Here is a 72089-nt window from a genome sequence, read left to right on the forward strand (position 1 = left end):
GGTAGATACTTTATTATTCTCAACATTTAACTTAAACATTCCATTACAAGCATAACCCTTGGCCACAATAATCCATTTTTAGTGATTACATAATTATTAGATTTCATAGTCTACTTGAAGCTAGCCTTGTTAAGCAAAAAACTTGACATCAAATTCTTCCTTATGGATGAAGTGTAAAGTACATTTTTCAATGTTAACACACGTCCATAACTGAATTTCAAATCAACCTTATGACTCCCAAAAACCTTGGTTTTGCTAGAGTCACCAAGCATAACAGTTTTTTTTTTCTTCAAAGGGAGTATACAACTTGAACCAATCTTTATCATAGCAGACGTGCCTATTAGCATCAGAATCTGTCTAACACCCTTCAACATATTACACCATATTGATGTTTGTAATCATAGCCATTAAAAGCTCTTTGGTTACATTAGCCTACAGAATAGATTCACGTTTCCGAAATTTGCAAAATCAAGCAATATGCCCACTCTTATCATAGACAAAACAAGATCTATTAAATTGATCTTGTAAAAGAGGTCTTTGGTTGTTATTGTTATTTTTATTCGGGTTTCTCCTTCCTTAAGGTCTATTATTATTTTTCAAAACTCTCTTTTTAAGCTTTAATTGACAATTTCTTGGAAAATGATTTTTGAGCATTATTATTATTAGCTGAAATAAGGTTTACCTTTGCGGTGGAATTACCATTGCTCTCTTGTAATGAGTGCATCTTGTCCTCTAGCCTCCTCCTCCACGTGAATGCGTGTGATCAAAGTCTCTAAGGATGTCTCATTTAATAATGGATACAACAACCCAACAAATGTCGTATGGCTAGAACAACCTCTGCACAAAGTGTTCAAGCCCAAACCCTTCTTTACCTCCTCCCTTCACCTCCCCCTTACGCTCGTATCTAGCCCAATATCTAAATTAATACATATTAGTCCATTAATCATCACAATTAAAAGGAATAAAATAATCTCTCTTTTTTTCAATGTGGGATTAAACATTTTCACTAACTACTCATCTTCTATATTAACTTCCACATCTTTATATTTACATTCTCATATAAATTCATTTAATTAATTAATATTAAAATGCTCCAACAATATAAAGAAAGGTTTGATTTGACTTTAACAAAAAAATAATTATATATATACATGTAGAAATAATATAAAAAAAAATAGAATTTATATATATGTTGGACTTAGGCTTCAACTTTGGTTTCATTCTCATCTAAAAAAAATATAATCAACATAAACTAAACTTTAGCAAAACAAAATTTAATAACATTTACTATCAATTTTTTTTCTTATAGATTTATTATTATACAAATAGTAGTTGGACAAACTAAAATTAATAATTTCATAGATAACTGTAGGGATGAAGGGCCCAGATAAACATATTGGGCTGTGGGTCGTGCTTGAGGATATCAGATAATCCGAGAACAGATAAGTACTAGCAAAGACAGATAGATTATTGAGCCAAAGAAGAGGTCGAGTCACAATGAGCAATCGATGTTGTTCGAGGAGTGACCCTTCCTTGGCTAGTAGAGTAGAGGCCTGAAGTCTGACCACCCATCACGCACTAGGCAGCAAGCAGCCATGCTTGGGAGGATAAGCATTAGAAAGAGATGAGTCAACGGGGAATTGAGAAATATTTGTGAAGAAAGCTGTCACCATCGCATTGAATACTTTGCATCTAACCTCCTGACCGTATTAACGTAGAAGTGATTCCTGAAAAGTAGTTTCTAGCCTTATAGCTGCCCACAGAGATTTCAGGAAGGTTCTGATGGGACAAGTATCAAGAAGATTATCAATCTGATCTACATGTGGAAGACTGAGATAAAAGAAGATGATGATATATAAAAGGGAAGAACTCCATGACAGAAAGGGGGGATCTAAGATTAAGAAATAAGAAAAACACTGTGTAACAAAGAACTTGAACATTTGTATGAGGCCCAGAGAAATATATAAGAATGTACCTTTCTCGGACCTAACTGAGGAACATTTTTCTTTGTTCAAACTATTTATCTTATTTATCCTTATACTAACTAGCTTACCACATAACTCATTGAACAATCAGTAACAAGCCCACTCTCTAATAAATTCATTGTTTTGAGCTTATTGGGCTATCACCTAAATCGCTTGGACTGTGGACTGAATTTAGTCCTTACAATAACAATTTAAATAAATTTTTTATATGTCTCAAATAAATTTATATTTATGTTATAAGTAGCTATTTTATATTTGCAAATATACAAACATATATATATATATATATATATATATATATATATATATATAAACTTGGTAAAATTTTAATAGGTATTTAGCTATGAAATTGGATTGCAATTATAATTAAAGACACTTAGCACAATATTATAATGTAATTAGAAACTAATTTAGGTTTTTAATTGAGCTTTAAGTTTAATATATTATACTATATGATTTTATGATTTTACAATACCCTTGCGTTGGTGATAAACTGATAAAAAGTGATAATACGTCAGCTGAAATGGTGTGCCTTACGAATTGTCATCAATCATGTTCCTCAGTCCTCGTGTTCAACGCAGACTTGAAAAGGACAAGGGAAAAAAAAATGGTCCAGAGGACAAAATTTATCTAGTAAACCCATTAACATCGGCATACACTGTGGGATGAGGCTTCGAAGAAAAAGGTTTAATCTGTTGGATTAGAAGAATTTTTTTTTTTTTTTGCTGAATGGATTAGAATAATATTGCACTACGACTTGGCACTTGGCAGATGCCAAATAAAGGCTATAATGCCAGGCAGTTTGGAATTAGACTTAATATAATAATTAACCATACCATTTTGATTTTAATCCTTTATATAGTAATATATATAATATACTACATACTATCTTTTAGTTATTGAACCTATATTTAAAAAGTAACGTCATTATTTAGAGTCATTAAACCAGCTTAACAATTTCAAAGTTTAATTGATTGTCAGCGGTCAGAGGACCATCCATTATGGAAAAGGCGAAAGCAATGGAAGAAGTTGCCTTAAAACTTCGGAGGTAAGAAATGGACTGTCCTTGTTTGCTGTTGACCTATAATGAGCTTAGATCAGTCTCAGTTCCATTGTATAGTAATATATAGAAATATATCCATAATGTGGGAAGAATATTAGTAAATGGAAAAAGTTTACTCCTAAATCAGTTTCGAGGAAACTTCCTTTAACTTAGTCTATAGTAATTTAAAAAGTTAATTTATTTTATTATTTAGTTTATTTTTACTATTATTTATGGGTCTTATTGCACTTTTTGATATTATTTATAGGTCTCATTATACTATTTCAAGTAACTTTTATCTTTATTTACAATATTTTTAGTAAAAAAGTTTTCAGTTTTAACTAAATAAACTGTTCTTAAATGACACTTAATAAACTATTTGTTTTGTTTAAATAATACAAGTGAATAGTCTTATAAATTGATTTGAGAAGATCAAAGTAAATACATCGTTTAAGAGGAAATGAGTAAGCCACATACCGCCTTAAAAGAAAAATTGTAGGGATGTAGGACAAAATCCTTAGGACCCTTTAGAGGATTTTTATTTTCTTTTGATCAATATAGAGGAGAGTAGTATAGTCAAAATTCGGCTTAGGAAGCTATATTTGCATGTTTGCATTTTAAGGCCAACAAACTATATGTTAAAAATAAAACAAAGAAATGATTTTATGTTCTCATTTTAAGGCCAACAAACTTTTTAGAAAAGAAAAAAAATTCTAATGGTAGTTCTACTCATTAAGGATCCAATTTGTCTAAAGTGAAATCTCTTTTTCACATTGACGATTGACTATATATTCTAGCTTTCACATATACTGTAGTAAATTAATTCTGTAACCGGAAGAGATCATATATATGTTATATCTTGTAAAATATATATGTAGAACGACATAAGAAATGAAGAAGATGAAAAAGAAATGTGTGCATGTAAATAAGTTAAGCCACACGCTCCCTGTTGAAGTCAAAATCGGGTGCATTTTGTGTCGTGTGTGTGTATGTATATGAATTCAAGTTTGTCACCTCACCTGACCCTCCTGCAGCGGCGCATGTAGGATAATGTGGGCAATGAAACAAGGTATCACAGCTTAATTAAATCAGTATCACTGTCACTATAACATTTGACTTGTACGTATTCGTCTCCGTTGTGAAGGGGTTGGTCCAAGCACGAGACCCTGCACCTAAATTCACACAATCACAGCTTTAAGTCTACAAAGTCTACCCCAAGTCATCCTCACCATGCCCCACTCTGGTCTTCACCAAAGGTTTCATTTTTTTTGGTTGTGTGGCACTTCTCTACTCTGCATTAGCTTTGAAGCTTCCTCCCCTCTCATAGGAAGCTGTCGATGAACCCACCTCCTGAAGCATTAACCATGGAGCTAGCCTAGCTAGCTAGGTGCTTATATATCCCAATTTCAGTTTTTATAACTACAATAAATCAAAAACAAATGCTTTCAAGCTTTCGAGTTTATTTTGACACATCAATATGTCTAATAACAATTTTAAACTACCTGCAGACTTGCCTGAGAGCAGAGAGTATGTCGATCAGTCCAATTTTGAGTTTTCCGAGTATTTAACATTCGATGATTGGCTTGATGAGGAGGATCCAACATCAAATGCTTCTGGGTTTACTCATCATCAAAATCCAGTTCATCATCAAGCTAATGAAGTGAGTGAGTTTGGTGGGAGTGAAAGCCACGTTGAAGGGTCTAGCAGCAGTAAGCAAATTTTTCTTTTTCTTTTTCTTTTTTAGTACAAATATGGCTCTACACACCACTGTCTTTGAATATAAACATCATTTTTCTTCATTCATTATTTCATTGAATATCATCTTGAGCTATATTTGTGGCATATATATCTCTCTCATGCTCAGAGTCTATGTATGGATGTATCTTACTATATATAGGAGAAGGTGGAAGTGGACGGGAGAGAAGGGAAGTCAAAGAAAGGTTCGCCTTTAAAACAATATCAGAGGTTGAAATACTGGATGATGGGTTCAAGTGGAGGAAGTATGGGAAGAAGATGGTGAAGAACAGCCCAAACCCGAGGTAATAACTACTACATATTGATAAAGTCAAGGGTTCTCTAACAACTATTCCAACATCCTAGTAATTACAACATTTTTTTTTTTTTTTTGTGGGGATAGAATCCTAGTTTGAACTTAATTTGAATAACAATTGCTAACTAGTATATATTACTTTATATAAATTTACATATATTAAAAAAACAAAAGTTCATCCATAAATTTTTATCAATAGAAACAAATTAAACTTATCATTTTATACTTTGTTCAAGTAAATTAAACTAACAAAAAGATTATACTTCTTTTCAAATATTTCCAAATCAATTAATAAACCCTGGTAATCTAGTTTAAGTTTTATCTATACTAGGCTCGAGTTTTCCAAGCTAGCTAGGTATGAATCAAATCAAATATGGTACGTTTTACATTATGTTAGACATACATAAACAAAGTTAGTGCATCAAAGGCCCTTAGATTGTAGACTCATATGTTTGATGATATCTCAATCATATTATTATTAATATTATTAATATTATTATATATAAGGCTATAACATTTATATTCTGTGATTATATATATATATAGGAATTACTATAGGTGTTCCATTGACGGATGCCCTGTGAAGAAGAGAGTTGAGAGAGACAGAGACGATCCAAGGTATGTAATAACAACATACGAAGGCGTCCATAACCACGAAAGCTCTTCTTAATTAGCTCTGTAAAAGAAGTGTAGAGTACTATTGCTGGAACTGGAAGAAGACTCACATTAATAACATATATTGGTACATCCAGTCAGTACTAAACATCTCTACAGTGGTTTCATTGCTAACTCTTTGTTATATTTATATTTTTGTAAGCTAAGGGTACCATATATGTCAGTGTCAGGCGAGTGATATGGGCCATACTTTGTACCATGATTTTCTGCTCATGTACAATCAAGTATTTAATAATAAATTATAATATGTTAATTAGAACCTTGACGTTGATATCTAAATTACCTTAACAACTTACGTAGAAAATGGGACTCCGTCACTCCAGCACTCCAGCTTTTTTCTACTCTTTCTACTAGTAGTTGTCGTTGTTGTTGTTGTTGTTGTTGTTGTTGTTTTTTTTTTTTTTTTTTTTTTTTTTTTTTTTTCAAAATTAAGCCAAATATAGAAAATAGTAGTTACTGTTTTTTTTTATTATCATTAATATTCCAATAGAAAGTTAATATTTAGAATTTTTTGTGTTAGTGTATTGATATTAACATGCTTGCTAGGGACTATTCAACTAAAAAGTTAAACTATTGATTATATATATAGAGGTAAAGTTGAAAGAAAATTTAATTAAATTTCAAATTGGGTTATAATTGTAGTTTAATTTTATATCACATGTCCTATATATATATATTTTTTTAAATTTCTAGGTGAGTTAATGTTATGCAAAAGATGAAGAGACTAATATAAATAAACAATAAAAAACCCAATCTATAAAATAAACTCAGGTGTATATCCAAAAAATAAAATAAAAAAAATAAAGAAGAAAGGAAGAGTAAAAAAAAAAAAGTATATATCTATGACTTAAATAATATATAATTTATATCCATATATATGTAATTGTGTTGTTTTTATATACACTAGTATATATTCATACCGTGCATATTGAGAATTTTAATTGAATTCTCAATTTTGCATCACATGTCCCATTTAATTTTGTACCAAGTGAATTATTGATTATAAACATTGAAGAGTTCAAATCTGAGTAGATTCTAATTGAAATTTAATTTTCTGCAACGTGTCCATCTAAGTTTTTAATTTTTGTGGTGAGTGAACTATTAGGTGCAAAAATCGAAAAAGTCTAAAATCAATTAAATTTTAAATCACACACACACACACACACACACACACACACACACATATATATATATATATATTAATAGGCAAAACTGAGTGAAAATCCAATTAGATTTTAAATTGAAATAACATTAGAGTCTAATTTTGCGTCATATGTCCTATCTAATTTTAAATTTTTGTGCCAAGTTAGTTAATTTAGTATAAAAATTTAGAGTTTAATTTTGTGCCACGTGTTTCATATATATATAGGGAAAACTATACTTTACCACCCTAAACTATACTTCATGTTACATTTTGCACCATAAACTTTTTAAATGTACTTTTTGCACTCCACACTATGACCATTGTTACACTTTGCACCTCGATGTTAAGTTTGTTATTAATTTTAATGAAAAAATATGACATCATGTGAAAAGAACTAATTACCCATTTTCTCAATGTGTTAAAAACAAAAGATAAATTATACTTTACCTCCCTATACTATACTCCTTATTACACTTTGCCCCCTAATTTAGGGTGCAAAACGTGCATTCGAAATGTTTAAAATGAAAAGAGTAACATGAGGTATAGTTTCGAGTAGTAAAGTGAATTTCCCGATATATATAACCAATGCTTAGAGAAAATTTAATTAGATTCAAAATTAAATTTTACTTTTGTTAACTTTCCATACAAATTAAATTGTTTAGTTTTTTGCTGTTATTTTTTCCCTGAACTAATGAGCATATTTTTTATACCGTTTCTATTTAAATATTTTGTATGCTAGGATCTTAAATATAAAAAATTGTAATTGAGCTGAACAACTTCATGCACCTATCCCTATTCAATTTAGGAGATACTATTAGACCAAGTCATTCTTTTATTTTATGTTGTATTTAGAAGAATTTTACGGACAGTGATTATGAATTGATATTGTATATGTAGTATCCAATAGTGATTTTCAAAATTATATACATAATAGCAGTGTAATGAGAAATTTGGTATAACCAATATTATAAAAATTGCAAGAAAGACCTATTTTAGTACCTCTAAATGTCCTAATCAAAATAATATTCTATATGTTTTATAACCCAAGGTCCCAAGCTAACATCAATAGAATCACTATAATTTATCATTTTTGTGCATAAGCATGCGTTATATACTAGTATATATAATGAGAAACCATTACATAATTTAGAAATGTATGATTTAAAAAAAGTATAAGCTAATATTATGTATAATTTGAACATCTTCTAAAAAAAATCAATTAGAGTCCAATTTTATGCCATATGCCTATCTAATTTTTTTTAATTATTGTGGCAAAAGAGTTATTGGGTGCCAAAACGAAGAGTCTAAGGGTCTGTTTGGGATTTTGTGTATTTTGCTAAAACTAAAAACTTTTACTGAAAATACTGTAGATAAATGTAAAAATTAGCTGAAATAGTACAATGAGATCCATGAATAATATCAAAAAGTGCAGTAGGGCCCATAAATAGTAGTGTAAAAAAGATAAATAGTAAAATAAGCTGGTTTTTTAATTTTTTCCAAATACACACTAAATCCAATAATATATATATATATATATATATATATATATATATATATATATATATATATATTGAGGAACCATTACATATTTAAGAGATATAACGTGTAAGTTAATACCATGTATAATTTGAATAGTGAAATTGTGATTATTTTTAATTGTACCTAGGCTACACATTAGTGTAATATTATGACTTAAACGTATGTTTCGTCCCACAATTTGAGCAAATTCCTATTTTAATTCATGAAAAAAGTTAAAACTACTAAGTTTAATTAGTACACTTTTTAATTTATGGTTTTTATATCCTCCATTGACCATTGGGATACCCAAACTCCAATATTTCATAATGTTTTTGTTAAAAAGTTTATCAAAATAACTTTTCAATCTCTTTTCAATTTGTTCTTCTTCTACTAGCACTCTTTGATCTTTATTTTTAATGCACCGGACATCATTCAGGTCTCATGTTTTCATTTCCATTGTCTTAGAAAGTTTATAAAGATGATTTTCTCCCTCCCCCTCCCGTCCTAGTGATCCATCATTTCACTTAATATTACGTGTGAAGTCTAATCTATAATGATTGTTTTTTACACTAAAACACAAATTAATAAATCAATAATTTTACAAATATAACTTTTTTTCCACAATAAATTTTATAATGTTATGGCCACAAGTGACACTCAAGGACCTACCACTTGTAATTATCCCTTAAAGTTGACTACTTAAGCAATTAATTATAAAATTTGTTGTGAAAAAAAAAGGTGTCCATAGCGTTATTGGTAATTGATTTCTTTTTTAACGTAAGAGAAACTCAGTTTCAAATCCTGATTTGAAGAACCAAAAAAGAAAAAGATAGGATAAGAAAGGAAAAGCTAATCGAGTTGCCCGGAAATCACAAATATCACACTGAAAATATTAGTTTATGGCAAATTGTGCCACTTTATTGACATAAGCTACTCGGTCAACTTAGAAAGATTGCCGAGAAAAGCTTTTTTTATCCCACCATGCCTGGCCTTTTTAAAGAAAAGGTCGGTGGATCCACCCATATTAACATTTTTATATATCGCACATTGTTAATGTAATGGTCACTTCACAATTATAAGTGTTTGTAAGGTGTAAGGGTAAAGATCGGGATTCAAATTTTCAAGAGGGAGCTTCACACACATTCCAATATAAGATTTAACTTAGAAAAACTCAATCAGAGAGATAGAATGGAAATCCACTGAATTTATAAAATTGCATCAAGTTTCAATTAATATCTTCTAAAAAAAGTTTCAATTGATATAAAAGAGTAAATCAAACTTACTTTCATTACGCTTTATAAAGTAAAGAAATCTTGTCATATTTTCTATAAATTACATTTCCTCTTCTAAGAGATTTTGATTTGTATAATTGATACTCTTTGCAACCATTTACATGATATTATAAGAATAATGCTAGATACAAAATATTTTACAAACTACTGATGTGACGAGTAATTATTGGTAAATGAAAAGTGATATTAATGATGAATTTTATTCAAACCATAAATATAATTTACCTTATATAAAAATGTAAGTTTTTATTCAAATCCATATATATATATATATATATATATATATATATATATATATATTATATGCCAATTTTTATTTAAAGATAGCGCTAACTATTCTTTTTTTGATGAACATAGCTAACTATTCATGTAATATGATCGATCACATGCTGTAAAATTGCACTCTCTCTCTCTAAAAAGAAACTGAGCTTTATTGATTATGAATGAATGAATACAATTGCTTCTAATTCCATCCTTATATACAAGTTGAACCTAAAACAGAGAGACTAACTGCTTCCACATTATTAGGGAAGGTGGTTACATTCAACTACCTACTTAAGCTTACACGTGTACAAAGATCAAACCATAGAACTAATTATCTGATCATAGTGTGGAATTGATTCTATCAAATCATTTATAATCTCATGATTCAATCTTGTTATAACTTCTCTCTGATGATGCATTGTAGGCTGCACTGTATTGGATTGCATCTATCCTTGATCCATGGATGCATTATCTGTTGTACCTAAGTACACCCTGCCTCGATGATGTGGTGCACTCTGTGCTGTATCTGATTGCAGCTTGTCCTGATGACTTGTGCAAGTCATACGTCTTGTACTCTGTTGCTGAGTTGCATTTACACTTGAATCTTTAACACATGCACGTTATATTCATGATGACCACAATAGATTTTTTATTCGTATACGTATATTAATCTTATCATTCTCAAAGCCCTAAAACCATTTTCAGTATATTTTTCAAAGGCTTGATATGTAGCTAGTTGTGTATTACACTTTGTAAAACACGCTTATTGTTGTATATGAATTGATTTATTTATAAAAAATTAAGGCTTAATTTGAAAAATAATTTGTTTATGTTTGTTTATTTAATAAACAAGTCAAGTTCAAGTTCACGTTTATAGTTAAAAAAATACACAAATTAAGCTCAAGTGTGATAATGTGTTTATGTATGAGATTCAATTTTAGCATATATAATGCTACATATTTATATGCATACATGTATAAAAATATATTTTAGATTTGATTGTATAAATTTGTAAATAAATTTATAATATATTAAATTTTTTATTTGTAATTTATTGATAATATAAAAATACATTGCATAGTAAAAATTATATATAATTTTTAGCAATATGAGGTTGGTGAATTTAATTTTTACAAGTTTATAAACAAAAATTATTCTATGTAATTGACTCAAAATAATATAATTTCATCTATAATATAGTTATTAATGGAGAAAAATAGGTTAGTCAAGTGAACCAAGTTGAATAAATTAACACTTCCCCATTTTATTTATATTAATAATGAAATATTCTAAAATTTTATAATAATTTCTATAAAAAATAATTAATCATGATTAGTAAAAATATAAAAGATAAATTTAAAATAAAATGCAAAATTTACCAAGCACCAAAAAACACTTGCAACAGAAAATCTCTTTATAAGCCGTTGAAAAAAGAAAAAATAAAGAAAGAAAGAAACTTAATATTTTAAAATATACTTTAATTACTAATTTAAAACTATGAATTTTAATTATGAAATAAGATAATTTTGAAAATGTGTCCTTAATTAAGAAAACGGCTGGTTAGTACAAAATGTTTTTAATATTTCTACAAAAAAAAAAAACATATTTAAATTTACCAAGCACCAAAAAAAAAAATTGCAAATAGAAAATCTCTTTATAACCCGTTGAAAAAAGAAAAAAAAACTTAATATTTTAAAATATACTTTAATTAAAAATTTAAAACTATAAATTTTAATTATGGAATAAGATAATTTTGAAAATGTGTCCTTAATTAAGCAAATGACCAGTTAGTACAAAACATTTTTAATATTAAAAGCAATTTTTTTTTAATATTAATTTAACAAAGTTAAAAAGACAATAACTAACTTTCTGAATTATTTTGTGATAAATGTTGATTATCTTTTTTTTTTTTGAGAAAGAAATGTTGATTATCTAGTGGGGAGTTGATAACTAGTAGGTTATTTTCTTTTAATTATTGTTTATCTACCATTTTAACCTTATTTATTATTTTTTATGAATAAGGATAAGTTATTTAAAATAGGGGTATTTTTGGGAGTGAAAAATATAATAACTAAGTTTTTGAATCCTCTTAATATATACAATTTTTTAGGAATAAGGATAAATTAATTAAATTATGATTTTTTTTTGAAGTGAAAAAGGCAATAATAAGCCTTTTGAATTATTTTGTGATAAATGTTTACTATCTAGCGGGCAGTTGATAATTGGTAGGTTTTTTCTTTTTAATTTTTTTTTCTATTTACGATTTAAACCTCGTTCCTTATTTTTTAGGAATAATGATAAATTAATTAAATTAAGAGTATTTTTGAAAGTGAAAAATATAATAGCTAATATTCTGAATCCTCTTAATATATATACTTTTTTTTAGGAATAAAGATAATTTAATTAAATTTAGGGTATTTTTAGAAGTGAAAAAAATAAATAATAACTAACATTTTGAATCATTTTGTGATAATAATTGACTATCTAGTGGAGAGCTGATAATTGGTAAGGTTTTTTTTCTTTTTAATTTTTGCTCATTTAATTTCTTAACATCATTTCTTATTTTTTAGGAACAAGGATAAGTTAATTAAATTAAATGTATTTTTAGAGGTAAAAAAAAATGCAATAACTAACATTCTGAATCTCTTTAGTCTTTATATATAAAGAAGATAAAAAAAACCCTCTTAATATACATAGAAGATAAAGAAAGGTTAATGAGACGTCCACAATATATCTATATTAAATCATAGGGATTAGTTTTTAATGGTTCAAATTTGAATTTATTACTAAAATTACTTTTTTGCCCCACAAATAACATCCAGTATCACTTAGAATTTGTTATGAAAATATTGTGAATATAATATTTTTAAAATTGTGATTGGTTGATCTACTGTAGATTTGGTAGAAGCTCTAACCACTATTGTGGGTTTGGGTCATTTGACGTGATTTTTGATTTGGTGATGCTGCTGTGAGGATGGAGATGAAGAGAGAAAAAAATAAATAAATAAATGAGTAGTATTTAACTTTAATGTGAAAATAAAACCATTAACGTGGAGTGGGTTGTGAAATGAAAAGTTAAAATAAATAAAGCAATTTTTTATAATATCAAATTGCTAAATTTTTGTAGCCACGAATACTCTTTTTTTTTGGTGTGGGTATTACCTAACGCTGATGCTCTTAATAGGCGCAGAAAAACCAAAGCATCATCAAGGAGAGAGAGAGAGAGAGAGAGAGAGAGAGAGAATGAATAAGATAATGCAGGTACCGTACGAAACGACAGTTCGGTTGATGTTGGGTTCACTGGAGCGGAATTTGCTACCGGACGCCGTGATTAGGAAGCTGACCCGTCTCCTCTTAGCCACTCGCCTTCGCTCCGGTTACAAGCCCTCTGCCCAACTCCAACTATCCCACCTCCTCCAATTCGTACTTTGTAACTACTACTCCTCTACTACTACCCATCTCTTCTATTCTAACTTTTAACTAACCATATAACCGCTCTCTAACTGTAACAAATTTAATTCTAATTTCCTTCCTAATTCCTTCTATTTTGCCTTCCTCATTATCATATAACCTTTTCCTTTCCATAAAATTTTAGTGGGTTTATCAAACTATTTTATTCAATTGAGTTATTTATTTATTTATTTATTATTATTTTATATTTAGCTTACCCGGTCATTTATGAATTTATGTTAAGGATTTGGATTTCAGATTCTAGGAATATTGGTGCCTTGATATGTCCCAATTTTTTTTATTTTTAATAATTTTTTTTTATATGTGCAAAGGTGAAACTTTTCGAATAAGCTTTTTGTTTTTTGTTTTTGGCTAATTAATTAATTGAAAGTAGGAGTGTATGAAAAAGGTTTTATATTGCAGCACTTAGAGAGATGCCCATAGCCATCAAGACTGATGATCCAAAGACTCAGCATTATGAACTCCCAACCTCTTTCTTCAAGCTCGTCCTTGGAAACAATCTTAAATATAGGTATTTTTTTTGTGCACTGTTTTTTGAAGCTTGATTCTTTTGCTTTTAAAAAAAAAAAAAATTTTCTATTCATTTTTCTGTTTAATTTGGATTGCTTGCTTCTGAAAGTAATTGATCATATGATGAACACCACCAATAAACTGAATTTTCTTTTGAGTTTACTGATTTGTTGAAATGAGTGTACAAAACTACACTTGTACCTAAAAAAAAAAATTAAAGACTTTAAGAAATTGTATTTAAGCAAATCAGCTTTAAAAATTGAACCTAAAAGCTAATCCAAACGGATATGCATGGATATCTGTGTTTTATATACTTTTACATTGTTAAAATCTTATGGAGATATAGCAAATTGTTGATATTTTCATATAATTCTAGAACGAGGCTGCCAACATATATAGCTTAAAAATATAAAAGAAAATTGTGTTAACCTGATATGTTTTGTATACATGACTAGTGCAGTTGTTGTTACTTCTCTGATAACTCAAAAACCCTAGAGAATGCTGAAGAAACAATGTTGGAGCTCTACTGTGAGAGATCACAGTTAAAAGATGGTCACACTGTTCTTGATGTTGGATGTGGCTGGGGGTCACTCTCTTTGTACATTGCGCGGAAGTATAGTAACTGTAGGGTTACAGGGATTTGCAATTCAACAACCCAGAAAGCATATATTGAAGAACAGTGTCGGTATGCTACTCTTATAACCATTACTAGGATACTCTAATTTCTTACATTTAAACCAGAATGGCTTACATGCTATAGCAATGGCCTAAAACACTCCTTTTTAACTGTTTTGTAGGGATCTTCGGCTGCAGAATGTGGAGATCATTGTTGCAGATATTAGCTTATTCGAAATGGAAGCATCCTATGACCGAATATTTTCCATCGAAATGTTTGAGGTCTTTTCCTTTTTTTAAACCTGTGCCATAGATTAGATTTGGCGTTTATTGTTGAAATGGTTCAAGAATTAGTTTTACCCTTTGACACAGCATATGAAGAACTATGAGGATCTTCTGAAGAAGATATCCAAGTGGTTGAAAGAGGACAGCCTTCTTTTTATTCATCATTTCTGCCATAAAGCATTTGCTTACCACTTTGAGGTATATTGACTTTATATATATATAAACCTTAGACAGTGAATAAGTGTACATTTCCACTTCTGGTTTTGGCATTATTCAAGATATAATTTCCAGTACCTGTAGATGTTCTTTTATAGAATTACTCTGGAAATTGAACCCTTACATGTAATAGTAATGACAGTCTCCTGCCAACTTTTTAAGTAGGACATAAATGAAGATGACTGGATTACTAGATACTTCTTTTCTGGAGGTACAATGCCTTCAGCAAATCTGCTTCTTTATTTTCAGGTGAGTTCCATAGACTTTGCCTTCTCAAACTTGTGACATCTATTCCCGTAATGTACTGAATTTTTTTTTATCATAGAATGCAGTCTACCATCATATGATCATTCATCATACTAAAACCATGAGGTATTATGGAGCTAGTTTCACTTGTCAATGACTTCTTGGCTATGGTTTTCATGCAGGATGATGTTTCTGTTGTTAATCATTGGCTTGTGAATGGGAAGCACTACGCACAGACAAGGTAAGGATGAACACTAGGTAATACTAAAGCTGATTTGATTTTTTAGGATATCAGGGTGGGCTTGGTTAGGAAGCTTAATTTTCTAAGCATAAGTTCTGAACTTTGATAGTGATTTTTTAGTTTATATTGCTGTCTATCTCAGGCCATGGGACACAAAAATAAAATGAAATACTGAGAACATTTTGTTTTGCAGTGAAGAGTGGTTGAAAAGAATGGACAAGAACTTGTCTTCCATAAAGCCAATTATGGAATCAACCTATGGCAAGGATTCTGCTGTGAAGTGGACTGTCTACTGGAGAACATTCTTCATCGCTGTTGCAGAGCTCTTTGGATACAATGATGGAGAAGAATGGATGGTTGTGCATTTCTTATTCAAAAAGAAATAAAAGCAGAAGCCAAAGCTTCTTCCTAATTGATTTTCAATTTTTTGTCAGACTTTCCATTTTAAGATGGTATCAAGGAATCAATCTACTATCATTTTGAATAAGTGTCACTTGTTTTGAGTGGAAATACTCATTAGTGAGTTTTGCATGCGGATTTTTATCAAGGATGTTCAAGTGACAATTATCACTGATATAAGCATAAATTGATGCTACGGTTCTTATTTTGTTCAGAACCATTGTGTGTTTTGTTCTACCTTATATTGTTATGTTACCAACTGTTTTTTGTGACATGCTAGTTTATGGAAGTCTAGGAAAGCCATGCTGATCATGGAAATTAGAGATGAGGTTGTACTGTCAAGTACCATGTATTTATATTTGTACTCTGCTTTTCTTTCGTTTTTCTTTTTTCCCTGGCCTTGAGATTCACCGCAATAGGCTGATTTTGGGCGAAGTTAGAAACCATATTCAAGCTATATGAAATAATATCTACCGCACTGACAGAATAAAAAACTTTCAAACGTGATATACCGCTGCCAATGGTATGCAGGCTGTTTAATGATGCCCCTACATTGATTTCCACTAAAACATGTGGAATCTTAACTTAACAGATCATACGGGGGCTTGAAATCATTATACCACCCATCAAAACACATTATCAAAGTGGTTTTGGTTTGGAACACACCATCACCAGACGGGAAGCCCCAGTAACTTGGTCAACTTGATCCATCTCTGAGTTACCAAGAGAATTGAACATATAAGCATAGAGAATTGAAAAATCAAAGAACAAAAGCAAGGAACGGAAAGAAGGGTAGCAAAAATTATAACTAGTTAGTTAACGATCAAAGAGTGCAAAAAAGAATTCCGCGTAACAAACTACAGACACTGAACAGCTTAGATTAGCAAATGAGTGTTCTTTTTTCTATAGCAGATTAGCAGGAACCAAAGGTCCTTACTTTGATTTGCTGTCAATCCACCCTTGTTACATCTCTTCTTTCATCTCCACAATAAGCACAAGCACTTTAATTCGCCTGGACAAAAAAAATCACTGTTTTTACCAGCCAATCAACCACTATAATTGCAGCATAAATTGTAATCTGAACCTATTGCTCTTGAGTTTGGTGATCTTGCGGTAATAAGCACACAAGAAGTTGTTCGTACAGTTTAAATGGGGTTATTTGTGATACTATCCTCTGCTAGGCAATATTAAATTCAACTACTTAAAAGATTTATTGGTATATACAATCATGATTAAATTTAATTAGAAAACTTAACATTCAACACTTAAATTACTTCTTCTCAAAAAAAAAAAAAAAACTTATATAGTTAAATTACTTTATCTAAATTTTATTGAACTATTATAAAGGTTGAGATGCTCTTGGTGGCGTCAGTTAGATGCAATTCATTATGACTTCATGACTATTTCACTATTAATTTGAGTGCACTATTTGTTCAATAAAACTTCAGGAACTGTCATAATGAAAGGCAGTTATGCAGACAAGAAGCTTGAATCAGATCATAGAATATGGAGATAATAAGACTTGACAGATAAAAGGCATGGGAAGAGTAGCAGAAATGAAGCTTCCACTACCACCTACAATACAAGTGGTCAGTCATGCACTCATGCAGGTGGAAGGTATCAGACATGGACTTCAAGTTTATAAAGACACTCATGGTGGGAAAGACACCCATTGACCTGCAACTAGAAGTTCAAATCCAATAGCAGCAATACTAGCAACCTAAGGGTGCTTTTGACCTGAAAAGTGCCTATCTCCTAGCCATAGAGCCGCTGCCTGATTCTCCTTTCAGGCAAATGGATTTGGAAGCTAGACACCTTACTTAGGATCTAAACTTTTATCTGGACATGTATGCAACGGAGTATAGGAGTTAAAGATTGCTTAGCAGCTAGGGGAATGCTGATTGATACCTCCTGCCCCCTATGCCATGCAGGTCTAAATTCATTATGCATGCCCTTCGAAATTGCCATATTATTAGAACAACCTGGCACCAACTGGGAATATATCATATAAATACCTCCTTCTTCTCTGCCAACCTTCAAGACTGGCTCACTTCTAACTGCAAAGCTGCTGGTCACCATGCTCCAGGACAACCTCCTTGGAATCAAATTTTCCTGTTCGCTATCTGGCTGATATGGTAAAACAGAAATCAGCTGGTGTTCATAAGCAAGAGCTTCAATCCAAGCATTGCAGTGGACATTATTAACCGAGACTTGAGAACACCCACTGTGCTTGCAAGCCGCTGGTGGCTAAACGCATGGTTATGAAGAGAATTCAATGGGATAAGCCTAGTAATGGTTGGATGAAGCTCAACACAGATGGATCATCCCTTGGGAACCCAGATGTTGCTGGAGGAGGAGGAGGCCTCATAAGAGATGAGAATGGAAACTGGGTTGTGGGGTTTGCTAGGAGAATTGGGATAGCAAATAGCTTTGTGGCAGAGCTCTGGGCTCTCTGATATGGCCTTCTATTATGTCTGCAGTTTAATATTCAGCTATTATAATTGAGTTAGATGCTAGAGCTATAGTTGATGCATTCAATCATCAATCAAACTCTAACACTATTATTTCCTCTATTATGGATGATTGCAAGCAATTGGTTACCCAGATTCCCCAATTGAGTTTTAGACATGTCTTTAGAGAAGCTAACAGAAGTGCAGACTGTCTAGCTGGTTTAGGACCTAACTTAGAGTCTGATTTTTTGTTGTTTTCTAGTCCTCCTGTGGACTTAATTTCTATTTTGGAGGCAGACTGCCGTGGGATGTACTTCAACAGGCCATGTCCTGAACCTGTGTTTGCTCTTTAGTTTTAATGAATTTTCCATTTCTACCAAAAAAATATATACTAGCAACTACTAATACAAGTATACAACTAACAGCTGCAATTTTCTGGACTAGCCAAGCATGGAAACTCTTCTGCTATATTTGTATTTGACTCAATCCTATATGTTGATTTGAAGGTCTCAAACTACACCAATCAAATGGTTAACTTAAAGTTATAAAATTTTTCCTGTATAGTGTTTAACTTCTATAATGTGAAGGGATCCTCTACCACATAACACCATGCACGAGCCAAATTCATTGAAAGACATTTATTAGAATTGTTGAAGGGAAGTGCATGACAGGATTAGGGCTCAGAATATGGTTCGACTAAACATTTATCCTATGAAGTACAATTAGCAGGCACCTTTCTAGCAAACAATGTTGCTGCCCAGTTCTTGATAATTAAAGACCATGGGGTCTCTCATTGTTCATGAAGTCCCTCATATTGGACCGAATTTAGAACCAAGTTCTAGCTATTAATCATAAGGCAAAAGTTAGGTACCGTCTTAGCTATTGGCCAATGAATCATATGGTTGAAGTAAACTATTCTTGGGAAAATATAAATTTCACTTCATTGGTCCATTAATAGTAATACACCCATTTAGTTAAAAGAATTCCATTAATAGTAATATACCCGTTGCATTGTAAGCCAGAAGCATGAAAGGATAGGCCTAGAATAGAATAGAATGGTATAATGCAGCAGTAGACATGGTTATGAAAGATAAGGTACTTTCAATAAATAACAAAGAAAAGCTGGTGATAGGGGGCACCTTTAGCTTACAATCTAAAAAAAGTGAACAATTACAGAGTATTGAAGCATCAATTAATCTCTTTTGTTGTTGTTGTTGGATGAAATGAATGGGTAAAAATGTAAATCCAGATGTGAAGAAAATTAATTACCTCTATGAGTGAGGTGGTCCGTTTGAGGATTGGTTGTTGGGGTCGACATTGACAAGGGTATCAGCTTCCAAGAATCGACTCAGATGCTTATCATCCAAATGTTCCTGAGGAGAACAATAATAACAATCGTGTTTTAAGAAAAGAGAAAGGATGGAATAATTAACAGAAAGAAAAGGGAGCTGCAAGCAAAATGAAGGAAGGTACAGCAAGGCAAGCTCTGTATTTTTGCCACTCAGAAACGCATTCCTCTTTCTTCCATTCACCCTTCACGAACTTCTCTGAATACCATCTGTACATTCAAAATTTAATTTTTGTTCAAGAATAAAATAAAATAAAAGAGCCCCTTTTTCCCTAATAAATAAATTTATTTTAAAAAAAAAGAAAAAAAGAATGGATTTTGGAAATTGGAACCTGTTGAAGCAATTGTGGTAGGCAGATCTGAGATGGGCACAAGGGGATGTTGATGAACGAGTATGAGAGCGAGAGGTCTTATTATCTCCCATTGGATTGGAATCTTCTTAATTAATTCAGACTCACACCCACAAATTCTTCTACTGCTTTCTATTCTTTCTTAATTCTTTGTGATTGTTGACTCACCACTCTGAGATTAATTCGCTTTTTTTATTTATTTTCGATTTCGACTTTCAACTATTTTCTGTTATTCCTATGTTTTCCGTTCTAGTTGTTACGAGTTACGCCAGGAGTCAGGACCAGAAGGACGGCGGCGAAGCTTAGCTGGGGAAGTGGACTTGGACTTGGACTTGGACTGCCAAAAACACAGGGGAAGGGAATGGGATCGATCCATTTCGGTTCGAATTTATCCGATTCATGTCAAAACGGGTCATTCTAACCTCATTCTAACCCATGTTACTATAAACTACGTTTTTTTTTCACAAATAATCTTCTCAAACAAAACAAAATCTTCTAAAAACAAAAATAAAAATTAATAATAACAAAACAAACTCAAAAAAGAAAAATAACAATAAACAACAATTCGGGAAAACAAAAACAAAAACAAAAACACTTTAGTGTGCGTTTGGAAGTAGATGAAAAGTGAAAATTATTTCACTATTTAGTTTATTTTTCTATTATTCATGAACTCGTTGTACTATTTCAACTAATTTTTATTTTTATCTATATTACTTTTAGCAATAATTTTTTAGTTTTAACAAAATACGCGATATCTAAACACACCTTAATTAAATATAAAACTTAAATAATATATAAATTATTAAATTTACCACTTTTGAAATTGAAATCCTCAAGCCTTGGCTTTGTGAAGATAGAACATGTGACTATGTTATAAGATAAAAATGACTTGAAAAACAGATGAAATAAAGTAACAAGTGAAAGTGTAAAACATGTTTAGACAAATAAAAAGAGGAATAAACAAATCAAATCAACAACAAAAAGAAAAATGCACACGATAAACCCTTTTGAAAAACAAGTTATCTGTGTAACCCACGAGTCAACTCAACTCAACCAATAATTTCAGTGGATCAAGTATGGATTGACCCATTTTTCATGGGTCCAAAATCTATACCCAAATTTATAATTTTCCTTCAAGATCAGCTAATTATCAAGTTTGTGTTTATTTTGACAGGTCTACTCCATCAACATGGTAACTAATTCTATAATTTTTATGGAACTAACTCTAGGTATTGCTTAGACCCAGTTAGAGAAAGGCTTTAATTTTTTTGGAAAAATTACATTTTAATAGGGGTGTAGCAAATTAAATGTTTTAATTTCATAAGTAATAAATTGAACTCTAAAGTCTTCTTTCTCAAAAAAAAAAAAAAAAAAACTCTAAAGTCTTAAAAAGTAACAAATCAAACTTCATAATTCTAAAAGTAACAAATTAAACATTGAGGTTTCATAATAAAATAACAAATAAAGCACTATTTTTTGCGCTTAAATGGTACCACGTTTAATTTATTACATTTAAATCTCAAGTTTAAATCAGTTACTTTTGAAATTACAAGGCTTAATTTGTTAATTTTTGAAAATTTGGAGTTTAATTAGTTACTTTAGAAATTATAAAGTTTAATTTATTATACCCCTATATTATTGGGCTTAATTAAATGTAGACTTTTTTTTATATAAAAAAAAGTTAATAGTTGGCTTTTTTTAATAAAAAAATACTCTCACATGCCCCATCTATTATAATTAGATATACAACATGACATGAAACATTAATAATTTTTTAAAGAGTAATGGTTTACACAGTGTGTACGTACACACACACTCTAAAATTATGTTTTCAAAACACAATTTTTAGTAATTCTATTAAGACGTGTGTAACAAAAATTGGCATTCATGAGAATTTAAGACACAAAATAGTAGGAGGAAACATCCAAATGACAATTCTCCCTGCTATTCATTTTTATATTCTCAATTTCCTTAGTCCTTGGTCTCCTTTTCCAGGTGCATCAAAAAATTGTACGATTGAGGAGCACCTCAGCTGGGTCACAATCAAAGATTTGAAGTAAACAATCGCACAAGCAACGGTTTTGCTTTAGCTACGAAGAATCAATTCATTTGAAATAATAGAATTGATGCTTTCTTATTAATGAAGTTCACATTAATGATTTCTTATTCATTTGCTTGCTTATTAGCTTACTAAAGCATCTAGCATACTATGCACTCAGTAAAACGCAGAGCAGCCGATTCTACAAAAACTTTATTATTCCTTCCAAATTTTCCATTATTCCCCTTCCCTCACTTTCACACCAACAGTAATAGTAATACCTTTAAATTTTTTTTTTCGAGAGAGTTTTGACCTATGACGTCCGCTCTTGATAATCGCTCTTTATCATTAGACCAAGACACTAATCAGTTTTTAGTATAGGCGAGGATTGAACCTCAGATCTCTTATACAACCATCAGAAATTTTACAAAAATATATTATATTTTATATATTGATCGAAGCTTTGCATCTTCCAATTTTATTGCTTGTCATTGTTCTTGATGAGTGAGAATCAGAATTAATGTTTTCTTTGTCTTTGCTCAAGGTAAGCTGATTCCTTAATAATTTAGATATTGTTATTACTTTATGATCCGTTTGGATTGAGGGAGAAAGAAGGGAGTAGAATAAAGTAGATTTGACTCAAAATTTGCCTATTTTTAATCAACTTCCTACTTTATTCCCTTCCACTCTCCCTTTTTCCTCCCTCCATCCAAATGGGCCCTTAGATTAGGACGGTACTACAACTTTAGTCCCAAAACCAAAAGCCAAAACTGAGCACGAGCAAAAATAAAATACAAAAAAGAAGAAGCTATTTAATTATATAGTAATTAATGTTAAACATTAATATAAGAAATATTATATAGGTATTTGATCTTACACAATCTTCTTTTTCAAGAAGAAATTGCGTAAGAATAAATTAAGGAGGAGAAGAAAATTGATACCGATCAAGACCAGTATATCAAATAAATAAAAATATCATAAGAAAAGGGAGAGAGAGAGAGAGATAGAAAGCAAAGGAAGCAAATTAAAATAATCAAGATGAAAAAAATAATTGGATAAAAATAAGAAGAAAGGAAGAGAAAAGAATAGATTGCTTACTTCATTCCATATCAAGCTTAAGCTTCAATCTCATCTTCATTAACTCAACTGCATGCGCACTACTATATATATTTGATAATTGTCTGTTCTCTGACTCAGAAATTGATACATATATAACATCTGATCTGAGTTTATAGTTTTCTCCAATTGGGTATCTCTAAAATTTGCCAAATATGTGGTATTGTGTCGAATTCGTTACGGTCATCACCGGATTGGTCATCGCTCTGGCGAGTTATTTTTACATGCAATCTAGGCGTCGTCCCAATTTGGTATGAAATTAATTCGTATTTCTTTTCTTGTTATCAATTCAGCTCAGCAGTGTGAACTGTCAAACATACTACTATTACGTTCCACATTATAACTTTCTTAGAATTCAGTTGCTAACGTTAATTTTCCCATATCCAAACTCTATAAGCTAACACACACACACACACACACACACACACACATATATATATATATATATATATATATATGAGTTATACATTTTCACCTTACCAATCCAGGAAAACCGTATTATTGAAACAATTTACATTTTTTTGATAATATATTGAAACATTTTACACACACACGCATATATATATATATATATATATATATATATATATATATATATATATATATATATATAGACTAATGAGCTAAGATTGGCCGTCTGTATTTATTATTATTATTATTTATTTATTTTCTAATCTTTATTCTAATTTATATTGGTAGTGGTGTTCACTAGTACCTTTTTTTTTTCATCCAATATAATGCGTCACTAAAAGGGACTTCTCACATGCAGTTACCATGAATCTATTCATAATAAAGTGATTAAATATGAAAATAAATTTTGCTTTTGTCGCCTACCACAACTCTCATTTTTTGCAGTTGAAATTGACAGTAAAAAATATTAACTAGTTGCAAATCCATGCAATTATTTATGGAAAAATGTAATATAATTATTTTATAAGTATATATATGAAAAAAATTAATTTAATAAAAATATTTAAATAACATAATTATAATATTATTTTATATAAATTGAGAAGATGTTATTAAAAATACTATAATTGGTTGACTAATTCAAACATATTCAAGAACATTTAAAAAAAAATGTACCCTCTTATTCCATGGAATATATGTAACATGTTACATTAAATTTAAATTTATAATATAATTTAAGAATTGTCAAGTTGTTTTTTTTTCTTTTCAAATATAAGTATCATACCTATATTATTGAAATTTGAATTTTAAGATGACTCTGTGAGTATTTATCATTTTATTGTTTTTTAGGACCCAATATCGATAATTTCTAAAGAGTTTGGTTTAAAAAGAATAAAATTTCATATTTTTTCAGCCCAAAAAAAGAAAATTTGAACAAAGAACTGAAAAGAAATTTGATAAAAAGAATCAATTTAAGGCTCAAATAGTTCGAAATGCACCAAATGGACTAAAGTAGACTCAATTGGACCAAAGTGAACTGAATGGACCAAATTGAGTGGAATTGACCGAAATGTTAGAAAAGTAACAATAGTAGATGTTAAACTTATGGTTTTAAATATTATATTAGGATTTGACTAAGTTTTACAAATTAATTAAAAGTTTGAAATGGTCTATCATTTGCAAATCTGTATAAATTCCTACACAGAACTCTATAATCTATATATGGTCCACTGTCTACTCTTTCACTCATCACTCAGACTTTGATCACTGTCTCGATCGTTTCAACTTTCAACCTCACTCCTTACTCTGCTTTGCTAAAAATTAAACAGCAGCAAAGCATGGAACAATTCAAAGGGCAACCTCGGCTCCCGAAATTCGCTGTTCCAAAACGCTACGACATACGGCTGAAACCGGACCTGAGCGCATGCAAGTTTAGTGGCTCCGTGGCTATCGAGCTCAACATCGTGGCAGATACGAGGTTCATAGTCCTCAACGCCGCCGAACTCTCCGTTGATACCACCTCCGTATCTTTCACTCACTCTTCTAATTCTAAGGTATCACCCTAACTTTACTTTTAAACTAATGGTAATGGTAATGGATTTTGTGGTAGTAACAGTAACTGCTTTAACTTAACATTATTCCAAGTTATTCTTGCTTACTTGATATAGTTTCGTTGAGCTCTAGCTTATATGTGAATGAACAATGAATGAAGTTTTGAATTTGGGCAGGTGTTAAGGCCTTCAAAAGTTGATGTGGTTGAAGAAGATGAGATTTTGGTTTTAGAGTTTGCTGACACGCTTCCCATTGGGATGGGACTTCTCACAATCCGCTTTCAAGGAAATTTGAACGACAAAATGAAGGGCTTCTATGCAAGGTACTACAATGAGTGATGCTTGTTTTCATAATATTTTGCAAATTTTACTACATAACTCTTATAAACTAGTGCTAGGCTCTCTCAGTCAACATAAAATGAATAAAAATAGAAGAGAAAACACTTTCTCACACACACACACACACAAAGACAAGAGAAAACGTGACTTGAAGTTGCAATTTATACTAAAGCTACTGTCACGTTTATTATAAATACTTTACAAATTAATGTAGCATTGAATGTCATAAGTGCACTCTAACAACATAATAAACAAAATTGCCTAAATTATTGTTTTTTTGTAACTAATGATACATCTAGTTTTGTAAAATTTATATAGTTAAAAGATGGGGTCAAGATGTGGAAGGCAACTGTCAACGCACCAAAACTTTGCCTCTATATATTAAAAACAGTAAAAAAAAAAAAAAAACTGTGCTTTCTAATATACTTAATATGATCTTGTTTCTCAAAAAAAAAAAAAAAAATCTTTAATGGGATTGAAACCTATGATTGCACGCTTCGCCATTTTACTTATAAATGAAGCTAAATGTCTTCCATTTTCGACTAAATGATAATTTTACTTGTAAGTAGTAATGTGTATATATTTATGTTATTATTTTTCCAGTACATATAATCACAATGGTGAGAAGAAGAATATGGCAGTTACACAGTTTGAACCAGCTGATGCTAGGCGATGCTTTCCGTGTTGGGATGAACCTGCTTGCAAGGTGTCACAATCGCTCTCTCTCAATTAATTTAATTTCATGTACTTCTTTGCTTCTTTTGTTTAAATGAAATTTTATATCCGACCACACTTCATGCTGCATTTTAGAAGCTTGTGTACCTCTCATGAAGCTAGTGTTTTGATTATTGTGACCAAATTATTTTTGGTTTGGAAGTAGATTTTCTTGATTCTGTTTTGAATGAATGCAAACAAAAGCTTATTGGATCCTTCTTTTGGGCATTTGAGTGTTGCAGGCTATGTTCAAAATCACATTGGATGTGCCATCCAAACTGGTAGCTCTTTCCAACATGCCAATTATTGAAGAAAAAGTGGATGGGGATCTGAAGACAGTTTCATACCAAGAATCACCATTAATGTCTACATATTTGGTGGCAATTGTTGTTGGTTTGTTTGATTATGTGGAACATCTTACATCTTATGGTAAAACAATACACTATGTTCACTGTTTCCTGCGGTATTATGATCCTTGTTCTTGATAGTGTAATCTTATATCACTTTACAGGGGTTAAAGTTAGAGTATACTGTCAAGTTGGTAAAGTAAATCAAGCAAAATTTGCATTGGGTGTTGCTGTTAGGACACTTGAATTATACAAAGAGTAAGTTTTACCGTGAATCACTACCAAACCATCGATTATGAGACAAAGTATACAAGCTTAAGCTAAATAATGCATTTAAGTCGACATTAGATCATGGTTATTGGCGATCCCTCAAATTGTTACATGTTGGTGCTTATGTTGTATTATTTAAAATTCCACAGCTACTTTGAGGTACCTTACTCTCTGCCCAAATTGGATATGGTTGCAATTCCTGATTTTGCTTTTGGGGCCATGGAGAATTATGGTTTGGTTACATTCCGTGAAACGGCTTTGCTCTATGACGATCAGCATTCTGCAGCTACTAATAAGCAGAGGGTAATGTGCATATTGTGAACGCTGCTCTTTTTGTCACAATTTACTTTGGTTAATGCAGTATGGAGCTATTGTTTTAATATGTGTACACAAAATGTTTATTTATTATTTTTTTGCTACTGTAAAGGTTGTGATTGTCGTAGCACATGAACTGGCACATCAGTGGTTTGGAAATCTTGTAACGATGGAATGGTGGACTCATTTGTGGCTGAATGAGGGGTTTGCAACATGGGTATTTATTACATCGGATTTTAATTGATCTGAACTGAGCTGTCTGTTAAAATTTAAAGATCGGTTTATTTAGTTGTGTTTTGAACATGAAAGCTCAAGCTTGTCACCAAGCTACATAACATGTTTACACTTACATCATTTATTTTGTCAAACAAGCTGAAGCTTGTTCATGCGTTTTTTTATTAAATTATTTCCTTCTTGTATAAAGTCATACTTAACTGTTCATAACTTGCTCATATATATATATATATATATATATATATATATATAATTCTTATCATTATTTAAGGTGATCTGATCAAGTTACTTGATAGATAACTTCTTTTTATTCATGGACCTATAAAAATTAACTTCATCTACCTTGTATTCACACATAACTTTTAACCATGAATTAAACTATTTATAAGACCAAGTGAATAAGTTAAAATTGGTAATATATATTGTATGATCTTATAATATATACAAGTCAAGCCTCAGGTTCATGAGCTTGTCCACTAACTTGTTACAATGCTTCAACTTGGCTTGTTTATCAATCAATCTTGGCTTGAGCTTGGAATCATTGTTAAATGAACTAACATAAACCTTTCTTTCCCCGGAATGTAGCCTGAGTTATTTGTAAGGGTCCTATGTCTATAAATTATTGCTTATTTCATTGCATTCTTGTAAATTATATATCGGTTATTTGAATGTGTTCAGGTTAGTTATTTAGCAGCTGATAACTTGTTCCCAGAATGGAAAGTGTGGACTCAGTTTCTTGATGACTATACAGAGGGTCTTCGGCTGGATGGGCTGGCAGAGTCCCATCCCATTGAGGTAATTCTGTATGTGCTATTTTTTTTCTTGGTATAATTGCTTTAAGAAATTATATTATTACTTTTTTTTTAGTATATCTCAATATAAGCATACGTTTTTAGGTGGAGATAAATCATACTAGGGAGATTGATGAAATTTTTGATGCAATAAGTTACAAAAAAGGTGCATCTGTTATCCGGATGCTGCAGAGCTATCTTGGAGCTGAATGCTTTCAGGTTTGTTGTTAGAGTTGCTGCTGGTATATGTTTCTTGTCCAAATAAAAAGATTTCTTATGATTGAAGAAACTCCTTTCTCTCCACCCCAAATTGACACGAAATTTATGTCTTGGAAACCCTTCATAAATTAATTCTTTGAGAAAGATAGAACAATAGGATTTTTTTTTTGGTGAGTTCCTAAGAGGTTAGAGCGGTTTTGTTCTGAAATATTTGGATATAATGAAAGATGTTTAGGAAGTAACCATTAACATTATGAATACTGTATAATTCATATTTTGAAAAGTGCTCATTTCTATTTATATATAGAAACAATGGTAATGCTCATTTAGATAAGAAATAGTAGAAAGTATATCTACTTGATATCTGGTGACATAGCCTCAGCTTGATTAACTTCCAGATTCTTTCTTGGCCTCCATTTATTACTTAAATGAGTGCAGTTAAAGTTTGTTCTTTTAAGGTTCATCTTTGTCAACCAATCATCTTCTGCAATATACAAGATAATTGTTCAAATTTATTGATTGGATTAAGATGCTCAATTTGGCTTTCTCATTTGTAAAATATGTCTTATGTAATTATATGTCAATTAATTATCTTTTTTTCTCACATATGTAAATTCTTTCCCCCCCTGGTTTTAATTAACTGTTTTATGCTCTCTCTTTTTTTTTTGGTAATCAGAGGTCACTTGCTTCATACATAAAAAAATTTGCTTGCTCGAATGCAAAGACAGAAGATTTATGGGCTGCACTTGAGGAGGGATCCGATGAGCCGGTGAACAAGCTAATGAATTCATGGACAAGGCAAAAAGGGTACCCAGTCATCACTGTTGAAGTCAAAGATCAGAAATTGGTGTTTGAGCAGGTTTCTTGTGTCTGGTCTCTTTCACCCACTTTTTCTTGAAATAGCATATCTTAACCCTGATGCATACTGAGTTGTTTCATTTTGTAGTGAGTTTCACTTAATAATATTTTGAGAACTTACTGACTTCGGACAAATCAATGTAATCATGGCAGTCGCAATTTTTAGCAAGTGGTTCTCATGGGGATGGGCAATGGATTGTTCCAATAACATTATGCTGTGGCTCATATGATGTGTGCATGAATTTTCTATTGGAATCAAAGACTGGAACTCTTGATATGAAAGAGTTCCTGAGTGACAAAAGCAATTTGGCATCTGCTTGGGTAAAACTTAATGTCAATCAGACTGGTTTCTATAGGGTAAAATATGATGAGGACCTTGCTGCTAGACTCCAACATGCAATAGAGAACAAACACTTGTCTGCAACAGACAGATATGGTAATTTTGATATTTTTACTCATACCTGCTATTATCTTATGATGATATGTGTTTATGATAGAAAAGAGCACTTAACACAACTCATTTGTTTAACAGGCATCCTGGATGATTCATTTGCCCTTTGTATGGCTCGCCAGCAGTCTTTGAATTCATTGCTTACCTTGATGGGTGCTTATAGGGAGGAACTTGAATATACCGTGCTGTTTAATTTAATCAATGTAATGTTCACCTCTTGTTTAAGACTAAAGTATACTTCAGTTGTGCTCTTAGTCCTAATTCTGATCCCTCTATTCACAGATAAGTTATAAAGTTGAAAGAATTGCAGCTGATGCAACCCCTGAGTTACTGGAATACTTTAAACAATTTTTTATTAGCCTTTTCCTGCATTTAGAAGAGTAAGTTTTCCTATATACAGATAATTGAAATTCCTGTGGTGGCCTTTGTTTATTAGCATTCAGTTTGTTCTGTCTACTAATTTTTCAACATAAGTGATATCTTTGAAGTTGATTATATTCCATTTGTGAAATTTTGGTTGAGTAAGCCCTATATGATGTTAACTATTAAGTTACTGGAATGTATGACATTGACAATACATTTTGACAGATTTAGAGCATGAGAGTATCATTTCTTTATTTACTGAATAATTAGAATATTAATAGGTGCTTTATATGTTACTGTTGAGTATCAATAATAAGAATATGACATTTTTCTTTTCTGAATTAAGTCAATTTATTTCTTTCTTAAATAGAGCTGCTAATAGAAAATAAATAACAGAGAGAGACATTTTTTCATTAAATCTCGGATATATCTGTAAATGTCTCAGAATGTAAAAAGAGAGCTTTAAGGAAGAAGACAAAGTAATTAAAGGATCGTTGCAAATAGTAATATTTATTTCTTTTATTTGGAGATATTCTATATAACTTAGTCAAGATAAAAATTGTCATACATATTAATAATTATCTAAAGTTGCTAATGTAATATGTATAAAACTGTCTAAGGAATAAGGAAACATGTAGGATGTTTGAAAAAGTTTAGGGAAGGTATCTTTGACTTGATGGTTGCAGACCACCAACAATTTATATCAAACTTTACATGCTAATAGAAACCCAGTGCATCACTGACCCAAATAATGAGCACTCAAAAACGTTGAGCAAGGCCAACGTTTGTTGTAACTATCGAAATATACCCAATGTGTATCACTGACCAAGATAATGAGCACTCAAAAACTTTGAGCAACGCAAAGAGCCTTAAAGCTTAGTAGCATTGCTTGCTCTTATTTATAACAAGAACCAAGGTTCAAATCCCCCTTCCTTATTGTTGTAACTATCAATATATATATATTTTCAAAAAAAAAAAACTTTGAGCAAGATTAGCTTTTTTTTATTTTTATTTTTACATTTATACTATATATATATATATATATATATATATATCATTATTCTTTTTTTTTGGTTCAATGTTAGAATTTATTTTGCAGTAAGCTTGGATGGGAGCCTAAGACAGGTGAGAGCCATCTAGATGCAATGTTGAGAGGAGAGGTTTTGACTGCCCTTGCTGTGTTTGGGCATGATCTGACACTAAAAGAAGCAATTAGACGTTTTCATGCATTCTTGGATGACAGAAATACACCAGTCCTCCATCCTGACATAAGAAAGGTTGGTAAAAAAAAGCATTAATCAATCACTAGAATTTCTCCGTCTACAATACCCATCAAGTATTCTAATGGGCTGTGGTTGCAGGCAGCATATGTGGCTGTAATGCGTGAAGTCAGCACCTCAAACAGATTTGGTTATGAATCTCTTTTGAGAGTGTACAGAGAGACTGATTTGAGCCAGGAGAAAACACGCGTTCTAAGTAATAATAAATCATTATTTAAAATGTTGCAAAACATTTGAATCTCTCTAGTATGTTGGAGACATATCTCTTTTTGTGCTTGTAGGTTCGTTAACATCTTCTCCAGATCCCAACATAATTCTTGAAGCTCTCAACTTTTTGTTGTCTTCTGAGGTATATATAATTGTGGAGGTCAAAAACCTTTTAACACAAGTTGATAAATAATGTTCTGATGGAGCTTGGGATGTTGATGCTGGCTTTATTTCCCACTTGATCTAGGTTCGTCCCCAAGATGCTGTTCTTGGACTTTCTGTTAGTAGGGAAGGACGTGAAACAGCTTGGACATGGCTGAAGGTAATACTCCATTTGTAATGTAAAATGCAAAAAGCACATTGCAGTGAAGAAATTCAAATGTTCATGTGCATGCACTATATCCATGTTATACATTGATCAAAATTGTGCAAAACAATTAGGTGACTGGTCTAAGATTTGGCATGTGGATTTGAGGAAGACAAAGGAGTTTAACCATATACAAGGGACAGGGCACTCACCTTCCTTCCTGTAGGAAAAACATGCTTGTGGTGCATCTCATGTATTTATTGATGATAAAAGGAAAAATGGGAGAGATGCTTGAAGTGTATATTTATCTAGTCAAGAAATGAGTTGGAAAAGATGCCATTGAACCTTTAAGATCTCTATGCCTAAGGAACTGTCCAAGTTTTTATATTTATTATTATTATTTATTTAAGGCACAAGTATTTGTGCAAGCCCATTGGATTTTATCAAAACCAGATATCCGTGGCCCAGAAAAGATGAAGTTGTCTGTGAAAGTAGCTTGTAGGAGCTTTAGATTTTGAAATATATCTTAGATTTTATGTTAGAAATATTGAGTTAATCCACATGGACCACATATATATCAGAATTGCTAGTTTAAACACAAGTACATTTATTGTTTATCTTGGTTAGAAATTCCTTGATGCGGTCTTTAACTATTCTTTTTCTAGCTTATTGTTGCTAAAATATTTATGTATAAATGAAAGGGTAACTTGTTTTGAATTACTTTGGCATTGATCCCATATTATTCTATTTTTGTTTTCATCATGAGTACATTCCAATTTGCTATCTAATGCAATTTTTTTTCCTGCTTTTACGTGTGACTGAAATACAGGATAACTGGGAGCATATTTCAAAAATCTGGGGTTCTGGATATTTAATAACTCGCTTTGTCAACTCAATTGTATCGCCGGTTTGTCTCTCCCTTCCCTTCCTCCTCTCTTCTGTTGTTCGTTCCATAAGTATCAGTTTTTGTCCTTTGTATCTCAATTACAAATACACTTGTTAGTTATTATTGTTATTGCTTATCTTTTTCTTTTTCTTTTTTTTCCTTTTTTGTTTTGTTCTATTTATCCCCCAGTTTGCTTCGTTTGAGAAGGCAGAGGAAATAGAGGAGTTTTTTGCAAGTCGTACTAAGTCCAAGATTTCTAGAACCTTGAAGCAGAGCATTGAAAGGGTTCACATAAATGCAAATTGGGTTCAGAGTGTTCAGAATGAGGAACATCTTGCCAAGGCCTTGAAGGGATTGGTACTCGGGAAGGTCTAGGAGATACTTTTATTTGGCCTTTGTTGTCAAGAAGAAAGCAAGTGGATTACATTTCACAACTTTAATGTAAATTTGCCAAACAGGTGTGACAGTAATAAATCAGACATATACCGTTTTTATATTAATAATATATATTCTGGATCTCCCTTTTGTTTAATTTTTCTTCCTTTTTTTTTATGGAATTTCTAACCTCTAATAGCATTCTTGGTGTTAAATCGTTAATGCATGTTTCCTAGAATAATATCTGTCCTCTATATCTATAATCCTTTGTTATCTAGTATTTTTACAAATACCATTACTGGACATGAGTGTTAAATTGAACCTTGAACTATTTTTTATGATAGAAAGACTGGAATTCTCATTTAATCAACTGTAGGAACAAAAGTTACATCCTGAGTACACGCATGCTCAATAAGGCTGGGAGTTTCCTCCAACCAAACAACAAAATCACCAATCTGTTTAGCAAATTGGGCTAGGATATGGGCAGGCCTATTGCCTTCCCGTTTAACGTGAGTAAAACTAGAGAATTTAAATTTCCGGATAAGAAGTGAAATGCTGGTAGTGATGTGCTCAATAGAAGAGGGAGCCTCTGAGGTACCCGCGAGAATTCTGCTAAGGATGAGTGAGTCTGTTTCGAAGATTACTTCTCTGAAGCCCATCTCCCATGCGAACACAACCGCCACTTCCATTGACTTTGCCTCTGCTTCCAGCGCTGCTAGGAGTGCTGGTGATCTCTTTGCTCATCGCTGCCAGTACCTTCCCCTCTGTGTCTCTCATCACCCTTCCCATACTTGTTGCTCTCTGATCTTTAAACACAGCCCCATCTACATTCATTTTGAATTTAGGGGGGTCTGGTGGATGCCATTTGACAGCTACACTTGGGTTCAAAGGCTGTGCCACTTCATTCGCTGCACTATACTCCTACCAGGGACATGGAGCACCTAGCAATTTTCTTACCTGATCTGCTGGTCCCCGTATGACGCACTGAGTTTCCATTCTTCTAAATTTCCCAGCAATGAGTCAGAAATTTTTCTAGAAGACCATTGGTCCTCGGCCTATGTTGTACAAGTTGCCAAACTATATCCACAAAACTCCAAGTGCTTCTAGTTTGGAAAGGAAGCCCCAGCTTGCTATGGCTCCACACTTCCTTGGCTTTTTCACAGAACCAAAAGAGATGGCTGCTAGTTTCAATCTCTTTCCCACAATCATTACAGATATCATCGTGGGTAACATGTCTCTTTTTCAGATTCTCCTTGGTCGCTAAGATGTCTTGACCGGCTTTCCAAGCAAAATTTCTGACTTTGTTTGGAGTTTTCGTACTCCTTATACTCTTCCACACTTGCTTCATGGTTGATCCATCCAAGCTCTCTACTCTAGTACCTCTCCATGTTGCCTCCATGATGCTATTGTAAGCACTTCGAACCGAGAATTTTCCACTTGAAGTACCTGCCCAAACCATCTTATCTAGGGGTAGCCTGGGACTCAAGGGGATACTTAACATTAAATCTGCTTCCATAGGACACAAGATCTGTCTAACCATTTCAAATTTCCACTCCCCCTTTTCTGTGTCTATGAGCTCACTTACCTTGGCACTTTCATTTAGGTCCTGTATTGGCGAGAGTAACCTGTGAGGGGATTTGGAGGGGAGCCATTTGTCTGCCTAAAATCTAATACTTTCCCCGTTACCCACCTGCCATCTCAGCCCTTTTGACACTACTTCTTGGGCGACATGATACTCCTCCAGGCGTAGGACAGGTGTCGACCCAGTGTAGCCTCAGTAAAATCGCTGTCCGGGAAGTATTTTGCTTTATAGACTCTTAAAAACAGAGAGTTGGGCTGATTCTATAATCTCCAACCCTGTTTCTCCAGAAGTGCTTTAATAAAGGCTTTCAAGTTCCTAAAACCCATCCCGCCTTTCTCCTTCGGTAAGTACAATTTCTCCTAGCTTATCCACACCATTTTCTTCTGCTCATTTTTATGTCCCCACCAAAACTGACTTACCATTCTAGTTAGGTCGTCACAGATATTGTTGGGTAGTTTAAAGCAACTCATCGTGTAGGTTGGGACTGCCTGAGCAACAGCTTTAATTAGGACCTCTCTCCCAGCAGTTGAGAGTAATTTTTCTTTGCAACCCGTCAACTTCTTCGTGACCTTTGTCTTGAGTTGCGCAAAGGTGTTGGTTTTGGACCTACCAATGAGGGAAGGGAGTCCCAGGTACGTCTCATGCTGCTTAATCACTTGAGCACCAAACAAAATCTTGATTGCATTCTGAGTTTCTCCCCTAGTGTTCCTACTGAAGTACAACTTAGTTTTCTGCTTGTTCAATTGCTATCTTGAGGATGCCTCATACACCTTAAGTATACGCAAAATTTCAGTAATTTCTGCCACTATGGCTCGGCCAAATATTAGGCTATCGTCTGCGAAGAAAAGATGGGAAATTTTTGGGCCCCTTCTGCACACTATGATGCCCTTCAATCTCTTATCATGAACCGCTTGATGAAGCATGGCTGATAGTCCTTCTGCACATATTCAGATATGTGTTGAAAAAATCTGTCTTGCTTGCCAGACTGATAGGACTCGCACATCTGCCCACCAGGAGGTCAGTGTTTTCATATTATTCTTCACTTTCTGAAAATGAAAACAGCTATATCAAGGTCATTATCTCTTTCCATGTAAGTTTAATGGATTGAAGGAATTTACTTCTTTTATACTGGGAAATTTCTGAAAGGTGAAATTTAAGTGCCATTGTTCGATATTGAAAGATATTTTGTTGTCGATTGATTGCATATACATAAATGGGAACCATCCATTAAGTCTTATTTGGTGTTTTTGGGAAAAATATTAAGTCTTATATTTGCTTGATGTTTGGATCCAGGTATGGTTCTTCATAAGCACTAACTACTAAAACACATTATGTTCCCTAATGGTTTGTAGTTTAAATAATGATGCCTTTATTGTACCCCTATCTATAATTTTAGCTTGAAAGATGCTTTCTTCTTTCTTAATTCTGCAGATGGAGCTTGTTTCTGAAGTAAGGAATCCATTTATTGTAGAGTACAAAGATTCCTGGGTGGAAAGGGTTATCACCATGTGTGCTTTAATTGTTTTACGTCTAATGAAGCCTTAAGAATTTTTTATTATGACCCCCAAGCATTTTAAGGAACACATGTCCTCATTTATTACTAATTCTACAATTCACATTTTAGCCTGTAAAGTTGTGATTTTACTAGCCTTTGTTGGTTTTAATTCCATGCCAAATTTGATTGTAATTTCTTCAATTATTTCCCTGTATTTATATGAGTTTATATGTAAGGAATGAATGTGAGAGATTGGTGAAGAATCAAGCTTCAAAAGAAGAATCAGTGTAGTTCGTGACTATATTGCGAGAAGCTCGGGAGTAAAGCAACCCGCGAAAATGCCACGTGTGAAGTATATGACTAGAAGCTAAAGAGTCATGCTAGACTGTCAAATCCACGAGTATTTTGCAAGAAAGGCTATCTTGCGAGGTACCCGCAAAACTCTATGTTTGGCAAAATGAAAAAATGTTTTACCAATTTTTTACCCATACTATAAATACCCTCATTACCCACGAAATGTAAAGAGTGCTTTTTAGAGAGAAACCTCTAGTAAAAACACTTGAGAGTTAGAGATTGTCATACCCACAATCTACACATTTTCTCTTGGTTTTCCTCTACTTATACCTCTTCATCTCTACATCATTGAGAGGTTCTAAGCCCAAACACTACCATCACCAATTATGAGTGTTAAGACAAGTTTTGGTGCTTTTGGGAAGCATTGGAAGGAGCCATTGAGTGGCGGATGCATCAAGCGAAATTGCCGGATCCGTAAAGACAAGACTCCGAGAAGTCCGTTGGTAGCAGGAGCTTGGAGGGCTCAAGTACATTGGGTAGATTAAGTTTGGAGGGTCTTTTTGATATTTGTGTACTCCAACTTATTCACTAGTGGATCAATTTGAATTTGGAGGGTCGTGGAGAGGTTTTTCATCGAGTTCTTTAGTTTCCTCTTCAATAAAATATCTTAGTGTTATTTTGTGTTTGCATTTTTCTTCCTTATTCTTTAAACTTTACTTTTATTGCTCATTGTGGTTGTAATCTAGCCGTAATTTTAAAATTGGGGGTTCTGAATGAGCTCTAGTGTTTTCACACTAGTTGAGCTTTCATAATCTTTTCACTTCTAGGGTTGCTTTGTATGCATTGTCATAGGATGTTGTGAAGGAGGAGACATGTAAGTTATAATTCTTGCTTAATCAGTTATTTGATAATGTTTAAAAGACCGAATAGTCCGAAATTAGATTCTATTGTTGTATGTATTTTTTGTTATTGTCATGTTATAATTCTATATTGTAGACCGTGTTTCTTTTAATTTTTAATTTTTTATAATTATAAATATCTATTAGAGAATATCAACTTGGATATGGACAAATTTAGACAGAGAGAGAATAATAGAAAAATTAAAAAGACCAAATGGACCAAAATGGAGCGAAGTTAGATTAGATTGTTTTACATATTAATTTACTATTGTCATATTATAATTCTGTATTGTAGATCGTGTTTCTCTTTTTAATTTTTTATAATTATAAATATCTATTAGAGAATATCAACTTGGATATGGACAAATTTAGAAAGAGAGAGAATAATAGAAAAATTAAAAAGACCAAATGGACCAAAATGGAGCGAAGTTAGATTAGATTGTTTTACATATTAATTTACTATTGTCATATTATAATTCTGTATTGTAGATCGTGTTTCTCTTTTTAATTTTTTATAGTTATAAATATCTATTAGAAAATATCAATTTTAGATATGGAAAAATTTAAAAAGTGAGTAAATAATAGAAAAAATATTGAATTGCAGATAAGATCTCTTCATAATTTTATTATTGGTAATATAAAAAATACAATGACAAGTTTGTATTAAAAAAAAAACCCAAAAGAACAAGAAAATTATTAAAATAATTAGAAAATAATGAAATAATACCAATAAAAAGATAACAATGAAATTAATTATACTGATGTTCAAATATGTATTATAACAATTCTTGATTATATAGAAAGAGTACATTATTTTGTAAATGCATGTATCACTAACAAAATTTTACTAGCAATATTTGTTGCAATTGTTTAAGCAAAAATGAGTTTTTCAAAGTTAAAATTGACAAAATCCTATTTAAGATAGATTTTGTCACAAAAAGATGTAGTCAATTAGTCATATTATCAACCAATAAGCAAATGTTTGCAAAACCAAAATATAACAACTTAATTAGTAGTTTTGTGTCTCTAAAAACAACAAGAATGGATTTTAAATGAAAATATATATAATTTAAAAAATTAAATTAATATTATTTAATTAATATTTAAATACTTTTAAAAAATATTTTAAGCCAAAGTGTATTAAGTCGGTCATAGTTCTATTTTTTAATTTGAAAGTTTAAAAAAAAAAAAATTAAAACCATTTGTATTGTTCTTGACATACTATGGTCTATGATATAATAAACATCCCTCATATAAATTTTGTGCCATGGTTTTATTACATAGGGTAAAAGAAATAAGTTAATCAAGTAACTTGTGAACAAGCTCGAACTTGTTTAGCAAGATAATGATCCAAATTTGAACATGTAATTTTGTTTGGTAATAAGCTTGAATTTAGCTTGTGTTTGAAACAAAATTAACTTCTAATACCTACATCAGATCGACTCATTTAAATTTATAGCTCTATTCATAAACATCTCTTATAAAAGATATCTTGAAACCACCTATCCCCCCCATTCTTCATCCTCTCTCTCCCATTCCTTTTTTCCTTCTCACTCTCCTTAGTCAATTAATCCTTCACTCCTTTCCCATTTGCGTCAAAAAATAATGTAATATATAACAACCTCGCCTCAACTGTGTAGAAATTGTTCGCTTTGAGGCCTATACCCTCCTTGGTTTTGTTCTCCCTCAAAGCACACAGCAATAGGGGAAAAGGCCTCTACAAATTGGAGGGAGGTCATTCCTTATAAACACATCTCTATGTGCTTCCCTAGGCAACGTGGGATTCCATAGATTGCAAGACCCCACTTTTGAGTCTCTATAATCCACCCCCGTTACGGGCACACACTTCCTTGCATATGGGGCCCATACTTCCAGCTAGGGCATGACCCTCACGGTTTTGTTCTTCCCTAAAGCACACATCAGTGGGAGAAAGGACTTTTACACATTAGAGGGAGGTTGCTTCTTATAAGCACATCCTCATGTGCTTCCCTACAATCTGTATCAGCCCTACCCCAACTGTGTAGATTTTTCCCACTTTGGGGTCCATACCCCTCATTGTTTTATTCTCCCTAAAACACACAGTAGTGGTAGTAAAGGCCTCTACAAATTAAATGGAGGTCATTTCTTATAAGCACATCTCCATGTGTTTCACTATGCAATGTGGGATTTCATGGATTACAAAACCCCACTTTTGGGTCTCTATAATAAATAATGTGAGGAATATCTCAGGGTTATGACTAGTCAAAGAGTTGAAGTAAACAATGGGAGATAGCTAGCTTGCTTTAGCTATGAAGAATCAATTCATGTGATATAAAATTGATTTTACACAACCCGAAAAACTATTATAACCATGACTTCTGTAAGGTTGAAATTTATCAACCATTGTGTTAGCTTTATTCCGTGCCAATTTGCTTGTATTTCAGCATTTAAAAACCTTGTATTTAGGTGGGATTCATGTAAGGGTAGTGTGTGAGAGAGTGTGAAGAAATGCTCAAGAATGTGCAGCAAAGTAGGGACTCGCGGGTGGCTCCCAGCTTGCAAGGCGCTAGATGATGCACACGAGTGAAGCATGCCGAGAAGTTGAATAGTCACGCCAGCTGGAGCACTACAGGACAAAAAGTTCAGTCTAGCCATTTTGTTTGCTCGCGGCTTGAACTCGCGACTTAGTCAAGTTGCGAGGCCAAGCCGCCTGCCAGCCCTATTTGGGAAAATCTGACTATTTGCATTTCTTTCTCACCCTAGTATAAATACCCCTTATACCCACGAAATGTAGAGAGCTTCTAGAGAGAATTTTGAGAGATAAACCCTAGAGAAACATAAGATTGACTCATCCACAATTTTCATATAGAGACTCTTCAAATTCCTCTACTCTCTTCCTCTCCATTGTTACATCCTTGAGAGGTACATTACCAACCTTTTCTCACCATAACCATATCTGTGAGAAGATTGTTTGGTGCTTTGGAAAGTAGTTAAGAAGGGACCAATTTCATATTGGTTGATATTATGGGCTATAGCGGAATCCGGTAAGCTAAAGAAGAAATAGGTTCAGCGCAACCTCGTTGGAGTAGGAGCTTGGAGGGCTTAGGTACACTTGGTAGATTAGGCTTGGAGAGTCTTCTGTTGTCCATGTATCCCAACTACATTCGTTAGTGGATTATTGACCGCTTGGAGGATGGCGGAGAGGTTTTACACTGAGGACTTCAGTTTCCTCTTCGATAACACATCGCTGTGTTGTCCTTGTATTTGCATCTCTCTTCCCTTTATCTTTGCCATTTAATTTCTACTGTGGATGTGATTTTATTTGGTTTAGATTGTGTTATCAATTTTGTTTTGGCTTATCTACATTTTCCACACATACATTGTTTGTTTATAAGCTTGAATTGATAATTTGTATTTTGGGGGTTTAAACATTCAAAGGTGTTTTTACACGTTTTTGAACTTTCAACTTTTTATAATAAATAGCTTTGTGTAATAAACATAGCCCTTCTTGGTCGCTCTAGGAATTTTTTTTAAGGGTGATCATTAAGAAATTTAAATTATATACAATCTAACAAAAAGAGAACTTTCTATATTGACAAAAAAAAAAACCCAAATACATAAATTCTTACAATTACATTCTACGAGTTTTCTTATCTTGAAAATGTTGCATTGTAGTCTCATTATCAATGTTGTGAGTTATATCTTTTTCACAATATATATATATATATATATATATATATATATATATATATTGTTTATAAAGGCCTATTATATTGTTAAGGGTACCCAAAGTTTAAGGACAAAATTTGGTTACAAATTCAGTTAGCCTAATGCTACATCTCTTACTAAACAAACTAACATGACTATATATTTTGAAAATCTAACCATTGAAGTACATGTTCTTTATGCTCTTCAAACACATAAAATTTCATGCCAATTAGAAGTTATTTACTATTTGATCTATAAAATTATTTTTTATGTATAATTTTAGACTACCAAAAGTCAAAATTTAAACATTTTATTGGTAAAATAGCTATTAATCTTTGATCATCTTGAAATTTTGCAAGTTTAAAGGATATAAAAAGAAAATATAATCTAATAATAGATTTGTCAAAATTTACTTCCAATAAAAAATATGGAGTTGAGTTGTAACCTTAATCTACAACCAAAATTGTTACCAAACTTTATCCAAAGTTTTATTATGTTGGGCTTAAAAAAATTTAGGGTGGTCACAAATTTTTTTTAAGAGCAAAAAAATCATAAATTTTTTAAAAATATATAATAATAATAATAATAATAATTTTTCCAGGCTAGGGTGGTGGTGTGACCACCCTGCCTTCAAAGTGGAGCCACCCTTACCTTCTTGCAATAAAGTCGACAACATCCTTCTAATATAATGCAGTACATGTATGGCTTACTATAAGCATTTAGTACTACGCAGTCAGAAAAACATTCTGCAAAACCTTGAGTCCTTCCGTCATTATTCCCCCTCCCCCACGCGAGCTACACGTTTGATTTCATCCAACACCTTAGATTGTGCAGATACAGAATTTCGAAGGACAGAGATAAATATTTAGGATTTGCATCTTCCACTTTATTGCCTGTCATAGTTCTTGAGTGAGAATCAGGATGTTTCAAACCAGTTTTGTTGCCTTTTTTCAAAGTAAACTGATTCTTTAATAATTTTGATAATACAGGAGGAAAATAAAATTCATACAGAGACCAGTATATAAAATCATAATAAGGAATGAGAGAGAAAGGAAGCAAAATACAAAATAAAATTCTTGAAGATGAAAATTGGAATTTGGAAAAGAATGAGAAGAAAGGAAGAGAAAAGAAAAGAATAGATTGCTTTCTTCATTCCATATCAAGCTTAAGCTTCAATCTCTTCTTCATTCACTCATCTGCTCCTATATTTAAGAAGCTTGGTCTGTCCTTACAAAGGTAACCTGACAATCATAAAGCAATTCTTGTTAGAGGATGCGAAAGACATAAATCTCTGACTCTTGAATTGATTCACAACATACGAGTTCATTATTTTCTCGAACTGGGTATCTCTAAATTTCCCAAAATGTGGTATCTTATACCAGTGGCAGGGATCGTCGGTGTGGCGACTTATGCTATCATACAATTGTTTTCGGTATGAAATTCATATTTCTTGTTATCAATTCAGCAGTATGAACAAACCTATTTTTGTACTTACATATCACATAACTTTCTTAGACTCAGTTTCTATCATTAAGTTTTTCCATATCCAAATTCTAAAAGCTAACCTGTGAGTAATAATAAATTACATAGTTCCTCATTCTATATTGATTGTCATCAGCTTTTGACCATCTAGGATGCTATTTATCAAAACAAAACAAAACAAAACCATCTAGGATGATAGTGTGGATAATTGTATATAGACTAATTGTATTGATTTTACAACAACAATAAGCATTATTCAAAACTTTAAAAGGTCAGTTATAGATATTCAATAGACTAGTGAGGCTCACCTTATGTATTTTTTATCTTCATTCTAATCTATACGAAGTCATGTTCTTTTTTTTTTTTTTGGGTTGAACATGCTCATAAATTTTGCTTTTTAAATTTTAAAATTAGCCCTCAAATTTGTATACTAGTAATAATAAAACCCAACAAAATCAATTTGGCAAAATAACAATAATACTAATAATAATAATAATAATATATTTGATGAAAAAAACCACCAAAATGGTAATAAAATTCTTAGCTAGCCCATTCCTCAACCCATGGCCCTCCAAATATTAACGAATCGCTAATTCTCCTTTAACAAATTCCAAATCACATATATATTACAGTTTTCACTTACATATTCCAAATCATATCATTTCTCTTTCACTTATGTGATATTTTTTAGGTTGCAAATACAAATCCTCTATAAACCCACCCCAAAAAAAAAAAAAAAAAAAAAAAAAAAAACTGAAGTTCACTAATTGAACATATCAAATACTTCCAAGCATTTAATCACTGCCAACACTTGAGGGAGCTGGTCCCATTTCCACGCTTGCCAGATCTCACATAAAGTTCCTTAATATATTCCTTCAGTTCCCATGCATTCTGATCTATTGATGCTTCAATGTGAACTTTTGTAATAGGACAAGAATAAAGAGAAGGAGGAAGCAGAAAGGAAAAAAAAGGAAGCAGAAAGGAAAAAAAAGGAGGAGGAGGAAGCAGAAAGGAAAAAAAAGGAAGCAGAAAGGAAAAAAAAGGAGGAGGAAGCAGAAAGGAAAAAAAACGAGGAGGAAGCAGAAAGGAAAAAAGAGGAAGCAGAAAGGAAAAAAAAGGAGGAGGAGGAGGAAGCAGAAAGGAAAAAAAAGGAGGAGGATGAAAAGGAGAGATTTGAATCTCACAAAAAAAGGATGGAGCAATTAAAAGGGCAACCTCGGCTTCCGAAATTTGCTGAACCGAAACGCTACGACATATGTCTGAAACCGGACCTGAGCACGTGTAAATTTGCAGGGTCTGTGGCTATTGAGCTCAACATCGCGGCGGATACTTGCTTCATTGTCCTCAACGCTGCTGAACTCTCCATTGACACTGCCTCCATATCTTTCACTCATCACCTAGCTGCTACAGACGCTTCTAATTCTAACCAGGTCATAGTTATCTAACCTATCTTATCTTTCTATCACCCAAACTACTTTACTTTTAAAGTTAGTTTAAACTAATATAACTGCTTTAACTTATATATAAAGTTTCTAAAAATGTCTTGTTAAACTTTAGTTTAGTGCTTTCCTTGCTTTATTGATGCGGTTGATGTTGTTGAGCTCTAGCTTATTAAGCAGATCAAAGAAATAGTCAACCTTTTTATTATTTGAATGCGAGAATGACTTACTGAATTTATATTTATCATGCCAAACCAAACGCCATGTCGTCTAAAAATAAAATGCTGAATGAATAAATGAATTAAGTTTTGGACTTGGGCAGGTGTTGAAGCCTTTATATGTTGATGTGGTTGAAGAGGATGAGATTTTGGTTTTGGACTTTTCTGACACACTTCCCATTGGGATCGGACTTCTCGCCATCTCTTTTAAAGGAACTTTGAACGACAAAATGAAGGGCTTCTATACAAGGTACAATAGTCGAGTGGTATACAATAATATTACAAATGTTATTACATAACTCTCTTTATAAACTATCAGGGTGTGTGTGTGTGAACTTTTAAGCTTAACATAAAAAAGAAAATGCTAAACCTACTGTTGGAATATTATTCACAAGTGAGTAGTACCGCAATTGGTGAAGTTCACATTGGATACTATTGACAAGTGTGAGCAGTTAAATGTTAATATAGCATAATTAGACTCATACTTTTTGGCTTAAGTTTTTAGGTTAAGGGGTGTCCCCATATGATATATTTAAAAAAAAAGTGCTTTCAAATATGCTTAGAATGATTAATTTTTTTTTTTCAATGATGGTTGAGATTATCAGGCAGGCCTTTGACCATAGCATTTAAAGATTTAAGTTGATGTATATACTCTCTTTAATGGCATTGAACCCATGAGTTCACCCTTCTCTATCTACTTATAAATGGAGCTAAATGTCTTCTGTTTTCTGCTAAATGAAAATTTTACTAGTAATGTGTATAGTTAAGTTGTTATTTTGCTTTCTAGTACATATGAGCACAATGGTGAGAAGAAGAATATGGCAGTTACACAATTTGAACCAGCCAATGCAAGGCGATGCTTTCCATGTTGGGATGAACCTGCTTGCAAGGTGTCACATCTCTCTCTCTTGGTTAATTTAATATCTTGTGCTTTTCTTTGGCTGAAATCACATTTTATATCCGACTGCATTTCATGCTGCAATTAGAAGCTAGTGTACCTCTCATGAAGCTAGTGTTTTGTTTATTGTGACTAAGTTATTTTTGGTTTGGAAGTAGATTTGCTTGATTCTATTTCAAATGAATGCAAACAAAAGCTTATTTGGCTCTTATTATTGGGCATTGCAGGCTATGTTCAAACTCACATTGGATGTGCCATCACAACTAGTAGCTCTTTCCAACATGCCAATTATTGAAGAAAAAGTGGACGGGGATCTAAAGACAGTTTCATATCAAGAATCACCCATCATGTCTACATATTTGGTGGCAATTGTTGTTGGTTTATTTGATTATGTGGAAAATTTTACGTCTGATGGTATAAAAAAAAAAAAAAAACTATGTTCACTGTTTCTTGTGTATTATGATCCTTGTTCTTGATAGTGTAATCTTACATAACTTTACAGGAGTTAAAGTTCGACTATACTGTCAGGTTGGTAAAGTAAATGAAGGGAAATTTGCATTGGATGTTTCTGTTAGGACACTTGAATTTTACAAAGAGTAAGTTTTACTGTGAATCACCACCAAACTATTGATCACGAGACACAGTATACAAGTCTTTTGGTGCTTATGTTGTATTATTTGAAATTCCAATTAATCAAAATAATATTGGCAGATACTTTGCGGTGCCTTACTTTCTTCCTAAATTGGATATGGTTGCAATTCCTGATTTTGCTTTTGGGGCCATGGAGAATTATGGTTTGGTTACATGCTGTGAAACAGCTTTGCTCTTTGACAATCAGCATTCTGCAGCTGCTAATGAGCAGAGGGTAATATGAATGTTGTGAATATTGCTCTTTTTATTAGAATTTTGTTTGGCTAATATAGTTTGGAGCTACTGGTTTAATAACACAAGACAAAATGTTTTATTATTATTTTTCTCTAGCTTGCGATTGTTGTAGCTCATCAACTATCACATCAGTGGTTTGGCAATCTTGTAACGATGGAATGGTGGAATCATTTGTGGCTGAAAGAGGGATTCACAATATGGGTATTTATTGCTTTGTGTTATAATTGATCCAAATTGTTTTATTTAATTATGTTTTGCACATTAGCCAGACTCAATTTTATCACCAAGTTAAATAACATGTTAATCCTTACTTCATTTATTTTGTTCACTAATCTGACACTTGTTCACACATATTTTGATTAAATTATTTCTATCTCATGTAAAGTCAAGGTTAACTGTTCGTATGTTTAAAAAATACGTGCTCACAGATTTGGACTACTTATATTTTGGGTGATATTGATCAAGTTACTTGATAGACTACTTCTCTTCATTTATGGATCTATAAAAATAAAGTTCATTAACCTTGTATTTACACATTACTTTTAACCAGGAAATAGACTATTTTTATCAACTGAATCAGGCAAAAAACCGATAATTCTATATATCTTATGACTATATCTATTTATTTTTAAAAGAAAGTTAATTTAAAGTATATATTTTATTATATATATACAAGTCAAGCCTCGAGTTCATGAACTTGTCCACTAACTTGATAATATGTCTAGGTTGCACTGACACACCATTTTTGGCAAAGTATCGGTGTCCGACATGTATCGGACACTGATACCAGTAAAATTCGCCAGACTCTGGTATTCGAGCGGAGTCTTTATTTTTTTTTTATTTTTTTTTGCCGCTTCTCTGATATGACGCCGATGCGGCGTCGACACGATGGACACACCAGTAGTGAAAAAAAAAAATTTCACAGATTTTGACAGATAGACAAATCATTACCATTGATTTTGCGATATACCCTAAAACAAAAAAGCTTGAGTTTGAGAAGTGAGAAATCATTACCGTGAAACCCACAGCCCAACCCTCCCTCTGCCCGCTGCCCTCTGGAGATACTTGGGATGAACCATTTGGAGGACCTGGGTTCCTTGAGATTGCTCATCTCACACTAGATGAGCCAGAGATGGAGATAAGTCTTGTTGAGAATGATGACTATGTTGATGATGATGATGATGTTGTTGTTCTGTGAAAATCTTGAAAGTTTAAAACTTGTTTTCCTTTTTATGTTTTTAGTTTGACGTTGAACTTGTTGTTCTATGGTAATCTTGAAAGTTTAAAGCTTGTTTTCGTTTTAAGTTTTTAGTTTGATGTTGAATGTAGCCTATTTAAACTTTTGGTTGTACTTTAAACATTTTATGTGTATTATTGTATTACTTTGGATGTTAGTTTATTTATTTGTAATTCTTACATAATTTAAATTCTAGACATAAACGTATTTTATGTCTAAAAATATTAAAAAAATATGCCTAAATATAAAATTTAATTAATTATTTAATTGCCGTACCCATGTCGTGTCGTACCTTTATTTTTCAAAAATTGCCGTACCCCCGTATCCATACCGGTGTCCGTATTGGTGCAACCTAGTAATATGTTTCAACTTGATTTGTTTATCAATCAAGCCTCAAAGGTTGGCTTGAGCTTGGCTTCATTATTAAAAAAAATAAACTAACATATACATTTTTTGTTGGAATGTAGCCCAAGCTCTTCATAAATGTTTCAGTTTTTTATAGCCAGCATGGGTCATGTCTCTATATATTATCCTTAATACACCACATGCTTTTAAATTATATATCGGTTATTTTAATGTGTTCAGGTTAGTTATTTAGTAGTTAATCAGTTGTTCCCAGAATGGGAAATGTGGACTCAGTTTCTTAATGACTGTACAGAAGGTCTTAGGCTAGATGGGCTTGCAGAGTCCCATCCCATTGAGGTAATTTTGCATGTACTATTTTTTTCTTGGTATAATTACTTTTTGAGGAACTAGTATTATTACTTTTTTGAGTATATCTCTATATAAGCACACTTTTTTAGGTGGAGATTAATCATGCTAGAGAGATTGAGGAATTTCTTTTTGACACGATTAGTAACAAAAAAGGAGCATCTGTTATTCGGATGCTTCAAAGCTATCTTGGTGCTGAATGCTTTCAGGTTGGTTGTTGCATTTTCTTTCTTTTGGTATATGGCTTGTGTCCCAAGTAAAAATATTTCTTATTATTCAAGAAACACTTTTCCCTCCACCCCAAATTCACATGAAATTTAAGTCATGGAAACCCTTCATAAATTATGTGATGCAGGAGATGCAAGAAGATTTTTATTTAATATTATTTATGTTTGTAATTCAATTGTATTTTTATGTTTTAGGTCCTAGTAGTAATAAGGTAATTAGGGATTCTTACGCCAAGTAGAATTGAGTTTGGCAATCCTTTACAAGAAAACTATTGTACTCTTTTTGGAGATAGTTCATAGTTTGATGAATGAAAAAATGGTCTTTTGGTTTATTTGGTTTGGCGTTGACTCCAGTTCCACGTTAGGTGCTGACTCCTAGTGGTTTTCTTGCTTGGTGCTAACTCCAAGCTAAGCCTAGGTGTTGACCCTTAGATCATATCCTTTTATTTTCTTGTCTTCGATATTATTACTCAATTGTTCTGGTTGTCCTGCACCATTATTTCTTTGAGAAAGATAGAGCAACAGTAACTTTCTAGTTGAAAGTTTTGAAGAGGTTACACAGGTTTTGTTCAAAAATAGTTGGATAGTATGAAACAGGTTTAGGAAGAAATCATTAACGTGATGAATACTAAATAAATAATATTTTGAAAAGTGCTCATTTCTATTTATATATAGAAACAATGGTGATACTCATCTAGATAAGAAATACTCTTAGAAAGCTTATCTACTTGATATTTGGTGACATAGCCTTCAGCGTGATTAGCTTTCAGATTCTTTCTTGGCTGCCATGTATTACTTATATGATTGCAGTTATGGTTTGTTCTTCTATGGTCCATCTTTGTCAACCAATCATCTTCTGCAATATATGAGATAATTGCTCAAATCATTGAATTAAGAAACTCAATTAGTCAATTTTTGCTCATTTGTAAAAAATTTCTTATGTAATTGTATGTCATTTAATAATCTTTTTTCCGCATCTGTAAATCAGAGGTCACTTGCTTCATATATAAAAAAATTTGCTTGCTCGAATGCAAAGACAGAAGATTTATGGGCTGCACTTGAGGAGGGATCTAGTGAGCCTGTGAACAAGCTAATGAATTCATGGACAAAGCAAAAGGGGTTCCCAGTTGTCTCTGTCAGAGTCAAAGATCAAAAATTGGTGTTTGAGCAGGTTTCTTGTGTCTGATCTCTTTCAGCATTTTTTTTTTCTGAAATAGTATATCTTAACCCTGATGCATACCGAGTTGTTTCATTTTGTAATGAGTGTCAATAATATTTTGAGGACTTAGTGAGTTCTGACAAATCAATGTAATAATCGCAGTCACAATTTTTGGCAAGTGGTTCTCTTGGAGAAGGGCAATGGGTTGTTCCAATAACATTATGCTGTGGTTCATATGATGTGCACAAGAATTTTCTACTGCAAACAAAGTCTGACACTCTTGATATGAAAGAGCTCTTGAGTGACGAAAGCAATTTAGCATCTGCTTGGGTGAAACTTAATTTCAATCAGACTGGTTTCTATAGGGTTAATTATGATGAGGACCTTGCAGCTAAACTCCGATATGCAATAGAGAACAAATACTTATCTACAGCAGACAGATTTGGTAATTTTGATATTTGTACTCATACCTGCAATTATCTTATGATGGTATGTGTTTATGGTAGAAAAGAGCACTTAACACAACTTATTTGTTTAACAGGCATCCTGGATGATTCATTTGCCCTTTGTATGGCTCGCCAGCAGTCTTTGAATTCATTGCTTACCTTGATGAGTGCTTATAGTGGGGAACTTAAATATACTGTGCTGTCTAATTTAATCAATGTATTGTTCACCTCTTGTTTAAGACTTAGTATATTTCAGTTGTGCTCTTAGTCCTAGTTCTGATCCCTCAATTCACAGATAAGTTATAAAGTTGAAAGAATTGCAGCTGATGCAAACCCTGAGTTGCTGGAATTCGTAAAACAATTTTTTATTAGCCTGTTCCTGCGTTCAGCAATGTAAGTTGTCCTATATACAAATAATTGAAATTCCTATGGTGGTACTTGCTTATAAGTCATTCTGGTTGCCCTGTCTACTGTTTTTATTTTTATATAAGTGATATCTTTGAAGTTGATTTTATTCCATTTGGTTGAGAAAGCCCCATAAGATGTTATCTATTTCAACAAATTTATAGCATGAGTATATCATTTCTTTATATACTGAATAATTTGTATATTCTTTGGTGATTAATATGCTACTATCGATATATATATATATATATATATATATATATATATATATATATATATATATATATAGACCTTTTCTGAATTTAGTCAACCTTTTTCTTTCTTAAGTAGAGTTGCTAACACCAAAATAAAAAGCAGACCGAGGTATTTTATCATTAAATCTAGGAGATAAATGTAAATGTCTCAGAATGTAAAAAGTGTGCTTTAGGGAAGAAGAAAAAGTCACTTAAGGATTGTTGTGATTCCTCTTTCAAGTTTTGATGTGATAGACTCACAAAAATTTACCTCAGGGTCTAAGATGCAGATATTTCTTGCATTATTTCACTTAAATGCATATTTATTTATTTTATTTGGAGATATTCTATTTATGCTTAGTCAAGATAAAATTTGTCATACATACTAATAATTATATTGAATCAACCTTAGACATCACATCTAAAGTTGCATAATATTTATAAAACTATCCAAGGAAGCATGTAGGATGTTTTATTAGCTTTATGGGAAGGGATCTTTGACTTGATGGTTGCAGACCACTGAGTTATATCAGACCTTACATGCTAATGGAAACCCGGTGTGTATCACTAACCCAAATAATGAGCACTTGAAAACTTTGAGCAAGTCTGGGAGGCTTATTGCTTAGTGGCATTGCTTGCTCTCCTTTATGAGGAGAGCCAAGATTCAAATCTCCCTCCCCCATTGCTATAACTATTGAAATTATAAAATATATATTGATGAAAAGTTGCTTCATTTTTATTTTCAATCTTCCATTTATTTTGTTCAATGTTTGAATTTCTTTGCAGGAAGCTTGGTTGGGAGCCTAAGAAAGGTGAGAGCCATCTAGATGCAATGTTAAGAGGAGAGGTTTGGACTGTCCTTGCTGTGTTTGGATATGATCCAGCACTAAAAGAAGGAAGTAGGCGTTTTCATGCATTCTTGGATGACAGAAATACACCACTCCTCTATCCTGACATAAGAAAGGTTGGTAAAAAAAGCATTGGTCAATTACTAGTATTTACCCATCTACAATACCTATCAAGTTTTCTAATGGGCTGTGGTTGCAGGCAGCATATGTGGCTGTCATGCGGAGAGTCAACACCTCAAACAAAGTTGGTTTTGAATCTCTTTTGAGAGTTTATAGAGAAACTGATTTGAGCCAGGAGAAAACACGCATCCTAAGTAATAACATATCATAGTTTAAAATGTTTCGAAACATTATTTGAATCTCTCTAGTATGTTGGAGACATGTCTATTTTTGTGATTGTAGGTTCATTAACATCTTCTCCAGATCCTGGCATTATTCTTGAAGCTCTCAACTTTTTGTTGTCTTCCGAGGTATAATTGTGAGGTCAAAATATTTTTCCGTACAAGTTAATAAATATTGTCTGATGGAGCCTGGATGTTAATGCTGGCTTTATTTCCCATTTGATCTAGGTTTGTACCCAAGATGCTGTTCTTGGACTTGCTGTTAGTAGGGAAGGACGCGAAACAGCTTGGACATGGCTGATGGTAATACTCCATTAGTGATAATAGTGAACATAAAATGCAAAGAGCACATTGCAGTGAAAAAATTCCGATGATCATGTGCATGCAGCATGCACAATATCCATGTTACACACTGATTAAAATTGTCCTTAAAAAATTAAGAGACTGATCTAAGATTTGACATGTAGATTTGAGGAAGACAAAGGAATTTAAGCATATTCAGGGGACAGGGCACTCACCTTCTTTCCCGTAGGAAGAACATGCATTGTGGTGCATCTCATGTACTTATAGATGATAAAAAGAAAAATAGGGAGATGCTAGACGCATAAATTGATCATTTGGGTTGCTCTGTCTGGAAATGAGGGGAAATTTTAGAATAGCTTCTCAAGTTTCGAAGCAGACAAGTTTTTTGAGTATTTGTGAAATTCCATTGGATTGATGAAAACCAGATAACTGAGCTCTAGAGAAGATGAAGTTTCTTAGTGAAAGTAGGTTGTAGGATCTTTAGATTCTGAAATATATCTTCGATTTTATGTGAGAAATATCAAGTGAAACCACATCTATATCAAAATTGCTAGTTTAAACTCAATTACAGTTTTAGTTTTTATCTTGGTAAGAAATTCCATGATGCTAGTCTATAACTATTCTCTAGCTTATTGTCGCTAAAATCTTTATGTATACATGACTGAAAGGGTACCTTGTTTTGATTTACTTTGGCACAGATCCCCTATTATTCTATTTTCGTGTTCATCACTTTGTTGTCTAACGCATATTTTCTGCTTTTACATGCGACTGAAATGCAGGATAACTGGGAGCATATTTCAAAAACCTGGGGTTCTGGATATCTAATAACCCGCTTTGTCAACTCAATTGTCTCCCCGGTTTGTCTCTCCCTTCCTCCTCTCTTCTGTTGTTAGTTCCGCAAGTATCAGTTTTTGCCCTTTTGTATCTCAATTACAAATACATAGAACTTAAGTTTAGCAACAACACAAAAACAGATATATAGTTAAATTCAATTACACTTGGTTATTGTTATTGCTTATCATTTTTTTTTTCTTTTTTCTTGTTCCGTTCTATCTATGCCCCAGTTTGCTTCATTTGAGAAGGCCAATGAAATAGAGGAGTTTTTTGCAAACTGTACTGAGACCAAGATTACTAGAATCTTGAAGCAGAGCATTGAGCAAGTTCACATAAATGCAAATTGGGTTCAGAGTGTTCAGAATGAATAAGATCTTGCCAAGGCTGTGAAGGAGTTGGTACATTGGAAGCACTAGGAGACACTTTTATTTGGCCTTTGTTGTCAAGACTTAAGAAGAAAGTAGGTGGATTAAATTTCACTACTTTTCATAATGTAAATTTGTCGAACAAGCGTGATAATAATGAATCAGACACACACATACATATATAGATACGAATAACGTTTGTATATTAATAATATATATTCTGGAGTTGGTTCTTTCAACTTTTGATCTCCCTTTTGTTTGTAAGGGTTTTTGCTTATTATTATTTTTTAATAATAAAAGTCTAATATCATTTTTGGTGTTAATGCATGTTTCCCATATTAAAAAAGTTAAAAAATTAAAAAGTTATTATGAGCTTCGGTCCTCTCTAATCCTTTGTCATCTAGTGTTTTTAAAATCTCACTAATCAGACTTTGATGGGTTCCTCTTTTAAAATTTAGTCACCTGGCTAGTTAAAGAAATTGAGTTAACGGCGTTAAGCACCGCTCTTTCTGTTTTCTTTCTTTCTTTTCATTTTCATCTCCCTAACCCATAAGAAAACCACATGGCTTTGCACACAATCTTAGCAGAAGAAACCTCATGGGTTCAAAGTCTCATATTTCTAATCAAAATCAAGCAAAAAAAAGAACAATCTTATCCAGTAATCCCATCATTTCAAAGTCTCAGATTTGCCCCTTAATCGCTAGGTTCCATCTGCTCTTTGATATATCTCATCTCATCTATTACCTTGTAATTCTGTAGTTTGGTCAGTGTGAAATACTCAATGATTAAATAATGGATCTAATGGTTCGTTTGTTTATCTCCATTACTATTACCTTGTGAAATTGAACGTGCTGTTTTCTTTGGGTTCTAATTTTGGTCATTTCCACCATTTCCAACCGCGTCCAATATTGATTTCAAGTTTTCAACACCAACTGGTGTGTGTTAGAAGTCTGAGAGGTCAGGTCTGAAGCCATGGGACTTTCTCTCGGTCTCGGGTTAGTGAGAGGGAAGAAAAGAAAAAAGAGGTTGTGCTTAATGCCGCCTGCTCAATTTTAGACCCCTACAAGAGGCTGTAATGTATCTAAATTTTGCCCCATTTTTTTTAATCATAATCTTTTATTCTTGTTTTAAATAGTTAACCCCATTTTATGATGTGATATTTTACATTCAGAGTTCACATTTAGTAAGGATGAGGGGTAAAATAATAGACAGTCATAGGCAGTGGACTGCTTAATTATGACATGTTACTTGCCAATCATAGGCAGTCCAGTGAACAGGATGTTGGTGGATTTGCTCTGTACTCACAGAAGCCTAAGAGTAATGCAAATCGAAAGAACAAACCCTCTGGACCTCTTCGTCAGAATTTTTCACAACCTATAAGTTCTCCATCAAACTAAAAGAATAATTCATCTTCACAAAATCCAGGCAGTGGTTCTACTTTTCCTGCCAACGACAGACCACCCTGTCAGATTTGTGGTAAGCAAGGACATCAAGCCCTTGATTGCTTCCATAGAATGGAATTCGCTTATCAAGGCCAACACCCACTGGCTCAGTTGGCAGCTATGGCAGCCAAATTCAACTTCGATGGTGATCAAACTTGGTTTGCAGATAGTGGAGCAAACAATCATATTACTACTGATACGAACAACTTGGAACTAAGTGTACCATACCTTGGTGGTGATGAGATTACAGTAGGAAATGGCTCGGGTTTGTGCATTACACACACTGGTTTTTCTACTCTTAAATCTTCTAATTCCAAATTTCTTTTGAAAAATGTTTTATGTTGTCCATGATCTGCCGCCAATCTTCTTTCCACCCAAAAGTTTTGTTAGGACAATAATTGTTGGTTTGCACCAATTGCTGATTTTTGTTGTTGTAAAGGACATGCTCATGGGTCAGATTTTGCTGCAAGGACCAAGTAAAGAGGGACTCTATCCTATCAAACTCCCTTCCTCCATCAATAAGGTCTGCAAACACACTGCTCTCCTTGGTGTGATAGCCACCTCTTCTATATGCCATGCCCGGTTGGGCCATCCATCATCTAAAGTAATTCAGCTGTTGAAATCACAATGTAGTTTGCCTATGAAAGGTTCCATTAATCATGATGTAATATATGAATCTTGTCAGTTGGAAAAAGGCAAATGTTTGCCCTTTTCTCTTTCATCTAGAGTTTCCAAGTGTTTTCTTGAATTAATACATTCAGATGTTTGGTGTTCTCCTATTTCTTCATTAAGTGGATGTCGTTATTATGTTATATTCATTGATGATTTTTCTTGGTTTTCTTGGATGTTTCCTCTTCATCACAAATCTGACACCTTCAATGCCTTTGTCAAATTTAAATGTTATGTTGAGAATCAACTTTCCACTAAAATTAAAGCACTCCAGTCTGATGGTGGAGGAGAGTTTATTTCAAACCAATTCAAACGTTTTCTAACTAAGAATGGAATTTCGCATCGCATATCTTGTCCTCATACTCCTCAACAAAATGGCCTAGCTGAGAAAAAACACAGACATTTGGTTGAAACAGGGTTGTCTTTATTAGCTCAATCCCATCTACCAAAATCATTTTTGGTTGAAGCTTTCAATACAGCTATCCATCTTATTAATCGATTACCCACAACAGTCTTGGATGATCAGTCACCATTTCAAATGCTCCTCAATCAAACACCTGACTATTCCATTCTTAGGACTTATGGTTGTGCTTGCTATCCTTTACTCAGACCTTATAACAATCACAAACTACTTTTTCATTCCAAAAGGTGTATCTTCTTGGGGTATAGTGCTAATCACAGAGGATATAAGTGTCTTGATCCAAGTACCAATAGAGTCTATTTGAGTCGACATGTGGTCTTTGATGAACTTCAATTTCCTGCTTGAAAGGAGAGTCCCAACTTACTTCAATCTTCTGCGACAGATTTTGACCAGGTGAGAAAGAATTCCTGCAACTCCAACACCACAAATCAGGTACTAACCTCTTTTCCTTCAACTACTATTTCACTACTTTTCATTACCTTGTCGGATTCACTACTTTTCCTAACTCTAAATTTAGGAAGTTAAATATTCAATGGCTAGACTTGTCCCACGTTTGCAAGAAAGGCATTAGTGGTGCATGGAATTATATTAGTACCTACTAGGATAATAGGCATCACTCCATGAATCTCCACCTATCTTTACATTGAGGGAAAAGATGTCCTTATTGTTATTATATTAGATTAGGAATGATGTAAATAGCTATACCTCAGGAAGGGTACTTTGTAGCTTTTAATTTTGATAGATAAAATATAATACCTATAGAAGTATGGTTACTCTGCCAACGAAAAGATATAAGTGACAAGCACTTGTAACTCTAGTTTCTGCATATGGCCATGCTGGTTTTGTTTCTTTCGGATTGGCTGACCATGCTCAAGCCAATTCCATCTCATGTATTGTTGTGGGCCTGCCAATGTTCAAAACTTGTCCAGCTCTATCATTAAGTTTGGCAGTATTAAGGGAATAATGGGCTGGCTATGAGATTGATATATTAAGAATAATATTGGCTTCAACTATATATATTAGATTGATCAAATATCTGTTATTCAGCCATATTGAAGTTTCATGAATATCTATGATTACGGAAAAATCTGATTAGGCAGCAATATTTTTAAGTCCATAAATATGATCAAAGCTGAAAGTGAATTGGATAGTAAAGTGGATAATGGAGAATTTTGGATATATTAGTATTGTCTAGGATAAAATTGTTTAAGTGTGAAAACAGATTTTAGGTGGGAAGTTGTGTATTTATGGACCTATCTTTGGTGTTGCTAGGTTCTAATTCTACTGATTTGTTGTGATTCAAGGGAGGTTGGTTTCATATTTTTGCAAATAAGAGGTAAGTGGTGTTTACTAATTTTGTGGGTTTTCTCAAAACAGTGTTGATTATTAAACTATTTTATACCAAAGAAATATGTTGATATTCTATATATAAATTGATATTTTATAAATGTTTAATGTTGACATTGACTATTCGTTATGCCAAAACTTGTGGAACAACCTAAATTTATTTAAATTTGTATGTGTGAATATATCTTTATATTTTTTAGAATTATGAATGGTTTTTTTTGTGAGCATATTGAATATGTTTTGAAAACCTATGGCAAGTCGTGATTAAAAGTTTAGTATTGTATTTAGTCCTTAATAAGGGACAATCATACTGCAGCTAGTCCTTAGCAAGGGACGGTCCTAGAATAGGAGATAGTGCACATTTGATAGCTCCTTAGCAAGAGAGTATACTAATGAGGATCCAAAAAGGAAGCTCTTTGGCAAGGAAGTGCACCTTTAGGTTCCAAATGAGCTATCCTTAAGAAAATGGAAGAAAATGAGGTTCCAGTCCCAAAAAGGGGACAACACAACCCTATCAACGAGGCGTAAACGTTCACCATGAGAAAAGCCTAAGAAATTGTTTATATGATGGTATCAATATATATATATATATATATATATATATATATATATATATATATATATATATTATGATGGCTCCCAATATAAAGATTATTATTTTTTATATGAAATATTTGATGATAAAATATTGATGAGTTACAAGTTATGAATTTGTTGTAAGAATTATTTATTTGAAAGGTTTGTTCCCACACCTCAATGTTAGTGAATTCCACTTATTGAGTTATCTCACCCCCTTTTATTTCCCCTTACAGATACATTAGAGGGATCAATGGAGTAGAGATTTTTAGAAGATAATAGTTACGAATTATTTTGTGGAACTGAGGATTTTATTATTATTTTTATGGTATTAAACATTGTACTGGAGAATTATTTTGATGATGTTTTATCTTTGGTTGATTAAAGCTCTGACATTTTTGATGAGATTTTAGGTTGCTAGTTGCTTTTATTTAATATTTTTATGGATTATTTAGGTTGAATAGACTTTTATTGCTTATGATTTAAAGACATTACAATCACCCTATGGTTGCTCAAAGTAAATCTGGTATTCACTGCACAAAGATTTTCCAAACTATCATATTTATTATTCCACTAAACATCCTTCCTGTGCATTGCATACTCATGCAATTCCTACTTCTTACACTCAAGCTGCTAAGTTTAAGGAATGGTAGAAAGCAATGCAAGATGAACTTACTGCATTACACACTAATGATACTTGGAGCTTATGTCCAAGACCAGCCAACAAGAATGTAATTTGCAACAAATGGGTGTATAAATTGAAGCATTGTTCTAATGGCTCTATTGAGAGGTTCAAGGCCCGATTGGTAGCTAAGGGATTCCAACAGCAAGATGGTTTGGATTACAAAGAGACGTGTAGTCCTGTTATCAAACTAGCAACCGTTAGAGTGGTGCTTGCTCTTGCAATTCATTTTAATTGGCCTCTTAGACAATTAGATGTCTTAAATGCCTTCCTCCATGGGACTTTAAAAGAAGAGGTTTATATGGAGCAACCTATGGGTTTTGTTAATTCAACTTTTCCAAATTATGTGTGCAAATTGAAGAAAGCCATCTATGGTCTCAAGTAAGCACCATGCGTCTGGTTTAATCAACTTACACATTCTTTACTTTGTCTTGGTTCCATTGAATCTTATGTTGATTATTCTTTTTTTATCTATGATAAATCGGGTATTAAGATTTTCATCCTAATTTATGTAGATGATATCATAGTCATTGGAACTAGTCTACAATTCATTCATTTGATAAACTGTCTAAAAGTTGACTTTGCTATGAAGGATTTGGGATCTTTGCATTACTTTTTGGGAATCAAGGTTTGATGTGATACATCCAATCTATACCTCTCTCAAACCAAATATATTGTTGATATTCTTCATTGCAAGATGGTTGGACCTAAATCATGTGCTACACCAATGGCATCTGGTCTCAAATTGTCACAAAGTTTTATTGTATAAAGATAGATGTTTAATATAGATCAATCCATAATATCTATCTTCATACATATCAATTACATAAATATATAAATTCCATACTGTACATTTTAGACCCCTTAAAGGCAACCAGATTAACCTAGTTATTTAGCCAAGTTATTAACTTAGGTAAACCAAACCGGTAAAAAACCTAGAGAGGATTTAACCTAGCTATCCTCAAGGTAAACTGAATCCACTATGAAAGAATTGAAGTTTATACAATAGCGACTTAGACCACTAACATCCTATTGCTATCTCGAGTAGGAAATTTACTACTACAAGCACGTGACAGCTCCGAGTCCATGGACTACTTCTTTCTTGGATTCCCAGCAAGCAGAAGCACTTCTGCTTGTATATCTTTAAGCTCTTAATGCAGCAACTGAATGATCATCAAGTTCTTGGCATAATCTTGATCTTTGATAACCCTAAGTACGTGTGAAGGCAAACACCTCTAGATCTCATAGAAGATTCACACACACAACATCAACAACCTCTAAAAACGTGGCTAGGGTTTTCCCTTTTATACCTAGGGCAAAACATAAAACCCTACACATAAAACGGGCTTTGGCTAAGTTGGAAAATTTTGCAGAAAAAACAATCTACATGACTTTCGATCGGTCGAGTCTAATACTCGATCAATCGAGCCAGGTAGAATTGCACAGTAAATTTTGCAGCAACTCGATTCTAACTTTACATAAAAGACACATACTTTGAGCAGTCTAAACAAGACTTAAATATTTTGATCATGGTTTGCCAACATTACAAATTAGTGTTCTAATACATTTAAACCTAAAGGTCTTAGAACCTAACAAACTCCCCCTTTGCCAATCCGTGACAAAACACAAACCTAACAAAATGCTCAAAGTTTACATATAAACAGCCCATTACAAAAACAAAGCCTAACATAACAAATTCAACCAAACTACTATCCATCAGTTGCAAGTGTAGATAGCAGCATTACTGAATCAACCTGTATATTCTTGTAACACTTAACAAACACATAAACGCATGTGTGGAAAATACAAGTAAAACAACATAACTTCTTGATTTCACATAAACATAAACTACAAGACATATATCATGAATAAACTCATCAATATAGATCAATAAACAATGTAGCACAATATGAAACAAGAAACAGATAAACAAAACAAAATATCTCCCCCTATCATGAACAATCCCAACACAAACATCATGAGCCAAAAAGATACATACAAAGTAAAGCACCTAGATACAATCTAAAAACTCTACAGCTCCAAACAGCTAAAAAAAAAGCTCAAAAAAAATCTCTCCCTAACTACGAAACTCCTCTCTACACCATATATGCACTTCCCCTTTTTGTGACGAATTGCTAAAGGACACTCACTCATCATCAAAAGGAAGTGGCGGTCTAAGACTATCCAAATCTGCGCGCAAAGCACGAAGCTCATCAAACATGTCCACCAAAAGTTGACCAAATCTGCATGCAGCAGCAGCAGGATCAACATACACCTCAGCAGAAGTATTACCTATAGAAGAAGGATGAGAAGGAGGTATGACACCAGAAGAGTCAACCTTAGGACGTTTAAAGCTTGCTCTCAATTGAGCAGCCTTCTGCCTAAGAAAGGTAACACCTATAGGAGTGATAATATGAATAAACCAAGATGCAAGAGAATCTGGTGAATAAAAATAGGGAAGAATAGAGCGTGGGCAATAGAACTACTCCGATGAACGTCGTTCAAAGAATGAATAAACAAATGAGGAAAACTGATAGGAGCATCAGTAACAAGGGCATACAGAAACACACATCGCTCAATAGGAATGGTGTGCAAATAAGAAATAGGCCACAAGGAATGACAAGCAATTCAAAAGAAAAGATAGTGAACCTCAGAGAGCTCAGTAGTAGTGATCCGAGGATCAAAACCCCATTGGATAGAAGACTTAGTGATGTAAGACATGATGTTGTCTAGGGTATGTAACTCATCATAAGGGTAGATAGGATGTTGAACAAGAGGCACCCTAAGAGCAGCAGATACTACCGAAGGGGTAATGGTGTACTCATCACCACAAATCCAACTTCGCACAAGAATGCCAGAATCATAGGAGTGAACAGAGAGGTTTGAGTAGAACTCTTTGATCAAGGTAGCAGGAGGGGGCTGAGAAATATCTAACAAAGGTAACCAACCCCTACGCTCAAAGTTTCTCCTAATCTCGGGATCTAGCTCATCTAAAAGAACCTTTCTCTCAGCCCAAATGTTCCTCTTAAGATTAAGTGTCTCAAAGGTCTCTTGGTGCTTCACACTCAAGAATCTCTCACTCTCAAAGGATGGAGCAGAAGAAGAGGAGGAGGTCCCATTGGCTCTAGTTTTTCTAGGCATGATGTTAAGGAAAGAACAAACACACAAAAAAGAACCAAAAAGGAAAATAAGAGAAAACTAAGGGCAGACTGCAAGTTAGCATAAAAAAATATAGAAAATAATAAATCTATATGATACATGAATAGTGTAAGCAAATGATGCATGTCCTAATGCAGTGAGAATAAGTTCAATTTAACTTTAAAATCACAAAATTGGCTTGAGCATAGAGTTTATATCAAAAACCCCAAAATTTTGAAAAACCACCTGTACAATTTTCAAGAAATTGACCAATTGATCATTAAACAAGATAGATAACACATTAAAATGATCAAATTAATCAATCCAACAAGCCAATTTCATCAAATTAAACTCAATTGAACAAAATCCCCAAATCGGGTAGTTGCAAGCCCTAGAATTTCAAATTTTTCACAAAACTCCAAAATTGATCAAATTAATTTACATGGAACAGTTGTATATCATTCCACAACAAAAACCCATTGATCAATTTGAAAAGAAAAAGCTTAAAACATCAAAAATCCCAAAAATTCTTAGGTTCGAAATTCTCTTCTAAATGCATGATTTAATGCATGAATAATGAAATTAAAAGACAAAGGAAGGGTAAAATGGTCTTACCGGCCAAGGAAGAAAAAAACCTAGCAAAAGAATCGGAGGAAAACGACAAAATTCTTGAGTGGGGGCTTGGATAGATTGGATAGAGAGAGAAGAGTTTGAAAAAGTTTGAAAAGTTCTTGATCACGTGAGAAAACTCATGATTTTAAAAACTCCCTACATGATTTTCAATTGGTCGAAAATAAGGTTCGATCGATCGAAAATGCCTTCGATTGATCCAACAACAATCGAGCAGCGATCGAAATAGACAGAAGTTGACCAAAATTTTAATCGTAATTTCGATTGGTTGAGAAACAATTTCGATCGATTGAAATTTTGGAAATTTTTTTTTTTGAAAGACAAAGCACTTTTATGCAGAAACTCCTCAAAGCATTGAATTTTATGAATAAAATGCATTAGTATGAGATGAAATGTTTTTAAAAAACATATGATTTAAGCCCAGATTTCCCAAAAATTAAGATTTTCACTCAATTCAACTTAAATTCTGAAACTTCAAAATACATTTTGCACTTAAACACAAGGAAGTTTCAATCTCGGATGGTCAAACCAAAATCACACACAAGAACATGTACAAAGTTTAGCAAATAGTAACTTGTGTAGTGTGTGCAACCAGCAAAAACTTGAGAGACATGTGAGGTGATATGTAAATAGTAATCAAACACAATTTCAACAAAATCCATCACATACATTAAAAGAGACTATCCTTTAAAGAGTTACATCATATAACTCTTACATCTCCTAGAATAAAAGCTTGCAATCATGTAAGTTTCTTGATTTACCTCATAATGTACACACCAATTTTATTTGAACAGAAACTTATTAAGAATTAGCCGGGATAATGTACACACCAATTTTATTGAAATTATTATATCCCAATAATGTACACACCAATTTTAACAATAAAATCGAGGCTACACCTTATATTCTTTTTGTGCATGTGCTACACTTTCTCGAGCACAAAATCTTTTGATATGCACTAAGGTATTCATGATTGGCTAGTAAATAGTAATGAGATGGTTATTTATGCCTTTCTCATTAAAATCAAGTCCGACAATCAAAAGCATGTGATTTCAAGATCAAGATCATGTGATAAAAAACTATAAACATCTTCTCACACAACATGCACTACAAAACTCAAACTAGTAAAGTGCAATTAAATAAGCTCATCCAAGCTAAACAAAGTATATAAACAAGTTATGTAAAGATAATATAACCAACCTTGATTTCAAATCCAAGAAAAATAATGCAAAACACATTTTGCTTTCCTTTATATATATATATATATATATATATATATATATATATATATATATATATATATATATTGATGAAAATAACAAAAACATCCTAGAATGAAATGCATGAATGTTATGCAATGCAAATCCTAGAAAGCAATGAAAACAAAAACAAAAATACCAAGAGAAAATGGTCACAAAGAATAGAGCAATGAAGCACAAGGACCATGTCAGAGAGACTCACTTAGATTGAGCATTTTGCATTCAAAGCTTTTTAAATGCACCTTGACCATTGGAGTTTTTATTCACATTAGAATGATTTCTAACTCCAGAGTTGGAATAAAGGTTTAAAGCCTTTACCAACTCACTAATAAGTACCATAGGATCTTGTACTCTAGGTATTGGTACTTTTGGTTTATTTGTTCGCTTAGCAGCTTGCAACTTGAAACAGTTTGGACGAATGTGTCCAGACTTTCCACAAAAATGACAAACCCATGCAGGTCTATCATGTAACATGCCCTTAGAAGGATTGGAAGTCTTAGGTTTAGACTTTTGAAGATCAACCCTAATCTTTCTAGGAGGTGTAACTTTTACAAGTTTGACAACCTCACACACAAAGGGGCTCAGAAGAAGGAACAAAGTTTGTGGAGTGTGTTTCAAGAACAAAGATGCTTTCTACAAAACCTAACCCAGTTTTGTCTGAAGAAGACTTTGAACACTCAGCATATGATCAAGTTTGGAACTAGCTGACCTATTAGTTTGTTTTCTAGCAACAGATAAATCATGTTCCAAATTCTTAACTTTATCAAGAAAAAGCATGTTCTCAGTCTTCACATTATTCAACAATTCATTAGCATCAAACAATTTCACAAGCAAATTTTTCTTTTCTAGTTCTAGAGATGCAATTTTCTTTAAACCTAGATCAACATTCATAGCATCCTTTGTAGCAACTTTGCAAAGTTTATTGTAGGTTTCTTGAAGATCTGCATCCTCGGAGAGTTCCCCATCAGAAGGGTTTTCCTCAACAGCAACACTTTTATCGACTACAGCAGTGGCAATGAAAGTAATGAAGTTTCCATCCTCATTACTACCAGACTCATTGTTAGAAACTTCATCATCACTAAAGGTTACAACCATAGCCTTACCCTTAGACCTCAAGTATGTAGGACTTTCAGATTTCACATGACCATATCCTTGACACCCAAAACATTGTTATCCCATAGAATTATTAGAAGGTCGACCTACTTTTTCTTTAGGTTTTTCAGTGTTATTAACCTTAGTGGGATCATTCCTCCTAAAATTTCTAGGTTCAGTAGTGTTCTTACCTCTTGCCCTTCTGTTGTTGTCCCTAAGAAAATTTCTAAAGTTTTTGGCAAGATATGCAATTTCTATAGCAGATAGCTCATCATCAAATCCACTCACATCAACATCATCAACAGACTTAAGAGCCATTGAGTTGGATTTGCTAGTCTTAGGTAAGTCCAACTCATAGAACTGAAGAGATCCTACAAGTTTGTTAACAGGGATGGAGTCCACATCCTTACTTTCAGTGATGACAGTCACTTTGGGTCTAAAGTCCTTAGTCAAGGATCTAAGAATCTTTCTAACAATTTTAGGTTGATTATAGATTTCACCCAGATTATATGTAGATTAACAATGTCATTAAGTTTAGTATAGAATTCATCAAAAGATTCATCATCAGACATCCTAATGCATTCAAATCTAGTAGTTAATTGCTACAGCTTGTTAATTTTAACAGCCTTTGTGCCTTCATGCACAGTTTGGAGGATATTCCAAGCAGTATGAGTAACCTCAAAATTAGAGATTCTCTTAAATTCCTCTATAGAAACAGCATTAAAGATAGCATTCATGACTTTGCTATTGAAAGCGGCTGCTTCTTTCTGAGAAGTTTGCCGCTCACTCACAGGAGTAGTGGGCTTCTCCCATCCATATTCAACGGAGTTTCAGACTCTCTCATCAATGGATTTCAAGAATGCTTTCATCCTAACTTTCTAGTAAGTATAATTATTCCCATCAAAGTGAGGATGAATAACAAGAGAGTGTTTGTGTTCCATGACAACAGGGGTCAAGGATCAGCTCAAAGATCAAAAGATCTTCAACAAAAGAGCTACCTGCTCTGATACCACTTGTACTTTTTTTGACCCTTAAACACAACTAGATTAACCTAGTTATTTAGCCAAGTTATTAACTTAGGTAAATTATGTAAATATTGGTTAACACAAAACAATCATATCATGTAAAGTAGTGAAAAAATAAAGAATACAATGATATGATGACACAGGAAAACCAAATCGGTAAAAAATCTAGGGAGGATTTAACCTAGCTATCCTCAAGGTAAATTGAATCCACTATGAAAGAATTGAAGTTTACACAATAGCAACTTAGGCCACTAACATCCTATTGCTACCTCGAGTAGGAAACTTACTACCACGACCACGTGACAGCTGAGTCCACGGACTACTTCTTTCTTGGATTCCCAGCAAGCACAAGCACTCTTGCTTGTATATCTTTAAGCTCTTAATGCAGCAACTGAATGATCATCAATTTCTTGACGTAATCTTGATCCTTGATAACCCTAAGTATGTGTGAAGGCAAACACCTCTAGATCTCACAGAAGATTCACACACATAGCAACAACAACCTCTAAAAACGTGGCTAGGGTTTTTCCTTTTATACCTAGAGTAAAACATAAAACCCTACACGTAAAACGGGCTTGGGCTGAGTTGGAAAATTCTACAGAAAAAACAATCTGCACGACTTTTGATCGATCGAGTCTAATTCTTGATCGATCTAGCTAGGCAGAATTGCATAGTAAATTCTGCAGCAACTCGATTTCAACTTTACATAAAAGACACATACTTTGAGCAGTCTAAACAAGACTTAAACGTTTTGATCATGGTTTGCCAACATTACAAATTAGTGTTCTAATACATTTAAACCTAAAGGTCTTAGAACCTAACACATACATCTATGTACATAGTGTACCAAGAATTTATGATTCTTAATACTTGAGTGATCACTTTCTAATCCATCAGAGTGCAGAAGCATTGTTGGTGCCCTTCAATACTGTACCTTGACTCACCCAGAAGTTGCTTTCATTGTTAACCAACTTTGTCAGTTTATGTACTCTCCAATTACTGTTCATTGGTCAGCATCCAAGCGAGTGTTAAGATATCTTAAAGGCTCACTTTATTGTGGTCTCTTCTTTGGCAAGGGTTCTTTGATTCTAAATGCATTCTATGACTCTGATTGGGTAGGGGATGTTGATGATAGAAGGTCTACTACTGGTTTTGCAGTTTTCCTTGGCCCTTGTTTAATCTCTTGGAGTGCAAAGAAGCAAGAGGTTGTATCTCGATCAAGTATAGAGTAAGAGTATCAATCCATGGCTATGGTGATAGTTGAGTCATATTGGCTTCGAATGCTGCTCAAAGACCTTCGTATCCCTCTTCCTTGTCCTTCTACACTTTGGTGTGATAACCTTGGTGTATTGTCTCTTGCCACTAATCCAATGTTTCATGCTTGCACCAAGCATGTTGAAGTTGATTACCATTTCACTAGGGAGAAGGTAGTACGTAGAAATATCTTGCTTAAGTTTATCTCTACCTCAACTCAACTTGCAGACTTATTTACCAAAAGGTTAACCTTTGCTAGATTTCACCTTCTACGTTCCAATCTTATGATTTGTTACCTCCCCATCAGCTTGCATGGTCATGTTAAGGATAAAGATGAGTTTGCTAGTGACTCAATCTCTTGAAGAAGTGCTCAAGTTATCTTCACTTAGTGATAGACTCTACATGTTGTATTTATCATGTAATCTTCACTTAGAGATAAAATTTACAGATTGTAGTTAGGCTGTAATTATCTTTCAGTTGTAATTTAGAGTTGTAACTTATCAACAATCTCTGTATATTTGAATATGAATACAAAATGTGGACAACAAGTGGAATGTAAGCTGCCACTTCCAATTTACAATATTTTCTTTCAAAATATAGGGTTTTTTGAGATGTTATTAGGTGTATGAGATTTATAATTTTGAAATGAGTTTGAAGTAAAAGGTTGAAGTGGTGTGTCCTTATTGGAGGGTGTAAGCGGGTTTACACCAGGTCCTTATTGAATTTAATCTCTTACATTAAAGAGTAATGAAATTTAATTGCTTAGTGAATATATGAGTTCTTCTACCTTATCAATAGTTTCAAATGCCAGTGTCGCTATGTATGAATTACTTGAATTATGTTTGTCCTATTGTGCAACGGAATTGATTAAATCAAAAGCCTGAGGACCAAATTGTTAGTCATGGTTTCAAGCTAATATTTTAAAAATTCCCTGAATATAGTGCCAAATATTCTACTATGGGTATATTATACTTTTGGTCCTCAATATTTAGGATAAGTTTGATTTTGATCCTCCAAATTTAAAAAATTCAGATTTGATCCTTGAAGTTCCAAAAATAAAAAATAAATGTCCCTCCATCGATGGGGTCGATTTGATTATGGTCCTCTAAACATGATATTTGTTATGTCCGGTTCGATTTGGTCCCTCAAAAATGGGGTTCTTGGATTAATGCCAGTTTGTCACATAAATAGAAAAAAAAAATGGAGAGAGTAAAATTGCTTCCTTTTCAAAATTTCAATGACAAAATTCTGAAAATTGTAATTTGAGGAAATAAAATCAAACCCATACCAAATTTCAAAGTTGAAAAGTATAATTAACCCTTTTATTCTCTATCCAACGAAAACTTTACTACCATGGGTGTCACAAAATCAAACACTATGTCTGCGTAGCTCTTGAACTCAGAAGGTTTTTTCACGGCTAAGTATCTTCAAAGGCATAAGAAAGAAAATAAAAGGGATAATGAAACATAGGAAAATCATTACCCCTCCACCAACCACAACTCGCCACATGGGCGAGTTGTGGACAAAATTATGCATTAGTTTGTGGCACCAGAATTTTCCTATGTTGCCATTAGTATCCTCAAAGGCATAAAGAAGATAATAAAATGAATAACAAAACAAACGATAGTTATTAGGTGCTTAAGGGATATAGATGACGTGATATTCCAAACCAATACAATTAAGTTGCCGAATACAAAAAAAAAAAAAAAAAATTTTCACCAAATTTTTGTAAGCTTAAGTCATATTTTTGTTAGGGCTGTAAATGAATTAAACTATTTATTAGTAGATTGGATTTATCTTGAGAAAAATCTTTTGTTCATTTATTTAGCAATTGATAAGGCCCTAACCTAAACGTAGGCTCAATGTGACAAGTCCAACTCCATGAACATGGGTAACTAACTCTCAATTCTTATGAGCCAACTACACATTGTAGACATTGTTTTTTCTTTTTAATTATATAATTATAAATATCTATTGGAAAATATCAACTTGGATATGGAAAAATTTAGAAAGAGAGAAAATAATTTAAAAATTGGTTAAATCACAAATAAGATCTCTTCATAATTTTATTATTAGTAATATAAAAAATACAATGACAAATTTATATTAAAAAAAAACCCCCCAGAAGAACAAGAAAATTATAAAAAGAAATAGATAAAAATGAAAAAATATAGAAAAAAGATAACAATGAAACTGATTATAATGATGTTCAAAAATATGTATTATAAAAATTCTTGATTATATAGAAAGACTACATTATTTTGTAAATGAATGTATCACTAACAAAATTTTATTCACAATATTTGTTATAGTTGTTAAGCAAAAATGATTTTTTTCAAAGTTAAAATTGACAAAATCCTATTTAAGATTGATTATCTTGCAAAATGTTTTAGTGAATTAGTTATATTATCAATTAAAAAGAAAATGTTAGCAAAACCTTAATTAGTAGTTTTGCAAAAAAACAAGAAGAATTGATTTTAAATGAAAGAAAATTAAAAAAATGATATTTATTAACATTTAAATACTATAAAAAAGTTTTTGAGTCAAATTTTAGTAAGCCATTATAGATTTTTTTTAAAAAAAAAATTTGAAAGGGTTAAATTTTTTTTGGACCATTTGTACGTATTGTTCTTGATTGACTAGGGTCTATGATATTACAAACTTCTCTTGTAAGAAAAGAAATTTTTTTTAGTAGTTTTATGATATATGGGAAAAGATATAAATTTTTAGTAGTTTTTACAAACTTCACTTCCTTCTTGCGCACGTATCTAGCTCAATATCTGAGACAATTCATATTAGCCCATTAATCACCACAATTAAAAAGAACAAAATAGTCTCTCTCCTTTTCAATGTGGGATTAAACATTTTTACTAACTCCTCATCTTCCATATTCACTCCCACATCTATTACATCTATGTTTTAATATTTAATCATTTTAATTAATTAATATTAAAATGCTCCAACAATCCCCCACTCATTTTAATATTAAATTTTTTTAGTTAAAGAGAGATTACCAAACAAAGACGGGTTACTATGCATCATGAAGGTGTGCTTTGCATTGAACCTTCACTTAGTAAAATAGCGATCTCAACTCTAGAGTCGTAGTGGTCTCTGACTTGAACTAGGTCTGTTTTAGGGAAATTAAGCATCACTGCTTACGCATAACAACCCAGGTGTTGACATGAGTTTTTATAGCTAGCACTATACGGCCGTGTGCTGATCCTAGTTTCATAAGTGTATTTGATATTAAGTCCAAATCTCATAGGGAGCGGCCCCATCCCCACACTTACATAGGTGAAATTTCGTCAAAGGTGCTCCTGTAATTCTGACACCCCACTCATATGAGGTACAAATTTGATTAAAAGTTTTTTACTCGATGTTACCACATTACAGGATAAATGCACTTACATCATAGGGATGAACAATTTAAAAAATTATTTACAAATTAAATAGTGCATTTCTTACGACCGTCGTATGATTCATTTTTCCCATTGAACCCAATTCTCATTATCCCTGGTCCTTAGGTTGGGTATCGTCATACATGGCTTCTAATTCTATGGACTTCAGTCCCATCCCCTTTGATGTATTCCAGCCCCTATCTTTTGCCATGGCCTTGGTAAGTGGATCTGCAAGATTATCATTAGATTTAATATAATCCACAATTATAATGCTACTATTCAAATAAGATCGCACGGTACTGTGCTTTCTTCTTATAGGTCTAGATTTACCGTTGTAGCAACGGTTTTTAACTCTACCAATTGCGGCAGTGCTATCATAATTAATTAATATAGGTGGCATTAGCTTTTCCCAAAGTGGAATTTCATATAACAAATTTCTAAGCCAATTTGCCTCTTCACTAGCTGAAGCTAATGCTATTAATTCAGCTTCTATTGTTGAATTAGTAATTATTGTTTGCTTTTTAGACTTTCAACAAATAGCACCACTACCTAAGGTAAAAATATAACTAGTTGTAAAGAGAGAATCACCTGACAAAGTATTCCAATCGGCATCACTAAAAACTTCAATCAAAGCAAGGTACTTTTTATAAAATAAGCCATAGCTTTTGGTACCAATTAAATATCTCATGACTCGCTCAATAGCTAGCCAATGATCTTTACTAGGCTTGCCAGTAAATCTGTTTAGCATCTCATCATCATTATTCACAGGAAACAAATGAACACTAGAATTAAAAGGAGTAGCTACACTTTTGTGATCATAAAAATTATATTTTCTTAATATTTTCTCAATATAATGTGATTGATCAAGAAATATTCCATCACATGTTTTCGTAATTTTCATGCCCAAAATAAAACTAGCCTCACCAAGATCTTTCATATCAAAATGGCTTTCAAGCATATTTTTTTGTCTCATTTATAACATTCATATTTGAGCCAAAAATCAACATATCATCCACATAAAGGATAATGATAACATGTATATTATTCCATGATTTAGGATAAATACATTTATCACATTCATTTGATTTAAAGCCATTCTCAATCATGCAGGAATCAAACTTTTCCTGCCACTGCTTAGATGCTTGTTTTAAGCTATATAGGGATTTAGTTAGCTTACATACCTTGCTTTCTTGTTCAAGCTCTATAAAGCCTTCGAGTTGGTCCATATAAATCTCTTCCTCTAGGTCCCCATTTAGAAGCAGTTTTTACATCCATTTGATGAATTTCCAAATAAAAAATTGCATCAATAGCAATTAACAATCTAATAGATGTAATTTTTGTTACCGGAGAAAATGTATCAAAGAAATGAAGATAAGCTTTTTGTTTAAAGCCTTTTGCAACAAGTCTAACTTTAAACTTATCTATTGATCCATCTAGTTTCAACTTTTTTTCTAAGGACCCATTTACAAGCTATGGTCTTACAACCCAGTGAAAGATCTACTAATTTCCAAGTTCTATTAGAAACTACTCGCTTACCCGTGTGATGCACAGAAAAATTTCAAAAATGAAATATTTATGAAACATCCAAAATATTTTTTTTTTAGTAATAAAATTCAAAAGCCATAGAACTCCAATGCTTACGCTTAATTATTACACTGTCTAGAAACTGTCCCATAGGATATATGTCCTACCTATTTCACAAAAAGCATGAACTTGTTCTAGCACATCTAAAATCTCCTTCAAGAATGGTTCCTGCAACCTAATTGATGCTAGCAACTGTGAGTTGGCAAACTCTGCAATCAAATCCTTGATCCACGGTTTGTGACAAGAGTGTAATACTCAATAGAGCATGGCAGCCATTCACAATGGGTTTCCTTGGCAAGGAATTAATTTATTATGGACTATAATAGGAGAACCATGACTATCGCTAAAGATAATGCCCAAACCTACATAATTGGTGGCTTTGAAAAAAGGCTAGTGCCATGTCCAATTTTGA

At 32.8% G+C, this 72089-nt stretch overlaps 6 protein-coding genes across 8 annotated transcripts; 4 read left to right on the top strand and 2 right to left on the bottom strand.

Annotated features, from left to right (window-relative positions):
• The first annotated feature begins 4464 nt into the window (after positions 1–4464).
• On the top strand, positions 4465–6006 carry LOC142622498 (putative WRKY transcription factor 33). The gene is made up of 3 exons (XM_075795977.1): positions 4465–4736; positions 4925–5066; positions 5624–6006. Exons 1-3 carry the CDS (start codon positions 4505–4507, stop codon positions 5745–5747), a joined length of 498 nt encoding a protein of 165 aa, XP_075652092.1. The 5' UTR covers positions 4465–4504; the 3' UTR covers positions 5748–6006.
• A 7147-nt stretch (positions 6007–13153) lies between these two features.
• Positions 13154–16170, top strand: LOC142622846 ((S)-coclaurine N-methyltransferase). Its single transcript, XM_075796403.1, has 8 exons — positions 13154–13400; positions 13844–13952; positions 14412–14636; positions 14749–14848; positions 14939–15049; positions 15233–15316; positions 15496–15554; positions 15748–16170. Exons 1-8 carry the CDS (start codon positions 13214–13216, stop codon positions 15938–15940), a joined length of 1068 nt encoding a protein of 355 aa, XP_075652518.1. The 5' UTR covers positions 13154–13213; the 3' UTR covers positions 15941–16170.
• Positions 16171–16531: 361 nt separating this feature from the next.
• LOC142622848 (uncharacterized protein At4g33100) lies at positions 16532–20510 on the bottom strand. Of its 2 annotated transcripts, XR_012841971.1 has the most exons (5): positions 20084–20308; positions 19877–19961; positions 19673–19776; positions 16891–16965; positions 16532–16666 (listed from the first exon to the last, which is right to left on the bottom strand). XR_012841971.1 is itself a non-coding variant. In XM_075796404.1 (4 exons), exons 1-3 carry the CDS (start codon positions 20173–20175, stop codon positions 19675–19677), a joined length of 279 nt encoding a protein of 92 aa, XP_075652519.1. In that variant the 5' UTR covers positions 20176–20510; the 3' UTR covers positions 16732–16965; positions 19673–19674. The 2 variants fall into 2 exon arrangements, 1 of the variants encoding a protein (XP_075652519.1); XM_075796404.1 differs by lacking the exon at positions 16532–16666 and having other exon boundaries at positions 16732–16965; positions 20084–20510.
• Positions 20511–23341: 2831 nt separating this feature from the next.
• On the top strand, positions 23342–33329 carry LOC142632941 (aminopeptidase M1-like). Of its 2 annotated transcripts, XM_075807254.1 has the most exons (20): positions 23342–23506; positions 24995–25219; positions 25394–25539; positions 26159–26261; positions 26512–26698; positions 26781–26874; positions 27036–27189; positions 27314–27418; positions 28114–28230; positions 28332–28445; positions 29122–29304; positions 29457–29739; positions 29836–29957; positions 30037–30134; positions 31217–31394; positions 31479–31593; positions 31679–31746; positions 31852–31926; positions 32741–32818; positions 32987–33329. In XM_075807254.1, the coding sequence occupies exons 1-20, from the start codon at positions 23411–23413 to the stop codon at positions 33170–33172; spliced, it is 2727 nt and encodes a 908-aa protein (XP_075663369.1). In that variant the 5' UTR covers positions 23342–23410; the 3' UTR covers positions 33173–33329. The 2 variants fall into 2 exon arrangements, with proteins under 2 accessions (XP_075663369.1, XP_075663374.1); XM_075807259.1 differs by lacking the exon at positions 27314–27418.
• Positions 33330–33784: 455 nt separating this feature from the next.
• LOC142617826 (uncharacterized) lies at positions 33785–34631 on the bottom strand. Its single transcript, XM_075790786.1, has 2 exons — positions 34239–34631; positions 33785–34093 (listed from the first exon to the last, which is right to left on the bottom strand). Exons 1-2 carry the CDS (start codon positions 34629–34631, stop codon positions 33785–33787), a joined length of 702 nt encoding a protein of 233 aa, XP_075646901.1.
• A 7742-nt stretch (positions 34632–42373) lies between these two features.
• LOC142614311 (aminopeptidase M1-like) lies at positions 42374–53483 on the top strand. The gene is made up of 20 exons (XM_075786906.1): positions 42374–42561; positions 43541–44041; positions 44373–44518; positions 45056–45158; positions 45394–45580; positions 45669–45762; positions 45878–46031; positions 46148–46252; positions 47874–47990; positions 48092–48208; positions 49215–49397; positions 49548–49830; positions 49927–50048; positions 50127–50224; positions 51256–51433; positions 51517–51631; positions 51720–51787; positions 51887–51961; positions 52741–52818; positions 53026–53483. The coding sequence occupies exons 1-20, from the start codon at positions 42493–42495 to the stop codon at positions 53164–53166; spliced, it is 2934 nt and encodes a 977-aa protein (XP_075643021.1). The 5' UTR covers positions 42374–42492; the 3' UTR covers positions 53167–53483.
• Positions 53484–72089: the final 18606 nt, after the last annotated feature.

Source organism: Castanea sativa, chromosome 1, assembly GCF_040712315.1.
Source record: "Castanea sativa cultivar Marrone di Chiusa Pesio chromosome 1, ASM4071231v1".
Lineage (NCBI taxonomy): Eukaryota > Viridiplantae > Streptophyta > Magnoliopsida > Fagales > Fagaceae > Castanea > Castanea sativa.

Excerpts from the sequence above, each read along its gene's own strand:
- LOC142622498 (XM_075795977.1), top strand. The coding sequence starts at position 4,505 with ATGTCTAATAACAATTTTAAACTACCTGCAGACTTGCCTGAGAGCAGA. Across the intron at positions 4,737-4,924 it reads CGTTGAAGGGTCTAGCAGCA|GAGAAGGTGGAAGTGGACGG; the intron begins GTAAGCAAATTT and ends TACTATATATAG. Across the intron at positions 5,067-5,623 it reads AAGAACAGCCCAAACCCGAG|GAATTACTATAGGTGTTCCA; the intron begins GTAATAACTACT and ends ATATATATATAG.
- LOC142622846 (XM_075796403.1), top strand. The coding sequence starts at position 13,214 with ATGAATAAGATAATGCAGGTACCGTACGAAACGACAGTTCGGTTGATG. Across the intron at positions 13,953-14,411 it reads GGAAACAATCTTAAATATAG|TTGTTGTTACTTCTCTGATA; the intron begins GTATTTTTTTTG and ends TGACTAGTGCAG. Across the intron at positions 14,849-14,938 it reads TTTCCATCGAAATGTTTGAG|CATATGAAGAACTATGAGGA; the intron begins GTCTTTTCCTTT and ends CCTTTGACACAG.
- LOC142622848 (XM_075796404.1), bottom strand. The coding sequence starts at position 20,175 with ATGGGAGATAATAAGACCTCTCGCTCTCATACTCGTTCATCAACATCC. Across the intron at positions 19,962-20,083 it reads TACCACAATTGCTTCAACAG|ATGGTATTCAGAGAAGTTCG; the intron begins GTTCCAATTTCC and ends TTGAATGTACAG. Across the intron at positions 19,777-19,876 it reads AATACAGAGCTTGCCTTGCT|GAACATTTGGATGATAAGCA; the intron begins GTACCTTCCTTC and ends TGTTCTCCTCAG.
- LOC142632941 (XM_075807254.1), top strand. The coding sequence starts at position 23,411 with ATGTGGTATTGTGTCGAATTCGTTACGGTCATCACCGGATTGGTCATC. Across the intron at positions 25,220-25,393 it reads CTCACTCTTCTAATTCTAAG|GTGTTAAGGCCTTCAAAAGT; the intron begins GTATCACCCTAA and ends GAATTTGGGCAG. Across the intron at positions 31,927-32,740 it reads CAGCTTGGACATGGCTGAAG|GATAACTGGGAGCATATTTC; the intron begins GTAATACTCCAT and ends ACTGAAATACAG.
- LOC142617826 (XM_075790786.1), bottom strand. The coding sequence starts at position 34,631 with ATGGTTTGGGCAGGTACTTCAAGTGGAAAATTCTCGGTTCGAAGTGCT. Across the intron at positions 34,094-34,238 it reads TGGATATAGTTTGGCAACTT|GAGTATAGTGCAGCGAATGA; the intron begins GTACAACATAGG and ends TGTCCCTGGTAG.
- LOC142614311 (XM_075786906.1), top strand. The coding sequence starts at position 42,493 with ATGTGGTATCTTATACCAGTGGCAGGGATCGTCGGTGTGGCGACTTAT. Across the intron at positions 42,562-43,540 it reads CTATCATACAATTGTTTTCG|GACAAGAATAAAGAGAAGGA; the intron begins GTATGAAATTCA and ends CTTTTGTAATAG. Across the intron at positions 50,225-51,255 it reads CTGTTCCTGCGTTCAGCAAT|GAAGCTTGGTTGGGAGCCTA; the intron begins GTAAGTTGTCCT and ends ATTTCTTTGCAG.